Genomic DNA, 72,089 nt, shown 5'->3' with positions numbered 1-72,089 from the left:
GAAATTTTAATATCAAGGAATAATAACTGGCTTACCACAATATTAAATGCGTTCAGATGCTCTGTCACTGAGTCTCCATATTTCTTCCTCAAGCTATACATATTTTTTCGTAGGAAGAGTTTATTCACCAGAGACATAGATTGGTACAAAGTCCCTAACTTGTCCCATAAAGCATTCACCAAAGCTTCCCTTGATACATTAAGCAACACTGAATCTGAGACACACAGTCATATTGTGCTCTGTGCCTTCCGATCCAACGTCCCCTAGTCTTTAGCTGACATTGTTGTTGGTTTAGTACTCGATATACCATGATCCACTGATCTTTATCCACTTGAAAATCCTCCATCTTGAGTTTTCACAACTCAAAACTTTGACCATTTAATTTCTCGATCTCTATCTTTCCACTGCTCACCATCTTCTTTCACCACAAGAATCGATCTCGCAGATCTCCCATTGAATAGGGTCTACCACAGGCTCAAGAAAAAATCCCTTAGTAGCAAAGGTGTCCCCTTGGAGCCAAAACAACTCTGATACCAAATGTAGGTTTTAACCCTATACAGAAATTACCTGCATACAAATCTAAAAATAGAAAATAAACAATGGTGAGAGAATAAAACATAAAACATATATACACAGATATTTTCCCCTGGATGCCAAAACTGGGACTACCAGAATGATTTTTCATTACGTTCCTTTTAATTTTACAATACATATAAATACATGTTGAAGCATCCATAAAACCCAACCTATAACCCCAGATTCAAACATAATCATAGTTCCCTTGACCGGATCTACAAAATACCATGGACAAAAAACCATCATGCCCCAAACCATGTGCAAAATCCATGCACAAAACCATTGGTATGTTTGCCCACCAAATATGGGGTCCAAAAGGAATTTCCTGGAGTGTTGCCCTGAACCCTGTGCAAGGGGGCTACCCCCCGACAACGCCCCACACAACATACAATGGGGTCTACCGCCCCCCCACGGTTGGGTAGTCATGGAAAGAATATAACTAAACCCAACATGATCCCCACTACATTCGTTGTGATAGAGATGGACATGATGCATCCACATGCATAATCTCTTGGGAAAGAATCAAGTAAGAATGCAAAGAAGCAAAAGGTAAAACACTTGAATCTACTTCCTCACTTTATTTTGCATGATGTACTCTACCTTTCATAACTACAAAGAAACTTTTTCTCCCTTGTTCACATTTGTTGGCAAGGAAACTCCATTCATATATTTTATGGCAAATTTTAGATAAGAAAAGAATTAGACAACACATTTTTCATGACTGGAAAAGAGGAGGAAAGATTCTTTAAGCTGCAAGGAACATCTGCTCATGCAAAGAAACCTGCATAACTTTCATAGTCAAATGAAGGTACATTTGCATCCAGTATTTTATGCTGTGCAATATTTGGACATCTTAATTATGAAATTATTCATTTATTGAAAATGAATGGTGTTTCTATTTTTCCAACTATTGCAAGGAAAATGAAACATTGTGATGCTTGTATCCTAGGAAAACATAGAAAACAACCATTTCATAATTATGCCTCTAAAGCACGTAGAAAGATTGCACTGATTGATTTGATTTATGTGGCACTATTCATGTTCCTTATTTAAATGAAAATATATATATGGTGGCTTGTATTGATTATTACACCATGATGTTTTTGGTATACTTGTTAAAAATTAAATGAAAGGCTTAACAAACTTTTACAAGCTTTCATGCATGGATTGAAAATGATGCACAATCACATATTGTCTCCCTTCATACTGATAATGGAAAATAATATACTTATAATGAATTTATAACCTATCTTTTCCAACATGGGATTCAACATCAAACTATTGTTCCTTACAATCCTCAACAAAATGGTGTAGCTAAAAGAATGAACATGACTATCTTAAATATGGTTCACTTAATGATGCTTTTCAAAAATGTAAAGTTGATGTTTTGGGATGATGCAGTTCTATGTGCAGTATATGTCAAAAATAGATGTCCATCTCATGCTCTAAAAAACAAGACTCCTCATGAAATGTGGTGTGGCCACCTTCCTTCATTAAGGAATTTAAATATCTTTGGTTCCACCTACTATGCCTTGATTTCTAAGGAACAAAGAAGAAAGCTTGATGTAAAGATTCACAAGTGCATCTTCTTGGGGTACTGAAATACCACCAAAGCATGTCACCTCGAGGGTGAGGTAAATAAGTGGCTTATATTGTCTAGATATGTGATTTTTCTTGAATTTTCCAAGATAATAATGTTGTTGAGCAATAGCTTAATTGTTTTGATAGATTCAATCATGAAAAAAATATCATGAATTTTACAATGATATTCCACATCTTGAAGGGGGGATCCCTATCTTGGATCAATCTATGGAATCTCCAGCATGAAGTTCTGACCACTCCTTCAAACTAGCAAGACCCTTTGAGTGATGTGATTGAGAGGATTGGAAGGCTAAATCTTGATGCAACCCCATATTAATCAATAGAGCAGCCTAGACCATCTTAGAAAGGTCCCAAAAAATGGCTCACTAAAACACTTGAAAGTGTTCATCTTAATGAGGTCAGAAAGATAGGAACTAGAAGTTCCACTACAAAAAATGGACATGATGATTCTAATTCAGTTGATGTATGGATGTCTTATATCATTGTGAATTAATTTTGTATACTAATTTTGAACCAACTTCCTTTAAATAAGTTTCTTCTCATGATGAATGGAAAGAAGAAATGCAAAAATAGTATGATACTCTCCTAAATAATGGAACATGGAAGCTGGTGGACTCTCCCTTTGAAATCAATCCAATTAATTGCAAGTGGGTCTACAAGAATAAGTGAATCATATGGATCACTTGACAAGTACAAAGCAAGGCTCATGACAAAAGGATTTTCACAGAAAGAAGGTGTCGATTATGAAGATACCTTTTCCCAAATAACAAAATGGGCTACCATTCGAACTCTTTGCCTTGGAAGTTTAGAATAGATGGAAAGTCTATTAGTTGGATGTGAATACTACTTTCTTGAATGGATACTTTAAATAAAATGTCTCCATGTCTCAACTAGAAGGATTTGATGTGAAGTACACCATGCAAAGCCAATTTTGCCATAGTAAGATTTCTTTCATTGTGAGGAAATACTTAATAAACCACTTTTGTTAAGTAATTTAAAGTTAAACCCATGAAGAATAATTAAATAAATCACTATTTATTTGATTTTCTTCTAGGAATAATTAATTAAACCATTGTTTTATTATTATTCCTTGTCAAATTTAACCCAATCATGAAAAATAAACAAATAAATCATTATTTATCTTATTTTTCTCTAAGAATAACTAATTAATAACTAATTAATTATTATTCTTTCTTAAATTTGACTAAATCCCTTAGGAATAATTAAATAAATCCTTATTTGTTTATTATTCCTTAACTAATTCCTTGAGATGATAAATAAATCATTTATTTATTTATTATTTCTAAATAAAAGTTTAAATATTTTTTCCCCTCCTAAACAAATATAATAAAATATTTCAAGTGGTTATTCCAAGAATATGATCAATAATATTTTATTATTGCTCATTATTCGAGGATAACTCAATATTTTGTTACAAATAGAAGATTTTTCCATTCATTATTCACTTTTGATTATTTTCATTGTTGCACTCACTGTTGTAACTCTGATTATTTTTATTGCCAAACACCATATTTTTGTTGGGTTTATGCGTTATAGAGGAGAGAGCCTCTACGCAAGCTGAAGACGTTTGAGGATAGCTAAGAACCCATCCCATAGAGGGGGATTGGTAACATTTATCAATTCTCTTCATAGGTGTTATTATAAAATTATTCTTTACATATCTGGTTTCCATTGGATGATTGGAGTTATTACTCTTTCTTTTTGCTGTTTAACTATGATTGTAGCATAGATCCAAAATTTGGCAAGTTTTGTTTCTATCAGTTGCTGCAGGTCTACAATCTTTAGTAGCCATTTATATTGTTGAGATTGTTTGTCATCCACAATCTTAAGTGGGTTATTTTCGTACATCATTGACAAGAAAACACTACAAAAAAATTGGCGACTCCACTGGGTTTTATACTTCGCATCTAGAAACCTGGTTGGCCTTTGGTTTTCAGCTTAGGGCTTCTTAGTTTTTCAATTTTCTTAATGTTTCCTAGTTTCTTAACCCTAGCTCTGATAAATTTTTGATTCCGCAAGCTTTATGGTCGTTTCTGCAGGTCACAAGAACCAACCATGACAAAGGAGACACCTTTTTTTTTTTTCCGAGATTTGCTAACCAGGATCCACAGAAAAGAAATCGAAACTTTTAGCCCAAAAAGCGTGATCTAGGCTTTAGAACGCACCCCTCATCACAAAAAGTGCAATCCCTACAGAGAAGTAGGTCAGTACCTACGATTTCTGGGTTTTAGGGTTTTTCTCAGATCGGTTTTTGGGTTTTGCATAAAGCTGTTTGTTGGGTGTCTAACCTCTGTCTCATCCCACTTAGGTCTTGATCCACTATGTTTTACTTTTCGAAGTCGAATTTAGCCGCCATAGGGCTTCTATTACACTTCCACCTTTCTAGGAGGAGTTTAGATTACTGAGTAGTCTGAGTTTTTGTAGCCCTTTCACCCACATTTTCCATATCTGTACCTTCTATTTCAGATCTGTTAAGATATTTTGTTACCATCCATAGTGTCACATTTCCACTTGTTTGGCCATTTGCCTTAGGGTGCCAATGGTTTCCCTAGGTACTACACCCATCTCCCTATATTTTTGCAGCGATCTTCCCTCTGGTTTTTTGTTGTTGCTACACCACTTTCCCGCATCTTAGTGTCAATTGATCCCATTCATACTGACTATAGGTTTTAACCTTGTATAGAAATTACATGCATACAAATTCTAAAACACATAAAATAAACAATGCGAGAACATAACACATAAAACACATATACACAAAGATTTCCCCTGGATCCCAAAACCGGGACTACTGTAGAGCCTCTAATTTGCACCTAATTATCCATCATTACCTACAGCTTTTCCTCACTTATTCCTCTCTTTTGCCCTATTTTCCTCATAAACCTACCCAGATCATTACATTTGATGTCTTTAAGCATGATTGGTTAACCTTTCTAATGTTTGACTGTTTGTCTAGATTTTTGACATATGCACAGATATTCCGCAGCTGTCTGGCAATTCCGCAGCCATTCAACAATTCCGCAGCTATCTAGTCATTCCGCAACCTTTTCATTGATCTCTATGTTCCACGTGTCATTTTGCAAAACGAATCACATGGGCACGTGGGAATGAAGGTGTTAAAGGTTCCTATGCTATTGGTTCAGTCAGCAATGCCACGCACACCTCCGGTCAACGTGGATCAAACTTCGGTCAACAAAGCCAGCTCAAACAGTGCTGCGTGAGCTGAAAGGTCACGTCACTCCAGATGGCGATTCCTCCAGGCTACGCAGGTTATGGGAGACAGGATCCAACCTTGGATTCAACCTCCATGACGACTGTACCCTCCAGAAAAGCACACGGACCTGTTTACGTGTTGTTGAACCATTTAATTAGCATGACTGTTAGTTAATTTTCCGTTTCATGTTTTACGCAGTAGGCAGTTGCTTCATACGCCTATAAATCCAGCGTCTGCGTACGCTTAAGGATTAGTCTTTAGTTATTTTGTTTATGTAATTGCTGCAATTTTAGCGTATCCAGAAACTCTGTTTTGAAGCTGCTGTTTCAGCACTTTTTACTGTAATTTCTGCATATGAGTTAATAGAAGACTGTGCTGTTTTGACTTCAAGTAGCTGATCTTTCCTTGGGTTTTGTGGATGGAGGGCCCCCATTCATAACAGCCTTTGTACAGTAACTTTATCTTCATGTTCTTGCCATTTCCTTCTTTCGAATTCAACAATTTTCCTTTTCTTTAAAACATGTACAGTTTTGATTTATTTTCGCTGTCATTTCATTTCCAGCATTTACTTTGACTGATCAGGATTGTTTTCTGCAGGTTTTAGCCCGGGATTGTGTGTCTTTGTGTATTTGCTTTATCTCTGATGGTATTTTCAGTTGTCATATTCATAGTTGCTGCCTTTACTCTGTTTTTCTAGCCTGATTTCTAGTTTAGTTTCTCAAGTTGTATGCTAACATATTGATGGTCTCCTTATCATAAGTTGTTCATCTTTAAGAGATCAGAATACTAATAAATTACAGCTTGCTTTGAGCAGTTTTGGCTTATATCACTAACTCTTTCTTCACTTGTTACACATAACAATGTATGTTGGAAGCAGAATGCTGGAGAAAGGCACAATGGTGTTATAATTTGTCATTTAGAGCTTTATCACTTTTTAGACTTATCTCTAACTACTTCTTAATCGTGTTTTACATAGTACTATATGTTGGAAGCAGAGTGTTAGGAAGAGATGAACATTATCATTGGTCTTTAAAGTGGTTTTTCTTACCTTTTTATTTGCAGCAGCATGAGTAGTGACTAGTGCCATTAGAAAGTGGTTCTTTGCTTTCAGTTTCATTTCAAGTTTATTTCTTTCAATCTTTTTCTTTGCAAGTTTAGAAGGTAGTTAGAAAACACCAGTTGCACACACTCACTCATTTAGAAATCACCTTACACACACTATCACTCATCTGTTTATAAAATCATCACTCCATCTTAGGAAGTTAAATTGACCACAACACCCCCAAACGACAAAAAGATCTAAGAGGTTGCTTAAGTACATATAGTACACCTTCACTTCATCAGCTTACGAGCCCCTGGTTGACAATTTATGATAGCAATTTAGACAACACTAAATTGACTAAACATTTTGGCGCCGTTGCCGGGGAAGTGAAATTAAGTAGCCATATTCTTAGAGAAAAAAAAAAAACATAAAATTTCAAGGAAAGAAGTTGATAACCTATCAAAGTATGCTCTCCTCTTGCACTTCAAAGTGATCTGGAGGATCAGAAAAGAGAAAGTTATATATTTAGTAGTGTCTTGAGTATGCTCTCTTCTTGCACCTAGAGTGACCTGGAAGATCAGAAAAAGGACTATTAACTTGACTTGAGGAAAAATAATAATAAAAAAAGTGACATGCATAGAGCTAGAGATTCTAGGGGAAGGTTTTTAGCTAGAGCTCGAAGTTCAATTTTTACAAGTCCATCTGCTTCAAGAGATAGACAAGAGACACCTCCCTTATCTCCAACCGACACTCCTAGTCCTAGAATTCCTGGAATTCAAGAGCCAAGAATTGACTCTCCCACACCTTCTATTGAATTTGAACCAGGAAGAGACTCTTCTCTTTCTCCTACAGAAAGACCAATTGTAATTGAGGAAGTAGAATCACCTGAAGAAGAAGGAGAAATCTCTTCTCATTCACCCTTTGTAGAGGAACCAGAAGATTTTGAAATCCCTAGGAGAACCATTATGGCAGAGGAAGAAGGAGGTGGTAGAGGTAGAGGAGGAGGAGGAAATAACAACAACAATGGAGGAGGTAGAGGTCCCCTTGGAGGAGGAAATAGAGATGGGGATAATTCATTTGGGTTTCCCATTGTTAATGAGGATTCCCGAGCCACTATGAAAAACATATCGCCATCTGTCCTCCCAAATTTCCATGGGTTAAGAACTGAGGACCCTGAAACGTTTTTATTTGAGTTTGAAGTTGTGTGTCGAACTTATGACTATCTGGATGACTCTCAGAAACTCAAATTGTTCCCTTCAACACTGAAAGATCAAGCTTTGAAATGGTTCATGGGGTTACTCACTCAATCCATTAGGTCTTGGGATGAAATGAAACAAACATTTTTGGATAGGTATTTGGATTATTGTATGCCTACTAATCACAAGGACAAGGTATTTAAAATGATACAAAGAGAAGATGAGAGCTTAGAAGATTTACTTGAAAGATTTCAATATAACCTGAAACGAGCAAAAATGAGTAATTTGGATGAAGAGACCTTAAAAGCCCTCCTATTAAAAGCCATTAGGGATGAATGGATAGATATCTTGAATATGATGGGGAAAGGGGATATATCTCAACTTTCACTCAATGATATAGCAAAACTATGTATCCATCTCTCAAGGGGCAAATCAAAAACTCAAAAAGGGCCTAGAGATCCTTCTCTCCTTAGAGCAAATAAATCTGCAACAGGATCAGTAAGTAGGGCTGAAATCGGCAATATGCTTGATGAATTCAAAACTGACATCTTAGGGAGTCTTAGTGAACAATTAGATACCCTTAAGATTCACAATAAACAAAAAGCAGAAGCTGAGGCTTTGGCCATTTTTTTCCCGAAATGTAGAAAGAAACATGCTTTAAGGGAATGTCCCTTGGATGCACACGTTGTAGAAACATGCGTAATTTGCTCAGAAACTCATGAGACCAAGGATTGTCCTTCAATTCCTGGCCTCAAAGCAATCTTTGAAGAGGATCCAAACACACTTGAATCTCTTTGTTTTGTTGCAAGGAGACCTTGGCAAGGGCAACAGAATCAAGGGTTTAACAACTCTATGAATTTTCAAACCCAACCAAATTCGAATCCTTGGCAACAACCTTGGCCTCAACCTCAAAATGTTTTTCAAGCATGGATGAAAAGCATGAAAAATCCTTATGGGAGACTTGCTCAATTCTATCAATATCCTCCATCTTTTTAGAATCAGCAAGCTCCACAACTTCCAAACCAAGGTCAACAACTATCATTTCCATACCCTCAACAACAACAACCTCCTCCACAAAATCAAAATTCTCAACTCTTGCTTCAATCCCAGCAGAAGTCAAATCAACTTCCCTCTCAGCCATTACCAAATCCAAATAATAGGAACCCTCAAAATGCTTACATGATGGAAGGTCAACCATTCCCTACCTATATGGTTGTTCCTCTTAATGAAGTACAACTCAGATCAGGTAGAATCCTAGATCAACCTTCTACAAGTGTTCAACAACCAAGCATTTCTGAGGAAGAATCTCTCAAAGTCAATAAGGGTTCTGAAGTATCACTTAAAAACCAAAATATCCAAAAAGAAAAAGAAAAAGAATCAACCTCTACAATTCCCATAGTTGAGCAACCTACATCTTTAGCTACACCTCCTTTTCCTGAAAGATTACAAATTGACAAAGGAGTGGAAAAGCAAATTTGGATGCCTGACTATAGTTTTCTAGATGAATTGAAGAATGTCTGTATCAAGACCCCCTTGTTACAAGCCATTAAGGAAATTCCCATTCTAGCAAAGACAATAAAGGAGTTGAGTTTGAAGAAAACAGTAAAAAGAACCAGAGATACCAAAAGGATACATCTAGTTGGAAAAATTGCAGACATTATGATGGGTAAAATTACCATGCAAAAGTATGTGGATCCCGGTAGCCCTATTGTCAAAACTCATATTAATGGGGTTGAAATCCCAAATACTTTGATTGACTTAGGAGCCGCTATCAACATCATGAGTAGACAGACCATGGATCAGTTAAAGCTTCCTAACCTTCTCTTTACACCTACTTTACTGCAACTTGCAGATCGATCAATCATTAAACCTGATGGTGTATTGGAAGACATTCCAGTCTCCCTAGACTCTTGGGAATATCCAGTTGATTTTATGATTTTAATTCCCAAGAACAATCTAGGAGGACATCCTCTTATCTTAGGAAGACCTTGGCTAGCAACAACTGATGCTTTTATCAGTTGTAGGTCTGGAGACATGTATATATCAGATGGTAATTCCACCAAGAAATTCAACTTGTATCCTCCAGCAAAGGCAATAACAGAAATAGGAGAAGATGAGTGGGTCGATGATGAGGATACTATTCAACCTGTTCTAACCATCTCTGAGATCAGTGAAGATAGTCAAATTCTAAATACATTGGAAAATTTTGAAATACCTTTAGAATATGACTCTACACAGTTTCAGTTAGATGCAGACATTGAATATCTCTCCTCTAGACAGATGTCTCTCTTCTCAATGGAAGAGTTTGGTAGTTCTACAGTTGAAATCCTTCCAGGAAAAACATTGAACATTAACAGAAACTTGGAAAGACCACAACAAGAAGAATTAACCAAACTCTTGCAAAAACATTCCACTGCATTTGCATGGGAATACACTGACATGAAAGGAATCGATCCTAAGACTTGTATTCATCACATCTATATTGAAGAAAACAGCAGACCTATTAGGCAACCACAAAGAAGGATGAATCCAAACCTTAGGGAAATCGTGAAAGAAGAACTCCAGAAATTACTCAAGGTAAACTTCATTTACCCCATTTCAGATAGCCAATGGGTTTCTCCCTTGGTTATAGTGCCCAAAAAGAATGGTAAATGGAGAGTTTGCATTGATTATCGAGAATTGAACAAGGCAACCTTAAAGGATCATTTCCCTCTACCTTTTATTGATCAGGTACTAGACACTTTAGCAGGTAAAAAGTATTTCTCATTCTTGGATGGTTTTAGTGGGTATAATCAAATTCAGGTAGCACCTGAAGATCAAGACAAAACCACATTTACTTGTCCTTGGGGAACTTTTGCCTACCGAGTACTCCCTTTTGGATTATGCAATGCACCTGCTACTTTTCAAAGGGCTGTATTAGGTATCTTTTCAGATCTAATCCATGATTGTGTAGAGGTCTATATGGATGATTTCACAGTTTATGGTAATACATTTGAAGAAGCTTTGGAAAATTTGGAAAAAGTACTGATAAGATGTAAGGAAACAAATCTTTCTTTAAGTCATGAAAAGTGTTTTATGATGTTTACTGAAGGGATTGTTTTAGGACATCATATTTCAGGAGATGGGATTAAGGTTGATAGATCCAAAGTTGAAGTCATCTCTAAGTTACCTGTTCCAAATTGCCAGAAAGATGTTAGAAGTTTTCTTGGGTTTACTGGATATTACAGAAGGTTTATTGAAAACTTCACTAAGATAGCATCTCCTCTTTTCAAATTGCTTACCAAAGACTGTGAGTTCAAATGGGATCCTGAATGTCATTCTGCCTTTGAAGCTTTAAAGACTAGAATATCTGAAGCACCCATCTTAAGGGGACCAAATTGGAAACTCCCTTTCCACATTTCTACTGATGCTTCAGATACAACTCTAGGAGTTGTTTTAGGACAAAAGGATTTGATCCCTTATGCCATTTATTACACCAGTAAAAATTTGACTCCCACTGAGTTAAATTATACTGTTACAGAAAAAGAGTTCTTAGTTGTGGTACATGCGATCAATAAGTTTAGACACTACATAACCGGCTATGAAACCTTTGTCCATACTGATCACTCTGCCATAAGATATTTAATGAACAAACCTGTTACTAATGGCAGAGTTACAAGATGGCTTTTACTTTTACAACAATTCAACATTACTGTGTTAGATAGACCTGGAAAACAAAACACAGTAGCTGATTTCTTGTCTAGAATCCAAAACACTAATGAAGATTCTCCAGTAGAAGATAAGTTTCCAGATGTATACTTGTTTGCAGTAACTACCAAGACTCCTTGGTATGCTGATATTGCTAATTATCTAGTGACAGGGAAGCTACCTCTACACTTATTTCCTAATGAGAAAAGGAAAATCATTCAGGAGAGTTCACATTATTCTTGGATTTCTAATGAATTGTTCAAAACAGGGCCAGATTGTATAATCAGAAGATGTGTTCGGGAAGATGAAATGCCTGACATCCTTAAGGCATGTCATGATGAACCATGCGGCGGACACTTTGCTGACAAGAGGACAGCCTATAAAATCCTTTCTCTAGGATATTATTGGCCTTCTCTCTTTAAAGATGCAAAGCAGTATGTTAGAAGGTGTGACAGCTGCCAAAGAGTTGGGAGACCAACTCCTTCAAATGAAATGCCACTACAGCCTCAGGTATGCATCGAACCCTTTGAGAAATGGGCTCTAGATTTCGTTGGACCTATTAATCCACCATCAAAGCAAAAGAAGTATATATTGGTTTGTACTGACTATGTTACTAAGTGGGTAGAAGCAAAAGCTTTGCCTTCTGCCACTGAAAATTCAGTTGTTCAATTTCTTTTTGAGGATATTTTCACTCGTTTTGGTGTCCCAAGGGAAATTGTGATAGATCAGGGAAGCCAATTTACATCTAAATTGATGGAGAAGCTGATGGAGGAATATAAGATCAAGCACAGAACATCTACTCCATACCATCTGCAATCAAATGGCCAAGTGGAATCTACCAATAAAGTTCTTGAAGGCATTATCACCAAGACTGTTCATCTTCATAGAAGAGATTGGGCGGAAAGGCTTCCTGAAGCCTTATGGGCCTATAGAACTACATGGAGGAACACAACAGGACATTCTCCCTATGAACTTGTTTATGGGAAGGAAGTCCTGCTCCCCATTGAGTTCCAAATCAAGACCTTCAAGATGGCAGTCCAATTGGGGATGAGCCTCTCGGAAGCCCAAAAACACAGAATGGACCAGCTAAATGAGCTAGATGAAATAAGACAAGATGCAATTCTAAGGACCGATCTAGTTCAGCACCAAAGAACTAAATGGCATGATCGTCACATCAAAGAAAGAAAGTTTCAGAAAGGAGATTGGGCTCTATTGTTTGATTCAAAGTTTAAAGACTTCAAAGGAAAATTTTAAACTCATTGGCTTGGGCCATATGAGGTCGATGAAGTCTTTAGTAATGGAGCAGTTCGAGTGAAAACTATTGATGAATTTCATACTCCTCTTATTGTGAATGGCCATCGCTTGAAGATCTACCAGAAGCCCCTCTCAAAAGAGGAATTTGTCAAGTTGTTTAAAGAAGATTCTGCAATCAGGTTGGTGGAGAAGGATTCTTCTCCACCAACAGCCTAATCTTTGGTTTTTGAAAAAAAAAAAAAAAAAAAAAGAATAAAAGTATAGGCCTGAAAACCAGTCTCTGATTGGCAGTCCTATGCAGAAAATCTGAGGTGAAAATCAGGGTCACCTGACACCTCACATTTTCCAAAAAAAAAAAAATCCCTCTTTTCCTTGTTCCATCTCATTTCATTATTTCATCCATCTCATTCACCATCTCATTCATCCAATCATTCTCACTCCACCTCATTTCTTTCCATCCATCCATCCATTACATTCCATCTCACCAATAAAGTCATTGTCAGATTTATTTCACACAGCTAAAGTTGTTTTGTGCAGACAGAAGGGTATCACTGCAGTTTCCGCAGCTGAGGAGCAATTCCGCAGCCAACATCCCAATTCCGCAGCCGATACACTTTCTGCACCTGTATAAAAAAACACAGTCTGTTTAAGAAGGAATCTGCAGTCCAAAAGTCATCAGCAAAAATTAAAAAAAGGGTCATGTAGCAGCAATAAACAATGAAAGGTTAGCACAGATGAGCAAAAGGAATCAAAGCGCGGATACATGAGGTATGAGCTAATTTCTAAACTTACGGTTATAACATTTTGCATGGTTTACGGATTGTGTTTTCAGCCATTTAATGTAATGATTACCAGTCCTTTCCATTACTCGACCGGAAATCCACGTATCCTTCAACCTTGACAGTCCCTATTCATCACGATTTTTAAACTCAAGCACGGCTGCTCTTCCATTTAAATTCCTGTACCTGAGTGACGTAGACAATTGTACTACGGCTCTCTGCGTTATGATTCCGCAGCCAAATGTACACTCATGACCGATGTCTAAGGGACTTAACCGTTTCTTCCCATTATTCATAACCCTCCTACGCATAATCTCATTCACGCTGTTGATTCACTTCCGCATTTCCCTTGTTTCCCACTGCTCTGCCGTATCCACTACTCTGCCACCGTAACCATACTCTGTTTTCTCCTCTGCTAAACTTCGACCACTGTTGTGAGTGTATTACGGCTGTTGTGTTGAAGCCATAAATCTATTGTGTTGAAGCCACTGTTGAAGCCGTATAACCCTTTCTCCAAAGTATTAAAACAGAGCTGTAAGGCAAGCCAGAGAGTTAATGGGTAAACTTTTGAGGGCAGAGCCAGAGGGCTCTAAATTTCTGGAAGGATATCCCCAAGTCAAAGACGCTTTGCAGAAGGCAAATTGGCTCCAGTGCATCCAAAAATTCAAGGGTTACCATAGAGAAGTCACAAAGGCTTTTGCATGTTCTTTTAGAGACAAAGACAACCAAGTGGAGATAGGAGATCTGAAATTTACAGTCACCGAAAGCAGTTTGGCACAGGCCACTTCACTACCGCAAACTGGGGAGAGATGGTTCAAAAACCGATCAGTACAAGACCAGCAATGGAAACAAATTCTGAAAAATCCAGGTATGGACACTAGCATTTTTACAAAGGGAATCCCTGTTAGTCTTGTCAAAGAAGAATGGACAACTTTGCTTCTGTTAATACAGAAATTCTTTACATGTGAAGGAAGATTTGGAGTTTTGTATGTCTATCATGCCAAAGTTATGATGCATTTCTTAGGAGAGCATGACATTAACCTTCCATACTTTTTACTCTCAAGCCTTAGAAAAATGTGCTCAATAGTCCAAAGAAACCCAAGAAACATTGAGCCACATTTGTATCATCATGGGCTTGTCAAAATACTAGTTGAAGAACAGTTGAAAGCAAAAAGAGATACATGGGAAAGATTTCTTGTAAGGAATCATTTCCAAGAGATAGGGGAAGCCTCTGGTAGTTCACCTCAAGTGCCTAAAAAGAGTAGAAGGAAAAGAAAAGAGGAAATTACCCCAGAAATTGTTGTCCAATTAGAAACTGCTGTCCCTGAAATTGTTGTCCAAGAAGAAATTGCTGCACATCATTCTGAAGAAGAAAATGACCCTGAGCCTGCTGTAGACATTGACCAAACAGCCCAAGAAATCATTACAGAAACCCTGCAAGAAATTGTCCAAGAGGCTGCTCAAAAGAAAAAGGAGAGTAGGAAGAAACAAAAGAAAGATAAAGGAAAAGCTATAGCCCAAGAAACCTACCTTACTCCTGAAAATTCCAGTGAAGAAGACACTCAGCCATTAGCACATAGAATGGCCCAACTTCATGAGGCTGCCCTTTCCAAGAAGATGCAAAAACAAAAGCAAAAACAACAAAAGGAAAAACAGAGCATCACCACCGTGAGGAGGAGCAGCAGGCTACAAAGCAAAGTGGGGACCACAAAGGATAAAAAGTCACTCATTATTGACTTGAGCACACCTGAAAAGGTTGCTACAAGACTTGACTTTGAGAAAAGTCCTCCACATATTGAGCATGATGAGACTAGTCCTCCACGTGAGGAAAGTCCTTTTGAGCATGAACCTGAATTTGAGCATGAGCCTAGTCCAAAGAGGTCACCAGAGATTGACCCAGATCAGCAGAAGGTTTATAATTACCTGGAGACGTTAGAACAAGCTGCTGCTGGTCCAAGCACTGTTCTACCTCTTGAGCAGCAAGTTCACTCACTCAAACAGGAAATTTTTGAGCTTGAAGTTTTAAATCGCCACATCATACAAGAGAATGAAAAATTGAAAGAGCAAGCTAAGGTGGACAAGATGGTCCACGATAATACCATGCTTCATCTAGGCCTTTGGCAAAGGGAAAACAAAAAGCTAAAGAAGAAATGCAGGAAGCTAAGCAGAGCTTTGGTCAATATAAAATTCAGATGCTTGGTGAGGAAACCAAGAGTCAATGTGGCTACACAGAGGAAGAGGAGAAGACTAGATGTCTTAGCAGAGGCATCTCAGCAGGTGGATTAAACAATGTTTTCATTGCATGAGGACATGCAACACCCTCGGAGTGGGGGTATGTAGAGCCTCTAATTTGCACCTAATTATCCATCATTACCTACAGTTTTTCCTCACTTATTCCTCTCTTTTGCCCTATTTTCCTCATAAACCTACCCAGATCATTACATTTGATGTCTTTAAGCATGATTGGTTAACCTTGCTAATGTTTGACTATTTGTCTAGATTTTTGACATATGCACAGAGATTCCGCAGCTGTCTGGCAATTCCGCAGCCATTCAGCAATTCCGCAGCTATCTAGTCATTCCACAGCCTTTTCATTGATCTCTATGTTCCACGTGTCATTTTGCAAAACGAATCACATGGGCATGTGGGAATGAAGGTGTTAAAGGTTCCTATGCTATTGGTTCAGTCAGCAATGCCACGCACACCTCCGGTCAACGTGGATCAAACTTCGGTCAACAAAGCCAGCTCAAACGGTGCTGCGTGAGCTGAAAGGTCACGTCACTCCAGATGGCGATTCCTCCAGGCTACGCAGGTTATGGGAGACAGGATCTAACCTTGGATTCAACCTCCATGACGACTGTACCCTCCAGAAAAGCACACGGACCTGTTTACGTGTTGCTGAACCATTTAATTAGCATGACTGTTAGTTAATTTTCCGTTTCATGTTTTACGCAGTAGGCAGTTGCTTCATACGCCTATAAATCCAGCGTCTACGTACGCTTAAGGATTAGTCTTTAGTTATTTTGTTTATGTAATTGCTGCAATTTTAGCATATCCAGAAACTCTGTTTTGAAGCTGCTGTTTCAGCACTTTTTACTGTAATTTCTGCATATGAGTTAATAGAAGACTGTGCTGTTTTGACTTCAAGTAGCTGATCTTTCCTTGGGTTTTGTGGATGGAGGGCCCCCATTCATAACAGCCTTTGTACAGTAACTTTATCTTCATGTTCTTGCCATTTCCTTCTTTCGAATTCAGCAATTTTCCTTTTCTTTAAAACATGTACAGTTTTGATTTATTTTCGCTGTCATTTCATTTCCAGCATTTACTTTGACTGATCAGGATTGTTTTCTGCAAGTTTTAGCCCGGGATTGTGTGTCTTTGTGTATTTTCTTTATCTCTGATGGTATTTTCAGTTGTCATATTCATAGTTGCTGCCTTTACTCTGTTTTTCTAGCCTGATTTCTAGTTTAGTTTCTCAAGTTGTATGATAACATATTGATGGTCTCCTTATCATAAGTTGTTCATCTTTAAGAGATCAGAATAGTAATAAATTACAGCTTTCTTTGAGCAGTTTTGGCTTATATCACTAACTCTTTCTTCACTTGTTACACATAACAATGTATGTTGGAAGCAGAATGCTGGAGAAAGGCACAGTGGTGTTATAATTTGTCATTTAGAGCTTTATCACTTTTTAGACTTATCTCTAACTACTTCTTAATCGTGTTTTACATAGTACTATATGTTGGAAGTAGAGTGTTAGGAAGAGATGAACATTATCATTGGTCTTTAAAGTGGTTTTTCTTACCTTTTTATTTGCAGCAGCATGAGTAGTGACTAGTGCCATTAGAAAGTGGTTCTTTGCTTTCAGTTTCATTTCAAGTTTATTTCTTTCAATCTTTTTCTTTGCAAGTTTAGAAGGTAGTTAGAAAACACCAGTTGCACACACTCACTCATTTAGAAATCACCTTACACACACTATCACTCATCTGTTTATAAAATCATCACTCCATCTTAGGAAGTTAAATTGACCACAACACCCCCAAACGACAAAAAGATCTAAGAGGTTGCTTAAGTACATATAGTACACCTTCACTTCATCAGCTTACGAGCCCCTGGTTGACAATTTATGATAGCAATTTAGACAACACTAAATTGACTAAACAACTACCAACTTGATTTTTCATTATGTTCCTTACAATGTTATAATTTATACATGTCGAAGCATCCAATTCCATGGATCGAAAACTATCGCATCCAAAACCATGGACCGAAAACCATCGCATCCAAAAACATGTGCGAAAATCATGCAAAAAACCATAGATGGGTCCGCCCAACCTAACATAGGTTCCAAAACCAATCAGCACAACGAAGGGGGGGGATTTTCCCCCCCTCTAACTCCCCGTTAACTACGTGGGCTAGTCATGGAAAGAATATAACACAACCCAACATTCTCCCACTTGCTGTTTTCTTTCCATAGGGGTCCACAAGAGAGCTTAGTCATTTATCCAGCCCTGAAATGCCCATTGTTTCTCTACACCAAAAGAACTTCTCAGAGCTCACAGATTTTGTCAATGAATTTGCAGTATTCTTCAAACTGTCCACCTTGACCAACAACAGCTTTTTGTCTTCTATCATATCCCTCACAAAGTGATACTAAACATCAATGTGCTTTGTCTTTGAATGATATGCAGGGTTCATTGCCAAGAAAATTGCACCTTGGCTGTCATAGTATATCCTTATAGCTCCCTATACTAACCCCATACTTGAACACAATCTCTGCAACCTAATTGCTTCCTTACTTGCATGAGTGGCTGCCATGTATTCTGCCTTTGTAGTTGATAGTGCCACTACATATTTTTTCTTACTCATCCAACTGACTGCGCCTCCAAATAGGTTAAACGCATACCCACTTGTAGATCTTCTCTGATCCAGATCTCCATCCCAGTCTGCATCAACAAAGCCACAAATATCCAACACTCTGTCCAATCCTGTTCTTCCTTGGTAGCACAAACCATAATCACTAGTGCCATGCAAATACCTGAAAACCCGCTTCACTGCTATCCATTGCTCCTGTCCTGGTTTTGACATAAACCTACTCAATACTCCCACTGCATGTGCAATGTCTGGTCTAGTACAAACCATTGCATACATCAAGCTACCGACTACACTTGCATATGGAACATGGGGCATGTCCTCTTCCTCTTCTTGTGTCTTGGGACACTGTTTAGCAGATAACTTTACACCTACAGGAGTAGGAACCTTCACCGGTTTACTGTCCTGCATATTAAATCTCTGCAATATTGTCTCGACATACTTCCTCTGGTTTAACCAGAGCTTCCTCTTTGCCCAATCTCTTTTAATTTCCATACCCAAAATATAGCTTGCAGCACCAAGATCTTTCATGTCGAATTTGGAGGACAATTGGGTCTTCAAAGCCTGGATAATTTCTTTGTCATTTCCAACCAACAACATATCAACCACATACAAGACCAAATAAATAACATGGTCACCAATTAATTTAAAATACATAGAGTGATCTGCTTTGCTTCTGGTGAATCCAAGTCCCTGTATAAATGTATCAAATTTTTTATACCATATCATTGGTGACTCTTTTAACCCATACAGAGACTTCTTTAACTTGCATACTAGTTTTTTCTTATCCTTCATCGTAAAGCCTTCAGGTTGCTTCATGTAGATTTCCTCTTCCAGATCCTTGTGAAGAAATGTTGTCTTCACATCCATCTATTCTACCTCAAAATCAAAAGCAGTAGCAACAAATAAAAGTAATCTAATAGAAGTTACCTTGGAAACAGGAGAAAAAATATCACCAAAATCAATTCCCAGCACCTGGGAATAACCTTTTTCTACCAACCGAGCTTTGTATTTCTCCACCTTTCCTTCTACATTTGTCTTCTTCCTGAACACCCATTTGCAGCCAATTGGTTTCCTTCCAGCTGGCAACTCCACCAGATCCCAAGCCTCATTTTTGTGCAAAGATGCCATTTCATCAACCATGGCCTCTTTCTAGAGTTTTCCATCCTCTGAATCTACTGCTTCCTTCACAGTTCTGGGATCATCATTAGTAATAAATAAAGCAAAATTTGAACAAAAGGTAGATGGACTATACCTTTCTAGCTACCTTCTTTCTCGAACTAATATTCTCACACCCGGAGTTTGTGGCTCTTCATCTTCTGATTCCTCCTCTGCTGTAGAGTCTGATTCTTCCTCCTTTGGCTCAAACTCTATCTTCTCAAGTTCCTTTGGTTGGACTTCATGTTTAATAACATCTTTCACCTCTCTGAACACCACATCTCGGTTGTACACAACCTTCCTTGTTACTGGGTTCCAAAGATTATAACCCTTTAAACCATCCTTATACCCAATAAAGATGCACTTTTCAAATTTACTATCCAACTTGGTTCGTTTCTCCTTTGGAACATGTACATATGCATCACATCCAAATACCCTCAGATGTGAAAGAGAGGGTTTCTTACGAGTCCATACCTCTTGTGGAGTTTTATCCTCCAACGCTGATGAAGTGATCTGTTGACCAGGTAACATGCTATCTCCACCGCCTCTGCCCATAATTCCTGTCCTAACCCGACACCACTGAGCATGCTTCTTGTCCTTTCCATCAACGTCTTGTTCATTCTTTTTGCAACTCCATTTTGCTGAGGTGTATATGGAGTAGTCTTCTACCATGATATACCACACTTCTTACAGAATTCTTCAAATTCCTTATTGCAAAACTCTCCACCCTTATCTATCCTCAACACCTTTATCTTCTTCTCTATCTGGTTTTCCATCAGAGCCTTGAATTCTTTAAACCTGTCAAAGACTTTAGATTTCTTCTTAAGAAAATATATCCATGTATTCCTTGAGAAGTCATCTATAAATGATACATAGTACATAGACTTACCCAGTGATGGAACCTTCATAGGTCCAAACACATCACTATGCACAAACTCTAATATATGTTTCGCCCTCTTACCACCATAGGGGAAACTCACCTGATTCTGCTTCCCATATACACAATTTTCACATAAATCAAATCCAGAGAGCTATTACTCATACCTTCTACCATACCTTTACCATGAAGTATTCAAAGGCCCTTCTATCCAATATGTCCAAGCCTTTTATGCCATAGCATGGTCTTCTCTCCAGAGACCACTAGATTTTCTGCTCCACTTTTAGGAACCATAGAACTATTGCACCCATTAACAACCGTGCTATCTTTTAGCTTGTATAGAGTTCCAATCCAAACTCCCCACATCAATACCAGTGCTCCCCAAACCATCTTGCTGGTATCCTTCTCGAACACTGTTCTTACACTTGCATCATCCAACTTGCTTACAGAAATCAGATTTCTGGCCAATGCAAGAATATGCAGAACATTTGGAAGTGTTCTAACCCTTCCACCTTGCAACTTCAATTTTACTTTTTTGCAACCAACGATTCTAGCCTTCCTATCATCCCCTAAGAAGACATCACCACCATCATATTTCTCATACTCGCAAAACCACTCTTTATGGGGAGTGAAGTGAAAGGATGCACCTGAGTCAATCAACCATGCCTCATGATCTACATGTGTACTTGAAGAATCCAAGTACACATCCCCACCTTCATCTGAGGTGGTTTTCACCTTTGCAGAAGGACCCCATAGAGTGGGGTTACCTGCACCCCTCAAACCCCCTGTGACCCCCCCACTACGCAATCGATGTAATGAAGAGGGGGCTCTGCCCCCCATCTAACTCCCCAGTTAACTACGTGGGCTATCGTGGAAAGAATATAACACAACCCAACACTGACATTCAGATCTCTTGACCATTTTAGTGTATTTCCCATCGGTTTAGCCACCAAGCAGTATAGTGTTTGTAAACCCAGTTTGGTTGGGGTTTAGTTAATTATTTTGTTGTTCATTTTCTATTATTTATTTCAGTTTATTTTCAACAAGTTTTTTTCTTTTTTACAAACATGATCTGGGCTTAATCAATTAATACACTTGCACACATAAGCACACCTTAAGCCAGGGGTGCTTGGTTTACACTGCCAAGCCAATACTTAACATAATAAATTTATCTCCCCACATGGAGACAAAAGATATATTTTTGATCTCCCTTCACCATTCCTGTGTTCTATGTGTCCTATCATCATTACGCCACCAAGGTGTGTGTCGCGGAGATTATTAGGCCTTCACCCCCAGTTTCCACTTGCGCGTATTACTCCTCCCTGTCAGGTTCGAGTTCATAGCCCTTCAAGTCTCCATACTGACTCTTCTCCTGGTTGTCTGATTCCTCATTTGATTTCAAGCCTCCTTCACTACATATTGTCGCCATGTGGAGACCCACAACTGGTGCAGGAACCCAACTTGGTGTTGGCTCTAGTTCTATACCAGTGGTCACATCAAGAAGAGTAGTCTCAAGAACTGTTTAGACAACTACCATGCTCCCCTTTATGGATGGGTTAAGTCCACCGGATCTTAACCAGTTAATAAATGACCCCATACACCATGATGCTAGTTGGCCCTCTATGCCAACTAAGCTTCCCTCAGACATCCCAATGTTTGAGGGTATTGTTGGAGAGGATCCTACCAACCATGTCCGATCTTTCCACATGTGGAGTTCATCCAACTCCATAACCGATGACTCCATTCGTCTTCACCTCTTCCAACGCACACTCACTGGGAACACTACAAAATGGTATGTACACTAGCCCTCTGCTTCTCATTCCATTTTTGCGACGCTTGCTAAAGCGTTTCTTTCATATTTCCTATTAGCTCTCTAGTACGACACTGGTACAAAGCTATTGACCACATTCCATCAGTCCTCTGCCACTCACCTTTCTGACCATGTTCAAGAGTGGTGTCGAAGGAGGAGCACATGTCGTGCCCCCCCTTTCGAATACCATGTTTATCTAGATTGGTTTCTTTAGAGATTTTTATCCCCCATCGAGAAAGATGTCGCGTCCCATTTTCCTCAGACTGAGGAAGAAGCTCTCTAGACCGCTTTAAGATATGATCTAATTTATGCACAATCTGGTTATGTCTATACCATCATTCCAAACCTCCCTCGTCCTAGAAGTGCCAATGCACCGAGGGCATCTCACGCTGCCGAGGGTATTGTTGGATCCCTTTCACACTCTTCGCCATATACTTATGCCCCTCTTGCTAGCTACATGTTTCTTGGACCCCAACCCATCTACCAAATTGTTGCTCCTCCTTATACACAACCGAGAGCTCCAACCCCTTAGGCATTAGCATCGCAGCCTCCCATGCATCCTCAGCCCCAGCAAGCACCGCCACCTTAGGATCAGGTGTTTACGTAGTAGAGTGCTACCAATAAATGAAATTTTAAGAAAACAAAGAAGGGGAAGGGTAACCAGGGAAATCAAGGTAACCAGCCTAGTGAAACCTAGGGGAACCAGCCTAACACCAACAACTAGAAACAGGGTGGCTAGCCCAAGCAAAACAAGGCTATTTTCATGAATAAACCTTGTTCATGTTGTGGTGTACATGGCCACTGTACACATGAGTGTCCTCTTTTACCCCAGATGCGCCAAATGTGGGAGGCTCAAGTAGCTTCTCGAGGTCAACAATCACCTTGGAATCTTGCGCCACTGATGAGCCCCAAATTTGGTAACATTTTGGGTTCATTTGGCCTAACTACCCTTGCTCAACCCTTCATTTTTCATAACTTATGCATCATTTTTTAGTATATTTATGTCATTTGTACGAAGAAGGGCAGTTACTATTCCTAGGTGGCTAACACGTGCTTATTTCAGGTTTTTTGACATTTAATGGAGCAAAACCACGCAGATGAGGGCTAGGAGATAGCCAAGATGGGGTTGAGGATTCGTAGGAGGATTGTCCACAGCATTAAATGGCCTTCCTCGGGATTTTCACCCCCAAATCCGAGCTCTGATAGCCACCACAGCCGGATCTAGCAGGCAGCCAAACGGATTTTGAGGAAGAAGCAGTTCACTCTTAGTTTGGCCAGCCAAGCCCCACTGATTTAGGAGGCCAGCTTGGGGCCTCGAGATGTATAAATGATAGGGCTTTAGCCTTCGAAAAGGACTTTTGAAACCTTGTTGCACATTCTGGACTACGAGCTGCTAGCTCTATTTTGCTCTTTTGTAGCCATTATTGGCATGTTATTAGACTTATGATTATTATCTTTTAATGGAAAGCAGGCAGATTTGAGTTTAGTTCTGAGTTCTTAAAGGAGCCATAGCTCTCGGGGTTGGGCCCAACCTGAGAGCCTAAGGCCTCCTTCCTTTGTATTGTTATCTTTCTTTCAGCATTATGGTTTTTATTTACATGCATTTGAAACACAGTTTGCTGAGTTAGATTTCTTGGTGTGGTTAAGTAGGTCATTTTCATAAGACAAAATTGCTTTAGCTGTTTAGAATAAATTGAAGAGATTGGAGTTGATAAAAGTTCCGGAAAAGGGTTGCTTGCACACTCATTTTCACCTCTTTCTAGGGGCTGGAATTGCAGACAGTGCTGCCCACCCAAAAACATTGGTTTATGTGTCCATGCAATCTTTGATGCAATATTTTTGGTTGTAGAAGTGTCCATGCGTTCAGATCTCTTGGAATGTTTCTTTGTTTCAGTACCATGCATGCTTCTCCTTAGAAATAACGTTGCTGTTCCTTAATTTTATTAAAGAGTTAGAATAGGTTAATAATATTTTGGTTATGTGCAGGACGTGGATGATTTGTTTCGTTTACACTGTGCAACGCTACTCCCTCACTCTCTTGTCCTTCTAAGCCGTGCCCAGGCCAACTACTCATCTCCCAATTAGACCCCTTGTCTCTCAACTCTTCTATTACCCTCGTTATTCTACCTTCTTCTGCCTTCCATTCCCTCTGCCCTCTTCAAGACAACCTAGCTTTGCACACCCCCTCTTCATCTCATCTCTCTATCCCTAAGTCATTACAAACCCCTCTCCTACCTCCCTATCCACCCATGCAGCCTCTTCCACTCACCCATCACCTTAAAATCCGATTATAGAACATCCTGTAGGAATTACTGAACTTCCTGTAGAAATTTTGAACATCCTGTAGAACCCCTGCAGACTTCCTGTAGAAGCTCACAAACACGGTTGCTTGGAATCTAAACTTTGTGAAACTCTCTGAAATGATGTTAGGGACTCCTTAGACCCTCTCTTAGCCTTCCTGACCTCTTCCAAGCATTTCCCCCCTTGATCTACCCCTGCACAGTAAAGATCCAGTTAGAAGCACATGCATAATAATTCCAACAACTTGAACAAAAATAGAAAAATATGTTCTCTTCAGATCAAAGTAGTCTAGACACATGCATCTCACATTCCTAGAAGTAATGGCATCTCTTTCAGTAGTTTTCATTCCCACCTTTGCATCAGTAGGACTAGCTGGTAGAATTAGGGTTTGCTAGGGTTTGTGTTTCTTGTTGGCTTTCAGTTCCTTTCTACAGTAGGTTAATTTCCTTTGAGTTAGCTTTCGTTCATCGGTTAAAAATCTTCTTCTAAGAGCTCATAGAAGTTGGCTTGAGCCCTAGCGGACTTGTGCCAGCTGACCAAGTGACAGCTGCGGCAAGAGCTAGTACTTGTGCATACAGCACCGTCGCTTCCAAGTTTGTTACGAACTACCAGGTTGATAAAATTAGAGAAGGAAGCTCCAGGAGTTGTAGCATTATTGCTACAATACTGGAGCCCACCATATTTTTGGCGCCGTTGCCGGGGAAGCGTCAGAGTATTAGTAATTGTTGCTTTTCTTCTATTTTCCTACTCTCGCCTTCTGCTAAGTAGTATGTCATTTCCATTCTGCAATTTCCTTTCTGCAAGAGTAGCATAGATATTACCTGCTTTCATAGATTAACATTTCAATTCCACAATTTCATTCCTGCAAGCGTAGATTAGCATTTCAATTCTGCAAAGCATAGCTTAGCATTTCATTCCTGCAATTTCATTTGAGCAAAATAGATTAGCTCTTTCATGGTTTCATTTCAATTCCGCATTTCCATTTCAGCAAGATAGTTAGTTGCAGTTCAATCTGTTTTAGTTTTGCAGGTACCAGGAAAAAACAAAAGCAATCAGAAGTCTTTTCTTTTGATGCCTCGTAGAAACCGAGATAAAACATGCAAATTCTTACCCAACACCCCCACCACATCACTAAGTCACCCTTCTCTCTTCTTTGGTGACTGTGATCCAGAAGAACCTATAGGTGAACCTCTAGAGATATACGAAGATCCTATAGCAGAAGAAGAGTTAGAGACCACTCCATCTGAAGCTATGGCTGACAATAGGGGAGAAGATGAGAGAATTGAAGGTGCCTTCCCCATCTGAGAGACCAATGGAGACATGAAAATGAAGAACATCAGTGCCTTCGCTTTACCTCACTTCCATGGACTGACTACTGAAGACCCTGATACCTTCCTATTTGAGTTTTCCGTCCTGTGCCGAACCTATGACTATACTGAAGATGAGAAAAAACTGAAACTCTTCCCCTCAACCCTTAAGGATGCAGCATTACGGTGGTTCATGGGCTTACCTGGGAACAGTATCAACACTTGGGCTCAAATGCAGCAAGCTTTCAATACCAAATATCGGGACTACTGTAGGTCCAAGGAAACCAAGGGAGAAATCTTTCGGATGACCATGGGGAATGATGAGTCCTTAGAGGATTACGAGGAAAGGTTCCAGCTTAGCTATAAACGGGCCAGGTGCACACTTGACCCTGAATCTCTTAAGTTGGTCCTGCTCCGAGGAGTCCTAGAAGACCTCTTAGATACCCTTCACATGCTAGCTGGGGGAGATATTTACCAACTGCCTTATGAGGACATAAAGACCGTGTTTAGAAACCACTCTAGGGCAGCCCGGAAAAGAGGTAGAGGAAACATCCTCTCAGCTGGTATTCCTTTCTCCAAACATGAGTTTGCAAATCAATTAGAGGATCTCAAGAGTGAGGTGAGACAGACCATCGCCATGCAACTTGATACATTCCAAATCCAGCAGAAGGAAGAGGAAGCTGAGAGGGCTTTGGCTATTTTCTGCCCTAGGTGTACAAGGAAACACCCTAAGAACGAGTGCCCATTACATTCGGTTGAGGTATGCTTTGTCTGTGAGGAGGACCACCCCACAAACCAATTTCCAACCTTACCTGGGCTTAAAGCCATGTATCAAGGGACAGAAGTGCCCACTGAACCCCTCTATTTCCTCAACCAAAGGAGGCCACATGGACCTAGACCTTACCCACAGGGGATGCAAGGGACACCCCAAACATATTACAGCCCCAACCAATCTGCTCCTATGCCTTCCGGGGGACCCCCTGTTCATCCTTCCTCGTCTATACCTCCTCCATGGTCTTACCCACCTCAGTACCATACTCAGCCCACTACTCCTCCGTTTCACTCACATGCCCAGCCACAGCCTCAGTGGAATGCACCTCAACCGGGGTGGAGGCCCTAGTACAATACTCCTCCCGCCATTTTGCCTCCACCACCGGCTCAACCACAACCATTACCTCCTGCTCCTCCAAGGTAGCCCCAAATGCCTGTTCAACTGAACCCGAACCCCAACAACAGACAGGCCCAGCAGGTATATACTGGGGAAACATCATGCCCTACCTATGCTGTGGAGATCCAGGAGATCAATCTGCGATCTGGAAAGACTCTTCTGGATCGCCAACCTCCTCCCCCAGAGGACGAGGAAGATAAACAGGAAAGTGAACCAAAGGCCATTCCACCCTTTCCTGAGAGACTAACAGCCACCACACAACCCAACCCAGAGGAGGATGAGCTTCTGGGAGAGCTCAAACAGTTGTGTGTGAAAATACCACTCCTCAAAGCCATCAAAGATGTACCGATATACAACAAACTGGTTAAGGAAAAGTGTTTCAAACACCCAGGCAGACAAAAAAGAGATGCTTCAACCATCAATGTCATAGGACAACTGTCTGATATTATGTTGGGACAAGTCATCTGCCCAAAGTATTTGGATCCTGGGAGTCCTGTAGTGGATGTCCACATCAATGGCACCATCATACCTCACACATTGATTGATCTGGGGGCTGCCATTAATGTGATGACCAGGGATACCATGCTCAAACTCAACCTTCGGGGTTCCCTGAGAAAGACCTCGACATCCCTGCAACTAGCAGATCGCTCCACCGTGACTCCCGAAGGGATCGTAGAGGATGTCTTGGTCTCGGTTGACTCTTGGGAGTACCCTGCTGACTTCTTGGTTCTGCAACCAAAGGCAAAGCTTACTGGATACCTTCTCATTTTGGGAAGGCCTTGGTTAGCCACTGTAGATGCTTACATAAGCTGCCGTGCAGGAAACATGACCATAAAAAATGGTCCTATGTCCAAGGAGCTAGTCCTGTACCCTCCTGCCCAACCCTCATTAGAGCATGACTTACCACTTTGGTTGGAGGAAGGAGAAGAGGATGAGGTGTACTCAGCACCTTTGTGCACCCTAGACACCACTAGGGGAGGCCTCCCAACCGAAGATGATTTGATTGAGACCTTGATCCAGACTCCACCTCCCAGTGCATTGTCCTTAGAAGAATTGGTGGAGGATGCCCAAGCCAGCACCTTAGTGGACCTTTGTGTGACCGACCCTGTCACTTCCAGAGTCAAAAATGTGGAGTTCGGCCCTGAGAGAACGTTAAAGATCAGCTCCTCCCTCTCTCCTTCCCAGGAAAAGGAGCTGTGTAGGTTGTTGGCCAGTCATCTAGATGCTTTTGCTTGGAGTTATAAGGAGATGAAAGGAGTTCATCCTTCGGTCTGTACCCATCACATCTACATCAAAGAAGGTTGTAAACCAGTTAGGCAACCCCAAAGGAGAATGAATCCAGCCCTTAAGGACATCGTCAAGGAAGAATTACAAAAACTGTTAGATGCCAGATTCATTTACCCCATCTCGGATAGCGAATGGGTGTCCCCTTTGGTGTTGGTTCCCAAGAAAAACGGGAAGTGGAGAATCTGTGTGGACTACCGAGAACTGAACAAAGCGACCAAGAAAGACCATTTTCCTCTACCTTTCATAGATCAAGTGTTGGATGGACTGGTAGGAAAGAAGTTTTTCTCTTTCCTGGATGGGTTTAGCGGGTATAACCAGATCCAAATCAGCCCGGAAGACCAAGATAAGACCACCTTCACTTGTCCTTGGGCTACCTTTGCTTACCGAGTTCTTCCCTTTGGACTATGCAATGCTCCTGCCACCTTCCAGAGAGCCGTATTGAGCATCTTTTCTGAGTTGGTCCATGATTCGGTGGAAATCTATATGGATGACTTCACTCCTTATGGGTCCAACTTCCAGGAAGCATTGTCCAATCTGGGAAAAGTCCTCACCAAGTGCATTGAGATGAACCTGTCCCTTAGTCCTGAAAAGTGTGAATTCTTGATGACTGAAGGGACCGTGCTAGGCCATACCATTTCTTGCCAAGGGTTACAGGTGGATCCTAACAAAATTGCTCTCATCAAGAAGGTTCCACCTCCTCAGAAGGTAAGAGATGTTCAAAGTTTCTTAGGATTAGTGGGGTATTATAGGAGATTCATTAAAGACTTCAGTAAGCTGGCCTCACCATTGTTTAGCCTCTTGGCAAAGGATGTTGTGTTTAAATGGACTGACGATTGTCAGAAGGCTCTGAATGAATTAAAGGACAAGTTGGTGTCTGCCCCAATCTTGAGAGGTCCAAACTGGGCCCTACCTTTCCACATCCACATTGATGCCTCAAACAAAGCCATAGGGGCAGCCTTAAGACAAGTTGAACAAAAACTTCCATATGCCATCTATTTTGTCAGCAAAAACTTATCCAAGGCAAAACTGAATTACACTGTAACTGAGAAAGAATTCTTGGCCGTGGTCCATGCACTGAACAAGTTCCGACATTATATCACTGGCTATCAAACATTTGTACATACTGATCATGCTGCAATTAGATATTTAATGAATAAACCAGATGTGAATGCTCATATTATTAGATGCTTACTTTTGTTGCAGCAATTTGATTTGACTATCATTGACAAACCAGGTAAAGAGAATGTTGTTGCTGACTTTTTGTCTAGATTGGATTTACCTGCAGATGAGGATGGAACAGTGGATGACCAGATGCCCGATGAACATCTGTTTGCTATTTCAGTACTCTCTCCATGGTTTGCTGATATAGCAAACTACCTTGTTTCAGCACAGTTCCCTCCGCACTTATCCTCAAGAGAAAAGAGCAGAATCGTCAGAAAGAGTGCCTCATTCACTTGGATCGGGGGCAACCTATTCAAGCTTGGCCCTGATCAGATCTTAAGGCATTGTGTAAGGGAGGAGGAAGTCTTTGATATCCTCCTCACCTGTCATGACGGGCCTTGTGGAGGACATTTTGCAGCAAAGAGGACTGCCTTCAAAATCCTGCAGGCAGGCTACTATTGGCCCACGCTTCATCAAGATGTCAGAAGATATATCAGTCAATGTGACCGATGCCAAAGGATGGGGAAACCGACTCCAAGGGATGAAATGCCTCTCCAACCTCAAGTGACTCTTGAGCCATTTGAGAAGTGGGGTATGGATTTTGTGGGTCCAATCAATCCTCCTTCGAGGCAGAGGTCTTACATCATTGTGTGCACAAACTACCTGACAAAGTGGGCAGAAACCAAGGCAATCAAAGCAGCGACAGAAGAAAAGGTGGCCGAGTTCTTAAGAGAAAACATCTTCTACAAATTTGGCTAGTCAAGAGAGCTAGTCACCGATCAAGGAAGCTAGTTCACCTCCAACTTAATTGAAGACCTGCTAGCTCATCACAAAATCAAGCATAGGACTTCCACCCCCTATCATCCTCAAGCAAATGGGTAGGTGGAAGTCACCAATAGAGCATTGGAAGGGATCTTGACTAAGGTGGTGAGCAGCAGTAGAAAAGATTGGGCAGATCGCCTGGTTGAGGCCACATGGGCTTACAACACCACTTGGAAGACCACAACCGGCTTCACACCTTATGAGCTGGTGTATGGGAAGAGAGCTCTACTATCAATTGAATTCGAGTACAACACTTTGAGGATGGCAGCTCAGCTGGACCTGGATCTCAGCCATGCCCAACAAGAAAGGTTATTGTAGCTGAATGGATTGGACGATCACAAAATGCAAGCCCTTCTTCACTCAGAAGTGGTTCAACTTCAGAGGAAGGTGTGGCATGACCAACACCTAAATGACAAGCAATTTCAGCCGGGAGATTGGGCACTGTTGTATGATTCCAGGCATAAAGATTTCAAGGGGAAGCTGAGAACCAGATGGCTGGGACCATATGCAGTGGAAAAATGTAATGACAATGGATCTGTTCTTATTCGGACCATTGATGAGGAGGCCATCCCTATGCTTGTCAATGGGCATCGACTAAAGATCTACAGGAAACCTCTCTCAAGACAAGAATTCATCAAAACTGTGGAAAAATCAGTGCTGGTCATAGATCAGGGTTCTGCCTCTATTTTGGGCATACCTTGAAAATCTAAAAAAAAAAAAAAATAATAAATAAATAAAGATCCTTGGGTGAAAACCTTTCTGAGGCTCCCAAGGCAGATGGTAGGGGTGAAAACCTCATTGAGGCGTCCCTACTATCTTTCTGAAAATGGTTGACAAAAGACCCTTGAGTGAAAACCTCTTTGAGGCGCTCAAGGCAGATGGTAAGGGTGAAAACCTCGTGGAGGCGCCCCTGCTGTCTTTCAAAAAAAAAAAAACAAAAAAAAACAAAAAACAGGGACAGCAAGTTCACAATGTGGCAATGCATGCAGGTTGCAGGTATTCTATGAAGGAAAAGAGGTCCCTCAACTCAAAGACAAGGGTTCTTATTATGCTACCAGGTGACCTCACCAGCACCCCCTCCAAAAACACTCATCTTCTCCAAGGTCTAGGCATGATTTGATCACAGTTTAGTCTTCTACAGGAAGCTACAGACTTTCTACAGGAAGTTCTGTATTTCTACAGGAAAATTCCTGTAGAAGTTTTGGACGGCCCAGAACTAATTGTGTGGGGAGATCTAACGACCAAGGTCCGGCATGGAGGCATGCAAGCTACTATTTTCTCCATCACACACTGCTGTTGCCTCCTTCTACCACCCCAGTTGCCATGCAATGAAAAAAACCTGCACAGTCAAAACAGAACATTGAATTATCAGAGGGAGCGCTTCTCAAATAAATGAAAAAGATGCAGAGATACCATGCAATACTTATCAAAGCCATCCGAGGGCCCTGCGATCGTGACTGTGATGCCACCGTCTCCGCTGTCTCAGCATGCACCCGAGGAAGAAAAACTACTACAGGACATCCTACAGGAATCCCGTAGCAGTTCCTCTAGCTAGGGTGTACACCATCAAAGCGCCTCCAACACATAGAGCAGGCACATGCACCACCCGCAGCCGAGTCACAAGCTTCGTCATCAGCAGCCTGCAAAGAGGAACCACCGTGCTTGTGCATGAAGCAACAACGAGCAAACCTAATCACCATCGTCCTGAAACCTGAAAATCATGTCGCGGCCACATAGGTAAGTGCCTCGCCCTTTCTTTCGTCAAATTACATGAATCATACTATGAAATGTTTGCAAGTGTCGGAATGAATGGGTTGAGCAGTCGAATGGCCATTCATCTGGCCACGACGATCAGTCAGATGGTCTAGTTGGATTTGTAAAGTGGCGGTCGTGGCAAGCAAAACGGGGAATAGACATGTGAGAAGTGTCCAGTTGGGGAGAAGCGGCGTTTTAACAGAAATGACGGCGGCAGATCTGCGGAGAATGATGCGGTAGTTAGGGAAACTCGCAGTGGAATGAGTAGGTGACGTCGTCCAACGGTCCAGCAGGGACAGCTCACCCCCGCGTGACGAATTCCGTCGGGATTCAAATCTATCGGCTAGATCGCCACCACACGCATTTATCATCAGCCGTTTTGAAGTCGAGTGAGCGTTCGAATTTCTCTAAAGCTCGTTACTCCAAGTCTTCAGCTTGTTCGAATGTCTGGTAGTGGCACAGAACCACTGCCTTGCCCTCCAGAACCCGTGCGCTGCTTCTACAGGAAAGCTACGCTATAGGAAGCTCACTGCCACAAGGAAAATTGGTCTCTTCACGTCAAAGGTGGCGAATTGGAAAAGGTAAGCCTAAACCTGTTCCTCCCATGCAATTGGTTTCGAGGGTGGTGAAGTCGACGTTCTCAAAAACGTAAAACTACAGTCTGATCATAAAAATTGCAAGCGTTGTCTTCCTTTTGCATGAATTGTCGTCGAAGTATATGTGAGGTTTTCTACAGGATGTGATTTGTAATTAAGCCCTGTTAAGGCTCATCTGTAGATAGTCTTCACGAATTGTGTGCATGGCAGAGGCGTAGTTCTATGCTCTGTCCCAAAAGGCTAGTTTTTGATACGCACCCGCCACCTCCAGCTAACATAGTAGGTTTTCACCATGCCGGGTGGATTCATCAGAAAGGAACCGACCGACTCAAAGAAACTAAGGGAGAACCCTGAGGTGGTAGAACTGTTCACTCGTGCGCGATGGATGTCGTTCTGCAACAAACTTCAAGGATATGATGATGAGGTGGCAGAGGAGTTCTTGCGAGCTCTGAAGCCAAAATCAAAAATGCTGGCCACCATCAATTTTAGGGGTTTGAGTCTCAGACTCACCCCACAGTTCATCAGCCGAGTCACTGAGCTCCGAATGGGGGTACCGTGGGACAAGGAGGAGAGGAAATTAGGACAGAAGGCTAAAAAGGAGTTCTTCCCACCAGAGGAGCAATTCTCAGAGGATAAGAACGGGGTTCATAGAACTAGCTTGCAGCCACTTTGGAGTGAGGTCAGCCTCCAAATTATGAAATACATCACATGCGAAGGACGGTTCAGCATTGTATATGGGTACCATTTCTGGCTACTCACAGAATTAAGGCATCAGATGGACCTACCTTCAGAAAGCAAACTAAGTATTCCCTACTTCCTCCTGCAGTCTATGACTGAATGTGCCACCAAATTACGAGAGGGCACACCAGACCAGGTAGCTCATCATGGGCTCATTAAGCTCCTCGTGGAGGATGCACTCCACACATACAAAGTCCCTCTCTCGTGGGAAGCCTTCCGAAATCTGACTAAGGATGGCGATATAAAAATGTTGATCGAAGAGCTTGGTTCCTCCAGCAGCGAGGAGAAGGAGTCAGTACCCACAAAGAAGAAGGGAAAAGGCCAAGAACCCACGGCCAAAGCAACGAAGAAAGAGAAAAAGGGGAAGCAAGAGAAAAAGGTTACCAAAGAGAAGGATGACAAATCCATATTGATGCCCAGAGAGAAAAGATTAAAAAGTAGGGTGGACAGGACTGAGCCAGTCCACGTCAGTAAAGGCACCTCAATAGTAGCTTCAGCAAAGTCAAAAAGCACAACACCCTCAGCCAAACAAGCTAAAACGGTGCCACCTATTTCTACAGGAAAACCAAAACCGGCTTCTACAGGAAGCCAGAAATCATCTGATACAGGGCCTTCTACAGGAAGCCCTGAGAAAGGAAAACCAAAGGAAAAGAGAGCCGAAATTCTTGCAAAGGAGGCAGCCGCCGTGTTGGCTGCCCTTAGTACACCTCCTAAGCCAAAAGAAAAATGAAAGAGGGAGATCCCTCTATATTTTAAAGCCCGGAGAAGTGTGAGAATCAAAACAGGGAGGCCACAGCCTCCATCCAGCAACCCAATTACTATAGAGGATGCCCCTACTTCGCCCAGGGAGAGGTCCCCCTCAAAAATATCAGTCACTTATGAGCGGGGGAGCCCGAAGACAACCACGTGGAAAGAAAGAATGGACAGGTTGGCTTCACAAGGCTGGCTACAGGATGTTGAGGCTGCTCTACAAGAAACCTTAGCTCGGCTCAAGGAGATGGAGAGAATGGAGGGAGAGGCACCCTCATCACCACCTAGGGAAGACGAAGTAGAGCCACCAAGAGAAGAAGAGAAAGAGCATATTCCGGAGCCTAGTCCTCAGCCAAGTCTGAGCTCATATTATAACTTCTTAGAAGCTGGAAAAATTATACCACAGAAATTCACTGTGCCACTCTTCTTTGCGTTGAAGGAAGAAAGAGTGAGAACCCACACGTGGATGAAAATAGCCAAATCAAAAGGTGTGGTGGATATAGGCCCCTTGGAGGAACAACTCAAGGAGGCACGAAAAGAATTAGCTATGGCTAAACACGTGGCAAACTGCCAGCGGGTGTTCCTACAGGAAGAAAATGAGAAACTTAGACTGCAGCTACAGGAGCTGAAGAAGGAAAAGGGCACATCCTCAGGGGACACTACAGCAGAACATCAAGGTAGAGAAGGATTGCAAGTCGGTCTTGGGGAGCCAACCTCACATCTACAGGAAGGGGAACTGCAAGCACAAATCGAGATACAAGCCCTCAAACAGCAGTTGCAGCAAAAAGAGGCACAACTGGCTTGCATGGCCAGTTGGGCCACGGATGCTCTACAATGCAGACAACCGGCCAAATCTTATGGCCTGTACCTACGAGACCAGTGGCTGCAATTTCAAATCAACGCATTAGCACAGAGGGGTATCTCCCAACTCCAAGACCCGCAGCAGTTCACAACATTATGTAATAGCAGCTCATCAGAGGATAAGGCCAAACTCTCAGAGTTCTATCTCCATAATTTGGCCCTTCCTAACGTGACTACATGGGATCCCAAAACAATTGTAGGGGATATGCAATTGATGGCATTTGCCTCATGGTTGAACCATGAAGAGAAGAGGGCAGCAGAAGTCAAGGAAGTCATGGACCGAGAATTACATGAGCCACTGTTGATCAGAGCAGAGCCAGGGGATCCCACTGCGTTGATATCGGCCCACCAACACTTAGCCACCAACCCTCAAACTTTATTGAAATATATGGATCAGCAGGCATAGGCCATAGCACATTTCGAGGATATGGAGCGATTATTAGGGGACAACTGTGTTCATGCTTGCACCCGCCGATGGAACTCATTGTCCCACAGCCTTAAAATCAGAGAATACCATACTCCAACTCGAATGAGGGAAGCTCTAGCACGGGTGCCCCTCTACAAAAAGTCCATACAAAACCTTCAAGCTAGCTGGATTGGCCTCAAGTTAAGCCCACCTCTGCTGTTAGGATTGATGGAAGGCAGCACAAAAAAAGAAGAGAAAAAGCAGTGGGAGGAGGTGGAAAGGAAGGCTGGGTTCCATGCCAGTGAGGAAGAGACCACTTCAGAAGCCTGGGATGTGAGGGTGGCAGTGAAAGCAATGAAGGACGAGGAGCTGGATTAGTTGCTCAAGGATGAGCAATAATTTTAGCTGGGGGGTGATGATGAGCCCCAAATTTGGTAACATTTTGGGCTCATTTGGCCTAACTACCCTTGCTCAACCCTTCATTTTTCATAACTTATGCATCATTTTTTAGTATATTTATGTCATTTGTACGAAGAAGGGCAGTCACTATTCCTAGGTGGCTAACACGTGCTTATTTAAGGTTTTTTGACATTTAATGGAGCAAAACCATGCAGATGAGGGCTAGGAGACAGCCAAGATGGGGTTGAGGATTCGTAGGAGGATTGTCCACAACATTAAATGGCCTTCCTCGGGATTTTCACCCCCAACTCCGAGCTCTGACAGCCACCACAGCCGGATCTAGAAGGCAGCCAAACGGATTTTGAGGAAGCAGCAGTTCACTCTTAGTTTGGTCAACCAAGCCCCACTGATTTAGGAGGCCAGCTTGGGGCCTCGAGATGTATAAATGATAGGGCTTTAGCCTTCGAAGAGGACTTTTGAAACCTTGTTGCACATTCTGGACTACGAGTTGCTAGCTCTATTTTGCTCTTTTGTAGCCATTATTGGCATGTTATTAGACTTATGATCATTATCTTTTAATGGAAAGCAGGCAGATGTGAGTTCAGTTCTAAGTTCTTAAAGGAGCCATAGCTCTCGGGGTTGGGCCCAACCTGAGAGCCTAAGGCCTCCTTCCTTTGTATTGTTATCTTTCTTTCAGCATTATGGTTTTTATTTACATGCATTTGAAACACAGTTTGCTGAGTTAGATTTCTTGGTGTGGTTAAGTAGGTCATTTTCATAAGACAAAATTGCTTTAGCTGTTTAGAATAAATTGAAGAGATTGGAGTTGATAAAAGTTCCGGAAAAGGGTTGCTTGCACACTCATTTTCACCTCTTTCTAGGGGTTGGAATTGCAGACAGTGCTGCCCACCCAAAAACATTGGTTTATGTGTCCATGCAATCTTTGATGCAATATTTTTGGTTGTAGAAGTGTCCATGCGTTCAGATCTCTTGGAATGTTTCTTTGTTTCAGTACCATGCATGCTTCTCCTTAGAAATAACGTTGTTGTTCCTTAATTTTATTAAACAGTTAGAATAGGTTAATAATATTTCGGTTATGTGCAGGACGTGGATGATTTGTTTCGTTTACACTGTGCAACGCTACTCCCTCACTCTCTTGTCCTTCTAAGCCGTGCCTAGGCCAACTACTCATCTCCCAATTAGACCCCTTGTCTCTCAACTCTTCTATTACCCTCGTTATTCTACCTTCTTCTGCCTTCCATTCCCTCTGCCCTCTTCAAGACAACCTAGCTTTGCACACCCCCTCTTCATCTCATCTCTCTGTCCCTAAGTCATTACAAACCCCTCTCCTACCTCCCTATCCACCCATGCAGCCTCTTCCACTCACCCATCACCTTAAAATCCGATTATAGAACATCCTGTAGGAATTACTGAACTTCCTGTAGAAATTCTGAACATCCTGTAGAACCCCTGCAGACTTCCTGTAGAAGCTCACAAACACAGTTGCTTGGCATCTAAACTTTGTGAAACTCTCTAAAAGGATGTTAGGGACTCCTTAGACCCTCTCTTAGCCTTCCTGACCTCTTCCAAGCATTCCCCCCTTGATCTACCCCTGCACAATAAAGATCCAGTTAGAAGCACATGCATAATAATTCCAACAACTTGAACAAAAATAGAAAAATATGTTCTCTTCAGATCAAAGTAGTCTAGACACATGCATCTCACCTTCCTAGAAGTAATGGAATCTCTTTCAGTAGTTTGCATTCCCACCTTTGCATCAGTAGGACTAGCTGGTAGAATTAGGGTTTGCTAGGGTTTGTGTTTCTTGTTGGCTTTCAGTTCCTTTCTGCAGTAGGTTAATTTCCTTTGAGTTAGCTTTCATTCATCGATTAAAAAGCTTCTTCTAAGAGCTCATAGAAGTTGGCTTGAGCCCTAGCGGACTTGTGCCATCTGACCAAGTGACAGCTGCGGCAAGAGCTAGTACTTGTGCATACAGCACCGTCGCTTCCAAGTTTGTTACGAACTACCGGGTTGATAAAATTAGAGAAGGAAGCTCCAGGAGTTGTAGCATTATTGCTACAATACTGGATCCCACCAGCCACCTCAACTAGTCGTGCTCACAAATCCTTTCCCTCAGTAAGGATTTGTTGCTGCTCAACCCCAGCTAGGTCAATCAGCCCACCTCCCCCAAAATTCTGGTCTAGGTGACTACCAGATCCTTATGGTGAACTTTGATGAGTTTAACCCATCCAATGTCAACTTACAAACTCGGTCGCGTCAATATGACAAGACCTCCACTTCAGCAACTACCGAGTCCAAAACCAAAGTATTCGCTGATCCTCTTATGACACCAAATGGTCCTTTATAGATACCTCAACCCAAAGTTGAAGCCATTCCTAAGATTCCAAAGGGACCATTGCACCATAATGCGGCTTCTAACAGAGCTTCCCATACATACAATATAGTAGATGACTTGGCACAATCAACTGCTACCATGTTGATGCTGGAAGTCCTCCAGTAGTGCCCATGTCAAAATAAAGCTTTACTAACTACCTTGGGTGTAGTGGATCCTTTTGATGATCATTTGATTGTCTTTACGGTTAATACATCAAAGCACCTACCATTAATTTCATCCGTCGCTTTCCAGATACCAGTTAGAATCCATAATGCCATCATCTCTAGATGCATTATCAATGAAGGTGCATCCACCTGTGTGATGTTCGCTACTATTTGGAAACAACTAAAGTCACCTGAGTTGTCCCCCTCCACCATCACTTTACATGCTTGGGATGGATACTCCTCCCAGCCCCTTAGCATGTACCGCAACTGTCCAGTGACCCTTGTGGGTATGACTGTCCATGTCAACATTGAAGTCATTGATGCCCCATTGGATTACAACATTCTCTTAGGTCATAGTTACACATATGCCATATCAGTTGTCACGTCTGTGGTGTTCCGCAAGATGTGCTTCCCCTACAAAGGGAAGATCGTTACCATTGATCAGTTGACTTATTATGAGCCGACATCCTTGACCTCCCTCGAGTGCATTATCTCGTTAATGTTCGACAAAAATCCTTCAACTTCTTCCACCAGTTTCTCACCTGGAGTCTATAAAGATTCCTCATTGTTGGGTGCCTTCCTTGGACCACCCCCTCCCATTTTTGAACCTACTTCCATGAGTGTTTACATGTTACAAGCATCACAAGCTTCCCTTAAGAAGTCTGGTGCACCTGATCAACAACCAGCTCCTCAACATCCTATTGTTTCTCTTCTAGCTGAACCCTCTAGACTGACTCCCTCAAGATCACCTCCATTTGTGGGTGCCTCTCCTATGTTCCCACCAAGAACTCCTCCACCAGGTCTCAACCATCCAAGAGCTATTCCGCCAGGACATTATCCTATTGGCCAGATGCCTTTCTTGTTCCTCCCTCTAGGATTTTTTTTCTGTACGTGTTATGGCTTCGTTGGTCATTCCTATCATGACTCTAGGGATCCTAATATGGTACATTGATCCCCTTGTAAACATTCTACCTAGTCAGCTAAGACCATATCACTTTGACCCCGGTTCAACCTGATGCAGGAGCATCCAGCTTGCCATGACCGGGTGAAGTCTCAGCCAGGTTTGAAAGTTGTTGATCATCAGGATTGTTTTTTATCTCTATAGTCATCAGGTAGTTTCTTTTAGTTACTTTTTTTTATTGTCAGAGTCGGCTTGTTAGGTTGCAATTAGTTAGACATTTAGAATTACTGTGGACTGAACAATAAATATGAAATGGTTTGTTAATTTAGGGGAGATATGACAAAATGATTAGTTAAGTTCTGTAGAATCAAACAGGTAGTAGTTATTAACCATAATAAGTTCGTTTAACTGAACCCTATGGCAGTTTTAATTAACTGTAAATCAACTGTAACAGAAGGATATAAAAACAGAGATGTAATACGAAGGGAGGGTTCCGCGAATCCGAATTGAAGAAATAAAAATAACATTACAGAGACAGGATTTTCTTCCATTGTCCATCCAAATGTATTATTCATTGTTCATTACTGTAGCTAAATTAATGTTTATGCAACAGTTTGATAAACGATAAACAGGGGAAGATCACGAACAACATGATCCTGTTATTATTTGGCACACAGTTGGTGTCCAACCTGAACGGACATTCGCCTAAGGAAAAGGGAATTACGGAAAGGAAAGGACGACCTGAGAATAGGACAAAATGACCACATAACAGAGACAACATTACACAGGAGACGACCAAACACAGAGGTACTTCCATTACGCATTTTTTGTATTATCGTGAATCAAATATCATCCATTGAAAAGAAAACTATTATAATTTATATTGTCAAATGAAACACATACATTGCTGGTTCTCATCTCCATAGAACAACCAAACCAAATACATAACTGTGACTAGCATTAGGGTTGAAACCCTCGACGAAGGTTTATATATATAACCATAAACATTCTTTCTACTGACAGCATTGAAAACAAAACAGTACATCTACCAACAGAGACAAACTACAGTACAACAATAATTACAGACAAACTACGACAAGACGAGGTCACTATCCTACAGGACTTTTCGTATCTCGAAAGCTGGAAGATTCAGGGCCTACCGAAAGGTTCTTCCTGTGGAATAGGAGATGGAAGCCCGCGCGCTCAAGTCGAAACCATAGACCTGTAGAGAAAACAAACCCGAAAGGTTAATATACAAAGCGAGTTACAGGAAATAAGCCGGGGGCAATCATACCAAACAATCTGAGAAAAGAACTGTTGTAGCTTACCTGAGCAGACAGAGCCGAATTCGAGAAGTAGAATCATCACATATGGATTTGTAAAACTGCAGACCGAAGGAGCAATGTTGATAAGTAACGTTTCCAGTGGGAGGATAAATTGAAGCATGGAAGGGTGTTGTTACCTGTTCGAGCCGTCGAGCGACCACCGGAGTTTTCCCTGAGTCCATAACAGTCAGTGAATTCGTGAAACAGAGATTGACAAATAGTGAAAGATGCAAGTGGGTTATACTAGAACAGTAGAGCAATAGCCTGAAGCCATTCCTTGACAGGAAAGTAAATTTTCAACAATACAGTTACAGTTGAAATCATAGTAGCCAGGAACTTACCAAAGAAAACGAAGTCACATAAGCACGTCAGAGCCGGAGTAACACCAACACACCGGGCAGGAACGTCCATGAGTCCACAGCCGAGCTAAAGGGAGAAGGGAATGTTCATACACACCGGAAGACACCACAGCTAACAGAACAGTGACTGCTCGACAAAAACCCTCACCGAACCTTTCAATGGCAGAACCATCCAGAATAGTGAAAAGACCAAGCGATAAGGATTAAGAGTGAGGCGGGAACCAAGCCCGAGATGTAGGGTGAACATTTAATGCAACAATAACTCGCAACTGCAACCAACAGCGAAATATCCACAGACAATCTCCACGTAGATGAAGCCATTTAGTAATAGAGCACGTCATACCGTGCGATCACATGGACCAGCGGGCCAGTGTGGCTGGGTTGCACCAGAGTGGTATCAGAGCATTAGGTTGATTGAGAATATGGAGGTAGGGTGACGAGGACGAGGCCGAGGTGCTCGCAGATTGGCAGATGAAGGGTTGCGAGAGGAAATTAGAATCCTTGCTGCCCGTTTGGAGGCAGTAGAGGCAGGTAGGAGGAGAGATCCAGAAATGGGTGATGTCAGCGAAGAGGAAGCGGAAGTAGCAGCAGATGGACCAGAGGGAGAATCTGCAGAGGTGAAACTACTGAGGTCTGTTTTACTAGCAAGCAGTAAACCTAAGCCAGAACTTCCGACATACGATGGTAGCCTGTCTATCGATATTTTGTTGGATTGGATTAGCGAGATGGACAAGTACTTTGAGTGCGAAGAAGTTGGCGAAGACCGTAGAGTCAAATTCGCGGCGACGAAACTGAAGGGACATGCAGCTCTATGGTGGGACAGTGTCCAGAATGAGAGGAAGAGATTGAATAAGACGCCGATTAAAACTTGGTCAAGAATGGTGGCCAAGTTGAAGGGCAGATTTCTACCAAGGGACTATCAGATTGCATTACACAGGCAGGTACAGAATTTGAGACAGAAAGGATTGACCGTAAAGGAGTACACAGAGGAGTTCTACAGAGTGAATTTGCGAGCCGGATATACCGAAGATACAGCAGAAAGGACAACCAGGTATGTTAATGGGCTGAGGATGGAAATCCTAGATGAAATAAGTATTTTATCCCCAAATAATACCGAGGAGGCATATCAAAGCGCAATAAAAGTAGAGGAAAAAATTACCAGAAGGCAGAATGCCCGGAGAGGACGAGGGGCCAATAGAGGGAAAGGCCAGTCCTATGGCAGGGGCCGGACTTCTAACAGCAGTGAGAAAGCTAGAAGTTCGAAGACATCAGGAACAACAGATAGAGGAGACAGTATGAGGGGCAGCAGATCGTCCCAGCGCGGCAGAGGGAATGGCTGAGGAAGAGGGGCTAGTTATCAAAGTTATAGATGTCATAAGTGGGGCGACTGTTCGTTTGAGTGTCCAGAAGTAGATCCAGCTAGACAGCGGGGTGTGTATGTGGCACAGCCGGAAGAAACAGCAGCACTCCTTCAGGAGGCGGAGAATGCTCCAGAGACAAGAGAAGCTTTGGTGCTGCATAAAGTGCTATTGAAAACAATCAATGAGGACACTGAACAGACACAACGGAAATCTCTGTTCAGGACAATTTTCAAATCATGAGGTAAGTGTTGCAAATTAATAATTGACAGCGGGAGTACCGATAATTTGGTGTCCACGGAAATGGTGGAAAAATTGGGCTTGAAATGCTTAAAGCATCCCAATCTGTATAGAGTTTCGTGGCTGCAAAAGGGCCACCAGTTGCTAGTGGATGAACAAAGCGAGGTCGAACTTTAGATAGGCAGATATAAGGACAAAATTTTCTGCGACATCATGCCAATGGATGTGTGTCACATCTTATTAGGCAAACCATGGCAATACGATAGGAAGGTAACACATGATGGAGTGATGAATTGTTATAAATTCGAGAAGGACGGAATCAAGCACACGCTTGTACCTATCAGAGAAGAGAAAGGAGCAGTTGAAACAGGTGAAACCAGAGCATTGCTGGTGGGTGGAAAACAGTTTTTAAAATAGGTAAAAGATAGTGAGGTAGGTTATGCAGTGGTCAAGAAAGCCAGGACAGTTCTGTTGCACATAGAAATATCAAACTTACCCATAGAGATTCAACAAATGTTAGAAGAGTTTGCAGACATAGTTGTCGACGACTTGCCAGACAAGTTGCCCCCCAAGCGAAGCATTAGTCACCACATCGATTTCATACCCGGAGCTAGTTTACCGAATAAAGCAGCATACCGAATGAGCCGTAAGGATAATGAAGAAATCAGAAAATAGGTGCAGGATCTGTTGGAAAAGGGTTTGATAAGAGAGAGATTAAGCCCTTGTGCTGTACCAACAGTCCTCGCTCCCAAAAAAGGAGGGGAATGGCAGATGTGCACTGACTCAAGGGCCATCAATAAAATTACCATCCGGTACAGATTTCCGTTACTGTAAATGGATGATATGATGGACTGTTTAACCGGGGTAGCTTATTTCTCAAAAATAGATTTGAAAAGCGGATACCATCAGATTTGGATATGAGAGGGGGACGAGTGGAAGACGGCCTTTAAGACAAATGAAGGGCTGTACGAGTGGCTGGTCATGCCGTTTGGGCTGAGCAATGTGCCCAGTACATTTATGAGGCTCATGAACGAGATGCTGAAGGAGTATATTGGGAAGTTTGTGATAGTTTATTTGGATGACATTCTTATTTTCAGCAGAACGAAAGAAGAACACCTTCGACATGTGCGTAAGGTACTAGAGAAATTACAACAGAACAAACTGTTGATAAACTTGAAGAAATGTACTTTTCCACAGAAGGAATTAATTTACTTGAGGTTTGTGGTAGCAGAAAATGAATTGAAGATGGATCCGGAGAAGATAGCGGCAATAGTAAATTGGCCATCTCCGAAAAATCTATTTGAAGTACGTAGTTTTCACGGATTGGCAAGTTTTTATAGGAAGTTCATTAAGAATTTCAGCAAAATTTGTGCACCCATGTTAGATACCATCAAAAAGGCCAGCCAGCCTTTTCGGTGGACAGAAGCAGCCGAGAAAAGTTTCTAGTTGTTGAAGAAGAAGATTGTTGAGAGGCCAATCCTGAGGCTACCAGACTTCCAGAAATTGTTTCAGGTACGTTGTGACGCCAGTGGGACAGCAATTGGGGCTGTACTCAGTCAGGAGGACAAGCCGGTGGCATTCTTCAGTGAGAAACTAAACGAGAGTAGGCAGAAATACTCATCATATGATAAAGAGTTTTATGCTGTTGTACAGGCATTAAAACACTGGAGGCATTATTTATTGGGGAACGAATTCGTGCTATTTTCGGATAATTCTGCACTACAATATGTAATGCAGCAGCACAAACTCAACCACAAACATGCCAAATGGGTAGAGTATTTGTAGAGTTTTAACTTCGTACTGAAGCACATTAGTGGGCAGGCAAATAAGGTGGCGGACACATTGAGTAGGAAGGCTTTACTTCTGCAGGAAAGCACTATACAGGTGCTGGGTTTTGATCACCTACGGGATCTATACCAAACAGACACAGATTTCAGAGAAGCCTATGAGGTGTGCCAGAACCCTTTGGTGAGGAGCAACAGTCCTTGGTTGGACTACAATTTACAAGAAAAGTTGCTGTTTAAAGGAGGATAGCTGTGCATACCTGACTGTTCGATGAGGGAGAATATTATTCGCGAGAAACATAGTGGAGGATTGGCCGAACACTTCGGCATGGATAAGACCCTCGAGCAGCTTAATCACTTTTATTTTTGGCCAAAAATGCGACGAGATGTACAACGTTTTGTGACCAAATGCAAGGTGTGCCAATTGGCAAAGGGACACAGCCAGAACACAGGACTGTATGCACCGTTACCCATCCCAAGCAGGCCGTGGGATTTTGTTAGTTTGGATTTTGTCTTAGGTCTGCCGAAGACACAGCGAGGATATGACTCAGTAATGGTAGTGGTGGACAGATTCTCAAAAATGGCACATTTTATACCTTGCCGGAAAACCAGTGATGCCACCCACGTGGCCCACTTGTTTTTCAACGAGATTATCAGGTTACATGGACTGCCCAAATCCATCCTTTCAGACAGAGACGTGAAATTCACGGGACACTTTTGGCGTACCTTATGGAAGAAGATGGACACACAATTGAGCTACAGTTCTGCATATCACCCGCAAACCGACGGGCAGACTGAAGTTGTAAACAGAAGTCTGGGAAACCTGTTACGTAGCCTAGTCGGAGAGAATTCACGGATGTGGGACCGGGTGCTAGCACAGGCAGAGTTCGCTTACAACGACTCGCCTAACCGCAGCACAGGTTTCAGCCCCTTCCAGATTCTGTATGGCATGCATCCTCGCGGAGTGCATGAACTCCGGGATCTTGGACTGCAGGAACGACGAAGTGCGGACGGAGAAGATTTCGCTAATGCGATGAGAGACTTGCACGAACAGGTGAAAATAAAGTTACAGGACAGCAGCTTAAAGTACAAACAGCACGCAGATCTAAAGAGGAAGGAAGTGCAGTTTGAAGTGGGGGACGAAGTCCTCGCACACTTATGCAAGGAACGTTTCCCTAGGGGTATGTACAATAAACTGAAGTATAAAAAGATAGGGCCTTGCAAAGTTCTGCGGAAGTTTTCAGCTAATGCCTACGAGATACAATTGCCACCCGGCATAGGCATCTCACCTATCTTTAACGTAGCAGATCTGTTCCCGTACACGGCTGACCCAAAGGAAAAGGAGGAAGATGCACCCAGACAGTCTACACCGCGTACCCAGGAAGATGGAGAAGCTTGGAAGAGACAGATGCCTTACGTTCAACCACCCGAGATCGAAAGCATCCTCGAAACTCAGGTGGTTAGACGAACTCGACGGAAGGACTACATGCACTACCTGGTCAAGTGGAAAAACCGTCCAATCGAGGACAGTTCGTGGCTTGATGCCAGGCAGATCGCTCAAACAGGAACTTCGGTCGAGAAGCTCATGGGCCGGAGCCATGATCTCTTTTTGCCTCGGGAGCCTGATGCAGGAGCATCCAGCTCGCCATGACCGGGTGAAGTCTCAGCCAAGTTTGAAAGTTGTTGATCATCAGGATTGTTTTTTTTCTCTAGAGTCATCAGGTAGTTTCTTTTAATTACTTTTGTTTATTGTCAGAGTCGGCATGTTAGGTTGCAATTAGTTAGACATTTAGAATTACTGTGGACTGAACAGTAAATAGGAAATGGTTCGTTAATTTAGGGGAGAGATGACAAACTGCTTAGTTAAGTTCTGTAGAATCAAACAGGTAGTAGTTATTAACCATAATAAGTTCGTTTAACTGAACCCTATGGCAGTTTTAATTAACTGCAAATCAACTGTAACAGAAGGATATAAAAACAGAGATGTAATACGAAGGGAGGGTTCCGCGAATCCGAATTGAAGAAATAAAAATAACATTACAGAGACAGGATTTTCTGCCATTGTCCATCCAAAAGTATTATTCATTGTTCATTACTGTAACTAAATTAATGTTTATGCAACAGTTTGATAAACGATAAACAGGGGAAGATCACAGACAGCGTGATCCTGTTGTTATTTGGCACACAGTTGGTGTCCAACCTGAACAGACATTCGCCTATGGAAAAAGGAATTACATAAAGGAAAGGACGACCTGAGAATAGGACAAAATGACCACATAATAGAGACAACATTACACAGGAGACGACCAAACACAGAGGTACTTCTGTTACGCATTTTTTTGTATTATCGTGAATCAAATATCATCCATTGAAAAGAAAACTATTATCATTTATATTGTCAAATGAAACACATACATTGCTGGTTCTCATATGCATAGAACAACCAAACCAAATACATAACTGTGACTAGCATTAGGGTTGAAACCCTCAACGACAATTTATATATATAACCACAAACATTATTTCTACCGACGGTGTTAAAAACAACACAGTACAACTACCAACAGAGATAAACTACAGTACAACAATAATTACAGACAAACTACGACAAGCCGAGGCCACTATCCTACAGGACTTTTCGTATCTCAAAAGTTGGAAGATTCAGGGCCTACCGAAAGGTTCTTCCTGTGGAATAGGAGACGGAAGCCCGCGCGCTCAAGTCGAAACCATAGACCTGTAGAGAAAACAAACCTGAAGGTTAATATACAAAGCGAGTTACAGGAAATAAGCCGGGGGCAATCATACCAAACAATCTGAGAAAAGAACTGTTGTAGCTTACCTGAGTGGACAAAGCCAAATTCGAGAAGTAGAATCATCACATATGGATTTGTAAAACTGCAGACCAAAGGAGCAATGTTGATAAGTAACGTTTCCAGTGGGAGGATAAATTGAAGCATGGAAGGGTGTTGTTACCTGTTCGAGCCATCGAGCGACCACCGAAGTTTTCCCTGAGTCCATAACAGTCAGTGAATTCATGAAACAGAGATTGACAAACAGTGAAAGATGCAAGTGGGTTATACTAGAACAGTAGAGCAATAGCCTGAAGCCATTCCTTGACGGGCAAGTAAATTTTCAACAATACAGTTACAGTTGAAATCATAGTAGCCAGGAACTTACCAGAGAAAACGAAGTCACATAAGCACGTCAGAGCCGGAGTAACACCGACACACCGGGCAGGAACGTCCATGAGTCCACAGCCAAGCTGAAGGGAGAAGGGAATGTTCATACACACCGGAAGACACCACAGCTAACAGAACAGTGACTGCTCGACAGAAACCCTCACTGAACCTTTCAATGGCAGAACCATCCAGAATAGTGAAAAGACCAAGCGATAAGGATTAAGAGTGAGGCGGGAACCAAGCCCGAGACATAGGGTGAACATTTAATGCAACAATAACTCGCAACTGCAACCAACAGCGAAATATCCACGAACAATCTCCACGTAGACGAAGCCATTTAGTAATAGAGCACGTCATACCGTGCGATCACGTGGACCCGCGGGTTGGTGTGGCTGGGTTGCACCACAACCAATCCCCATGACCCCTCCCACTGCTTCAATGCCATTACAACCTCAACAAGAACCAACTCATGTTGCGAAAGAATATGGCCAAAGGGGCAAAGCCAAAAGGAAATATTCATAGGACAAGGCTCCCCAAGCTCCTCTAGCTCCTAAGGCCCTACAGCTAACACCCCCATGCAGTTTGTGTCAAGTTGTTAGGCACACCACCAAAAATTGTCCTAAACTTCCTCAACTTAAGCATTTTGTTCATGAAGCATTCCCTAAGTCAAATATCTCGAAATTCCATGTTAACTTGCCGGTCCCACCTAAGAAACTCAAAACACTTCGCACAACCCACCCTTGTGCCCTGTGTGATCTTCATGGTCACTATTCCCATTATTGCCCAGAATAGGGAAAATATAGCCCTACTATTGTGATCCCTCCCTCCAATGTCGAGACGATGGATACCACAGGCCCCATTATTTACCTGTCATCATCCTTGAGTTCCTCGTAGGCAAAAATTTCTGAGGTTTCTATGTGCACTTTTTTCGAACCTCTTTCAATAGAATCGCAGGTCTCAACATTAGTAGATTCTCCATCTACCAGTCTGTCATCTACCATTCAAGATGATGTGTATGTGAACCTTATTTCTCAGGTTGATGCACCAGGTAATCCTGCCGCATCATGTAGTCAGTCTTCCTCCCATCTTCCCATCCCCCAGCCTGCTGAGGACACAATGGAATCTTGGTCTACCCCTGATTACCCCTATCCTTAAGTAAGTGGGCATTTCTTTAGAGGATTTTGAATAACATTTCCTTCCTAATTCTCTCAATGCGCTCTACCTCAAGAAATTTCACTCATAGCACATCCATTTGATTTGCGTGTCTTTATTTATGCCATGAAGTTAGGTAGATTTCATCATCTCATCCGTTGTCTTTTTCACCTTTTAAATGGATCCATCATCCACATCGTATGTCGGTCATGCCAACGGTGCAAGTCGCTTTTCCCGGAATCTAGCCTTGGCAGCTTGGGCCATTTTTACCCGCTTACATATGTTAGTCCTTTCAAACAGCGTGTGCATTGGATTTGCCACCAATAATCAGGCTGAATATGATGAAATGATAGGTTTGTTAGTCTATGCCCTTGCTCATCACATCCTTCATCTTTATGTTCATTTAGATTCCTTGCTACTTGTCATGTAATTGAATGGTGTGTAACATGTGCATAACCAAGTCCTATTTAGAAAATATCTATGAGTGAATCTATTGGTACGTGAGTTTGAAACCATTACTTTCAGTCATGTGCCTAGAGCCATACCATTGCAAATAACATTCTAGATTGGCATTTATCACATGTATACCACAGAAGACAACCATAAACAAAACAAATGGTGAACCATCATCGTCATGTAAAATACATAATCATATTATGTATCATACAAGTGTTTGGAGCCCTTAGCTCTGAATACATCTGGTACACCCATAACATACTTGGGGGGTACATAGGCCCCTACATCTCATTATCATCCTTTGGAGGATCTTGTTCCAAGTTGGGCCGATATGCTTGAATCCATTTTTTGAGCACTCGAAACACAATGGCGCTCCACAAAATCCTCTTGCTAGGGGGCATCATTTCCACCTTTGCATACCAGATCAGTATCCCATGCTTGGGGGCATGATGTTTTTCCCCTAGCCATCTTCTCAGTTAGGTCTTGGCCTAGATCACATTGGATCTAGGTATGGTCAATCATCCTCCCATTCCTTGGATAGTTTGTTCTACCGACCTCTCCGGTGAGCCATATGCACATCACATATCGTAGATGTTTGATACCATCTCTTCAAATATTCTACTCTATGTCGATAGAGTCCCCATGTTTGAATTAGTGGGTGAGGATGATTCTATTCCTTCTATAGTAGTTCAATCTCATTTTCCTCTTCCCTTAATTCTTCACCAGGAACCGTCATTCCAAGAAGCATTAAGGCCATCTTTAGATAAGTAAGGCCACTTGCTTAAAAGTCATAGATCCTGATTCTGATGGTCAGTTTTTCCGCTATGATCTCCACAAGATTTAGGCCCTTCTCCTCCTCTCAAATTGGAGGGAAAATGTCCTTTCATAGAAAAATCCCCAATTTTTCTATCACCCATTACGACTAGACTATAGCTCAGTTTGACAAACCGTCAAAACCATTGGAAAACTATCATCGAGTACCATAATGGGTCTCTCTTAGTTTTTGATGATTCTACACTTCACCAGGAAACCATTTTTCCAAGAAGGTCACTTCATCGTTTTTCAAAATCAAATTTTGTCATAAAGTGACACTTGTACTTTGAGTTCCACCTCCTCTTATTAATTGTCATACCATATGTCAATTTCCTTCATGTGTAACCATCATTTACTTATGTTTTCATGGTCCCCACTTGGCCTTGTCTATGTGGCAGTGTCCTTGAGTCACCCTTGTCTAGAGCATCCGCGATGAGTCACCCTTGCAGTCTTGCAGTCTATTTCATGACCTATCATGTAATGTCACCATCCATATTTGCATACCGTTCATCCTATGTTTCCCATTTTGGCCTCCTGTCATACTATCCCCATCCCCTCCGAAGTTGAGTTAGTTGCTGTCAGGTCAACCATGCACTTTATGCTCTAACAAGGGAAGTTGTCTGTTTGTCCCTCAGTATTCTTTTCCTCAATTATCCCTGGTGTTATTCCATCAATCACATTACTATTTTCCCTCATGCTTTAGTTGAGGATCCTCATTTCCTCATCTATCGCGGGCCTTATTCTATCGACATCAGCTCATTTATTCCAGAAGAACGGCTTAAAGGGTGATGTATCTCGGTTCCATCTTCCATTCTTGTTCGACGCCTTGGATCGAGAAGAGGGTCTTATTATTTCCCTTTGACTTGGTCGTTTCATGTTCGTGATCCATACACTTGATGGTCTAGTGATATTGTAGATTTACTAGCGATTCCCGGGTGTGTGTGAGATATTTCAGACCTCATGAGGGGGTGGCCCTTCAGATAGCCCCCCACATGCCTGGATGCATACCTACTATGCTACAACCCCACATGCAGTTCCACAGAGTTGATGGGTTCGGTTCCTACTGATCGCAGTGTCCATAGCATGCACATCTCCTTCAAATGATTCTTTTAGTTTTGCAGAGCCCTTCCCTATTCAACAGGGCTTCTCCAGTTGTTCTACCCTCCCTCCCATCCATTTATTGAGGGAAGGGGCTTTGTATCTCATGTACTCATATATTATTGTATTAAGTCCTGGCTCATGTTTTTACCAATTGCATTATGTATATGGGACAAATTGTATTATTTTTTAGCTCTATTATGCCAGCATGTCTTGTACCATTCAACAAGTACTTCATTTCTCAGTTTCATGTTTCTGGGCGAACAATTATTTTTGTACTAAGTTATCTTGGCGGGTATGGGTATGCCTCCCCCACCTCATTGAGGTCCGATATTACAACATAAAAGGAGACTTGCATTAGTATCGCCCCCTCTATCCCTGTCCTCTTTCAATTAAGCTTCATTGGTCTCTCTCTCTCTCTTTGACTCCCTTGTGTTGTCTAAGTGATTGTGTCTTTACAAAGTACTTCGGTCATACGTTTTTCTCCTAACACTCTTACATTGGGGGGAAATCTGTTTTCACCAAAAAATTGATCATCTAGCCTAATTTACTAGATGGATCGAAGTACACCATGTAAAGCCAATTTTACCATATTAAAATTGCTTTCACAGTGAGAAATTACTTAATAAACCACCTTTGTTAAGTAATTTATAGTTAAACCCATGAAGAATAATTAAATAAATCACTATTTATATGATTTTCTTCTAGGAATAATTAATTAAACCATTGTTTTATTATTATTCCTTGTCAAATTTAACCCAATCATGAAAAATAAACAGATAAATCATTATTTTTCTTATTTTTCTCTAAGAATAACTAATTAATAACTAATTAATTATTATTCTTTGTCAAATTTGACTAAATCCCTTAGGAATAATTAAATAAATCCTTATTTGTTTATTATTCATTAACTAATTCCTTGAGATGATAAATAAATCATTTATTTATTTATTATTTCTAAATAAAAGTTTAAATACTCTTTCCCTCCTAAACAAATATAATAAAATATTCCAAGTGGTTATTCCAAGAATGGGATCAATAATATTTTAGTATTGCTCATTATTCGAGGATAACTAAATATTTTGTTATAAATAGAAGAGTTTTCCATTCATTATTCACTTTTGATTATTTTCATTGTTGCACTCATTGTTGTAACTCTGATTATTTTCATTGTTGCACACCATACTTTTGCTGGTTTATGAATTATAGAGGAGAGAGACTCTACACAAGCTGAAGACATTTGAGGATAGCCAAGAACCCATCCCATAGAGGGGGAAAGGTAACATTTATCTGTTCTCTTCGTAGGTGTTATTATAAAATTATTCTTTACGTATCTGGTTTCCACTGGATAATTGGAATTGTTTCTCTTTATTTTTGATGTTTAACTATGATTGTAGCATAGATGTGGAATTTGGTAGGTTGTTTTCGTACATTGTTGAGAAGAAAACACTACAACACAAACTCATCAAATATTCCTTATATGGCCTAAGACAAGACTGTGAGCCTGGTATGAAAAATTGACTGGGCATCTTCTGAAATTAAATTTCAAATACTTTAATCTTGATGATGCAAAATTATTCTCTATCTTGTATTTTATGTAAATGATATGTTGATAATATGGAACAATGAAAACTATATTGCATCCATAAAGAAAGGATATGAGATGATAGATTTGAGACACCTTCGTTACTATTTGGGAATTGAAGTGACCCAAAATTCAAGGTATGTATTCCTCTCCCAAAATAAGTACATTGGAGAATTGTTAAAAAAGTTTAGCATGGTTGAATGCAATCCTTTGTCCACTCCAATGGAACAAAATATGAAGCTCACATATAAAGAAGGAAATGAATTTGAGGATGAAACTAAGTATATATAGTTTGTGGGAAGCCTTATCTACCTTACCACTACTGGACCAAATATTTCATTTATTGTTGGAATCATTTCCAGGTTTATGAAAAATCCTTGTGAAGGGAATTGGTATACTGCAAAAAGAGTTCTAAATTAATTGAAAGGAATTCAAGACATTGTATTCAAATATTCAAAGGTCGATGACTTCAGCTTGATTAGATATTTTGATTCAAACTTTGATGGAGATAAGGAAAATGGAGTGTCTACTGCAGACTATGTTATGAGTCTTGGATCAGGAGTTGTCTCCTATAGGTCACACATAAAATTAGTTCTAGTAGCTTCCACAACAGAGGTAGAATAGGTGGAAGTTGTAGAAGCAACCAAGGAGATCATGTGGCTGAGGAAATTGTCGAAGACTTGCAAGAGAAACAAGGGAAATCTACTCCTCCTCTGATTGAAAACACTTTTGCAATTAAGTTGGTTGAGAATCTCAAATTCGATGATCAAACCAAACATATCAACACAAAGTATTATTTGATTAGATATCATGGAGAGGCCAAGACTATTAATCTACAACATTCTTCCACAAATGAGCAAATTGCAGACATCTTTGCCAAAGTATTTGGAAGAAAAAATTTCGAAAGATAACGATGCTTGGACTTGCAAAGATCCCTTCAAATTAAAGGGGGGAATGTTAGACACCTAATCCTCGGGGATTGGGTGAAAAATATGTAAATATGTAAATAAAGTAAAATGAAAGGTTCGAATAGGAAGTGACCTTGGAATATGAATCCCAAAGGTCACGCCTCCTCATGTTATATACTCCTATTTACATTAATCAAAATACAATTTGTGATCTACCATCCCAACCTAACAAAAATAAAATATAAAAAGCTTAACATGCCTAATTAATGATTTTTCTTGAGTGAAGGGTACATTTTTATTAGGTTCATGACATGTAACTTCAACAATAAAAGCCACCAACATCAAGGTACATAGAGGTATTAGTGCTATTGACTAAATGTCGGTTCCATATCCCTTTACATGATCAAAACTAGTTAAATTGTTGTAATATTTCCAATCTTGAAATCTTAAAAACTATTATCCATGTGAAACTTAAAATGGGATACAAATTTCAAATTTCTCCACATGAAGTCCAGTGAGATTGGAACCACTTCAAACATCATGAAAAAACTAATGGTAATGTTAATAATTTGAATAAAGGGGCAAAAAATGAAAGATTAATGAGAATGTCAAATTTTACTTTTACAGTTTAATATTATCATTAATTACTAGGATTAAATTATTTTCTTTCACTTTTATTTATTATTTTTCCTAAAAAGCTAGACTTTATGTGGTCCTTATTTGTGTAATTACGACATTGTCCAAAACTGTTAGGGTCCAACCCTAACCCCTTTATTTATGTAATAAGCCCAATGGGTCGAGTCATAGTCATAGTTAGTTAGAGAGTAAATAAATCCCCCATTAATAATTGAAAGTGGTAGACCCGCATTAGAGAAAAGGGACCACAATTAGCTGTAATTGGGCCATAGTTAATAAATAAAGTGGTTACCATGTGTTATGAAATGGACCACTAGTAGTTAGGATTTTGGATGTCATTTAGCTATAAATAGTCTTAGTTAGTAAAGGAAAGATCATCGAGTCTTATTGTAATTGAGCTCTGCTCTACTGGAGGGTTCCCCCTCAAATAGGTAAGTGAACATTGAATCTATTTCTGAATAATAAAACATTGGTTGTTTTTCTCATTTGATTCTATGTTCTACACTATATTTCTTCTCATATCTGGTATTTTGGAATTTATCGTAGGTCAAGAGCATAACAAGTGGTATTAGAGCACTTTCCAAAACTGGTTGTACCTCCAATTTTCGCAGATTTTTTTGTAGGCTAGAGACGTATGCCGACATCTTAAAACCATGAGATCTTTCATTGAGCGCATAAACCTGCAGATGTGGGGAGGCATGCACGTAGGAATACAAGAGGTGGTCAGGCTTGTAAGACTCCCTTTTAACCCCTGTGGGTACCCCTTCGAGTAGTAGTGCATTAGACAAAACCATGCACAGATTGCACTTCCATGTACCCTTGGGTATATTGGAAGCCGCCTAGGCTCACCTGGAACCTAGCCTTAGATAAGCCATCTGCCATTTTGCTGCTACAGTACACTAAGAACAACACTCGGGGAGATTGCTCGTGTGTATGATAGGGTAGTTAGGTAGTACAACTAAGGGTACGATCAATCCTCCTTAGTTAGCACCTTGAAAGATTTCGGTCAAGTACTATTGTTTGACCCTTGCGTATATTGTGATCTATAGCACCTGACACTCGTTTGTGACCATAGTTTCCTCTTCTATCTGAAGATCACCCACTACCTTATATTACAAATCAAATCTAGTAGTTGGGTTTCTGCTGTCGCAGTACAAATTAGATCCAACAGTTGGGGTTCTGCAGTCGTCATGTAACTCATATTCAGCAGTTGGGCTTTCACAGTGCCGATCAAACTCTTTGTGCAATGAGACTTGCTGCTACTACAGTCCGGGCCATATTTTCGTAGGACATTAGGCAGGATCAAGTTTTCTGGAATTTGACCACTGCAGTAGTGATCAATGGGGAGTGAAACTCCTTTTAGGGTATATATAGTAAAAAAAACGTTTGAGACCATCTCGGGACACTTACAAGAGACTTAGCCCATAATATTTAGGATGACAAGTTGATTGCAGTGGTACCATTCACTTGTCAGCCTCAATTTTCGATGGTCCCAAATTTTTCTGAAGTGACTTCAAGTGACCCCCGCCAATAGATTTCTGAGCTCAACCTATTTCCAAGAAGACTACTCTTAAGTAATTAACCAAGGTTTGTGTATGGTAGGTACTAGATTTCAAGTCATGGCTTATGAGAAGATCAAGAGCCTTGAAAAAAGGTTGGATGAGTTCCAAGGAAATATGAAGCAAATTGCCTCACAACTTTCACAACTCACCAAAATGATGCAGAGGCCTTGTCAGGAGGAGCATAGTGTTGATGAACACCTTGAAGGAGAATCTATCCATCACATTCACTTCCATGGAAATCACCAACATTCCCACCCTCGGCCACCCAAGTTTGACATGTACAAATTTGATGGCTCTAATCTTGTAGTATGGGTAGCAAAAATGGAACAATATTTCTCCCTTAGTGATATTTGTGAATATCACACTAAACTAAGTGTGGGATCCCTTTACTTAGACCAAAAGAGATGGGAATGGTGGCAGTGGCATCAAAAATGTTATCCCGGGAACATAACTTGGCACATGTTTTCAAAATCCCTATGTGGCCACTTTGACCTGGAATCTAATTTTTTGGGCCATCTCATTAAGCTCTGATAGAGAGGCACAATAAAAGACTACATTGCAGCCTTTGAGACATTTGCCATCAGAACTAACAGTCTAGGATATGACTTCTACTTGGAGTGTTTCATGAGTGGTCTCAAAGAAGCTATCCAAGCCCATGTCTAGATGCACCACCCAGTGATGTGGATGGATGCCTGCAAAAAGGTCGTCGAGGTGGAACTCACCTTAGCTGCCCAGTCCACTCGTCCAAATTTCGTAGCCAAGGGGCATCCCACCCAGGCTCAAGGCCCTACCCAAACACTTAAGGTTCAAAAGGTGTCTCCAATAGAAATGGTTGAAAGAAGAAAACAAGGATTGTGCAACTACTGTGATGAAAAATAATCCCTGAGGCATAAATGAGAGGAACCAAAATTCTTTCAAATTTGTGCTACTGATAACAACTTATCTAAGAAAGCCCCAGCCCTTGGGGGGTCTAAGGAAGAAGTTGAGGAAACCCTGCTTGACAATGGTATCATAGCTATGCCAGATGAACGAGTTACCTCACTACATGATTTTGCAGGCATTTCTTTGCCTCAAACTCTTAAAATCCAAGGATTTATTAAACATCGACCAATAGTGGTATTAATTGATAGTGGTAGTACTCATAACTTTATCCATAAGCGATTCGCCAAAGATGTTCATTGTTTTGTGTAGGCAATCTTTAATTTCCAAGTCCTTATCATTGATGGGGGGACCATGAAATGTGAAGGGTGCTGTGAAAATATTAAACTTCAGATGGGAGACTACCACTAAATACCCACATGTTTGCTATTGAAATGGGTGGTTGTGACATTGTCTTGGGTGCTGAATGGCTTTGCACACTAGGCCCGATCACAATGGATTTCTAGGAGTTATATATGAGCTTTAAGTAGAACGACCATATTCATACATTACATGGACTCTAGGTAGGTGTTCCTACTATCATCAACTCACATCGAATGTAAAAACTTTTGAAAAAGGGCCATCACAAAGTCATCGCCCAATTTAATGCCATCCAGGCCATTGAATCCACTACTACTCATATTCATCCTGAGATGCAATAGGTCTTAGACCGCCACCAATAGGTATTTGACAAACCTAAAGAGCTTCCACCATATAGGGGTGAACATGATCATAGTATCCCTTTGGTCCCAGGGCCTAGCCGCCTAATGTGCACCCATACCTATATCCTTTCACCCAAAAGAATGAAATTGAAAAAATCATCAATGAACTCCTCAAAGCCAGTGTTATTCGTCCCAGCATCAGTCCATATTCATCACCAGTGGTCATGGTGCTAAAGAAATATGGAGCATGGGGCATGTTTCCAGACTTTCGGTCCCTCAACTTGCTCATTGTCAAAGACAAATTTCCTATTCTAGTTGTTGATGATCTTCTTGATGAACTACATGGTGCTCAATTCTTTACCAAGCTAGATCTTCGCTTTGGTTATCACCAAATACGCATGAAGGAAGTAGAAATTCCCAAGATTGCCTTCCGAACTCATGAAGGCCATTATGAATGCTTGGTCATGCCATTTGGTCTATGTATTGCTCAATCTACTTTTCAAAGCCTCATGAACCACCTGCTGAAACCATATCTCCAAAAATTTGTCCTTGTCTTCTTTGATGACATTCTCATCTACATCCTAATCTAGGAAAGACATCTTCAGCATGTAGACCTGATCTTGCAACTGCTCTGGAATCAAAAATTATTTGTCAAATTGTCCAAGTCTCTTTTGGCGTGGAAGAATTCGAGTATTTGAGACACATTGTGGGTCGTGAAGGAGTGAGGGTTGATCCAAAAAAAGATACAGGCAATGCAAGACTGGCCCCAACCAAAAACCTTGAAGGGTTTGATGGGATTCTTGGTTCTCACTGGCTACTATCACAATTTTTCTGTAATTATGGTGACATTTCTAGACCCCTCACTAATATTCTCAAGAAAAATCCATTTCTCTGGAATGATGCAACTCAACAGACATTCGTGGCTCTCAAACAGGCAATGTGCTCCACTCTCGTATTAGCCCTACTAGACTTCACCAAATATTTTGTGATTGAATGCGATGCTTCCGGTACTAGTATTGGTGCCATATTAATGCAAGAAGATCGGCCATCGGCCTTCACCAACCAAAAATTGAGTGGAAAACATCTAGGTCAATCTACCTATGAGAAAGAAATGATGGCCATCTTACATGCAGTAGACACCTGGTGACCATACTTGTTGAGGCAATGTTTGAAAATCCGCACGGACCATCAAAGCCTAAAATATTTTTTGGAGCAACATCTATAATCACCATAGCAAAATAAATGGCTGACCAAAATGCTGGGATATGATTATGAGATAATTTACAATAAAGGGTGTGACAATGTAGTAGCTAATGCTTTATCGCACCAATTTGAGGATGAAAGCACCCTGCTATTAATGTCTCTTCCCATACCAAATTGGATTGAAGAGGTCTGCAAGGAATGGTTCTCACACCCCTCTCTCTTCCAACCTATTAATAACTTGAGAGAACATCCTAATTCCTCATCCGACTACTCTTGGAAGGATGATATTCTTTGCTACAAGGATTGAGTAGTTATATCATTGACATCCACCCTCAAAACTTGCATTTTGGAAGAGTTGCACTCATCTCCAACTGTAGGGCATTCAGGCTTTCAGAAGACTTATGCTCGCACTCGTCATTCTTTCTTTTGGATTGGCATGAAAAATGACATTATTACTTTTGTAGCTGAATGTGATGTGTGTCAACCCAACAAAGGAGAAACAGTCAAGTTACTGGGAACCTTACAACCATTGCCACTCCCTACCTTTTTTTGGACATATGTTTCCGTGGATTTCATCACTGGTCTCCCAAAGTCGGTCAACAAATCCGTCATCATGGTGGTTGTGGACAGACTTTCTAAATATGCTCATTTTTTTCACTCTACCCCACCCATTTACCCCCACTTTGGTGGCTCAAGCTTTCATGGACCAGATCTTCAAACTACATGGCATGCCGACTTCCATTGTGTCTAATTGTGACCCCACTTTCACCAAAAAATTTTGGTAAGACCTTTTCAAGCTATAAAGCACGCAACTGCAACTAAGTACTGCATATCATCCCCAAATCAATGGTCAAAGAGAAGCATTTAACAAATGTTTGGAGACATATCTAAGGTGCTTCACTTCAGAAAAGCAACATCAATGGGTACAATGGATACCTTTAGTTGAATGGTGGTATAATAATAAATATCATAAAGCCGCCAAGATGACTCCATACGAGGCAATGTATGGGAAACTCCCACCTTCACCTATTTCTTATATCCCTGGATGTTCTAAGGTGCAGGCACTTGATCAACTCCTATAAAACCGTGCCACCATGATAACTCATCTCAAAGATAGTCTATACCAAGCTTAGAATCGAATGAAGCAATAGGCCAACCAGCATCGTTCTGAGCACATAGTTCAAGAAGGGGATCAGGTATTCCTGCGACTACAACCACATAAGCAAACATCTCTCAGAAGAAAGGGCTTCTAGAAACTAGCACCAAAATTCTATGGACCTTATCAGATACTTCAACGCATTGGAGCAATAACCTACAAATTGGCCTTGCCACCAAATTCAAAAATCTATTCGGTCTTCCATGTATCATGCCTCAAGAAAGTGGTGGGGAACAATTGCAGAATTCAAAGCAATTTACCCAAATTGGATGAGGAAGGCCCACTCTAGCTCCAACCAAAACAGGCCCTCAATACCCATGAAATACATCTCTGCGACTGAACGATCAAGGAAGTCCTCATCAAGTGCAAAGACACCTCTCCAGAAGATGCGACTTGGGAACCAATCACTATTCTTAAACAGTTTCCGTAGCTTCACCCTTAAGGGCAAGGCTGATTTTGATGGGGAAGGGCATGTTAGGGTCCAACCCTAACCCCTTTATTTATGTAATAAGCCCAATGGGCCGAGTCATAGTCATAGTTAGTTAGAGAGTAAATAAATCCCGCATTAATAATTGTAAGTGGTTGACCCGCATTAGAGAAAAAGGACCACAGTTAGTTGTAAACATGCCATAGTTAATAAATAAAGTGGTTAACATGTGTTATGCAAGGGACCACTATTAGTTAGGGTTTTGGATGTCATTTAGCTATAAATAGTCTTAGTTAGTAAAGGAAAGATCATCGAGTCTTATTGTAATTGAGCTCTGCACTGCTGGAGGTTTCCCCTTCGAAGAGGCAAGTAAACATTGAATCTATTTCTAAATAATAAAATACTTTCTGTATTCAAGCTTCTGTGATCCATAATGAATTAAGCAAAGTCTTTCGGTAGAAATCACATGAGAGAATTTTTGGCCGACGCGTTTCGAACCAGCAAGTGTGGTTCATCATCAGGACCAGATGAAGAGGCAAACCATGGCAAAGACTTAAATAGAGAGCAATGTAGAAACATAATTTCAAGTAACGACTATATTTGAACAATAATGTTTAAACTATAATATTAATTTATTAATATATTAAAAACAAATGTTATTAACAACTATATTAAACGGCTAATTATTGAAAAAAAATTAAATAATAATATTATTTCATTAAATTATTAAAAATATTAATAGGTAATAGCTATATTAAACGGCTAGTTTCTGAAAAATAATATTTAAATAATGATATTAGTTTATAATTTATTAATTTATTAATATGCAACGACTAGATTAAATGGCTAGTTTTTTAAAAAAACATTTAAATAATGATATCATTTCATTAATTTATTAAAAATATTAATAGGTAACATATATATTAAACGGCTAGTTTTTGAAAAATAATATTTAAATTAATTTATTAAAACCAAATATTACTAGTTCTTGAAAATTAATATTTAAATAATGATATTATTTTATTAATTTATTAAAATACTAATATGTAATGGCTATATTAAACATCTAGTTTTTGAAAAATAATATTTAATTTAATTTATTAAAACCAAATATTACTAGTTTTTGAAAAATAATATTTAAACTGTGATATTACTTTATTAATTTATTAAAAACAAATATTAATAAGTAACCACTATATTAAACAACTAGTTTTTAAAATAAATAAATAAATAATCAAAGTCAAACTTTAAAGTAAAGGAGTAAAAAATTATAAAAACGAGTGAAGAGCCTAATTGAGACAAGATCATTCCATAAATAAAATAACTAATGGAAATTAAAAAAAAAAAATTAATGGAAAAATAAATAAAATAAAACAAAAATATACACAAGTCAATATATATATATATATATATATATATATATATATATATATCCAAAGGAAAAAAAATTCAATAAATAAAACGGGGTCAAAAATAAAATATGGGGCTCAAGCCCATTAAATAAATAACAAAAATACTAAAAAGAGTTAAGAACAAATAAAATGATAAAATACATAAAAAAACACGAAGGATCAAGAAAATAAACTTTAATGAAGAATAAATCAACAACAAATACTATAAAAAAGATACCAATACCTACATAGATAAAAAAAAATAAAAAAAATAAAAAAAATAAAAATAAATAAAAAAATTAGGAGGACAAAACAGGGACCCAACTTCTACTAATTTATAAAGTTAATTTATTTTAATAATTTTATATACATATTTTTTTAAATTTTCCTTATAATTGTGTTATGTATTTGTTTTTAAACTTATTTATTTTAATAATGTTATAGCTCAGGTTCAGACACAGAGCTCAGTTACCTTCCCTGAGTTACGATGCAAACAGACCGAAGGTCTTGAAGCTCTCACTTACTAGCTAGAAAGTAAAGCCCCAACCGGTAAAGGCCCGATCTACCCTTCACATTTTGACCCGGGTTAGAGAAAAAGGACCACAATTTGTTGTAAACACGCCATAGTTAATAAATAAAGTGGTTAACATGTGTTATGCAAGGGACCACTAGTAGTTAGGGTTTTGGATGTCATTTAGCTATAAATAGTCTTAGTTAGTAAAGGAAAGATCATCGAGTCTTATTGTAATCGAGCTCTGCTCTGCTGGAGGTTTCCCCCTCGAAGAGGCAAGTGAACATTGAATCTATTTCTAAATAATAAAATACTTTCTGTATTCAAGCTTCTGTGATCCATAATGAATTAAACAAAGTCTTTCAGTAGAAATCACATGAAAGAATTTTTTGGCCGACACGTTTCGGACGAACCAGTGTGTTTCATCATGGACCAGATGAAGAGGCAAACCATGGAAAAGACTTAAATAGAGAGCAATGTAGAGACATAATTTCAAGTAACGACTATATTTGAATAACAATGTTTAAATTATAAAATTAATTTATTAATATATTCATGACAAATGTAATTAACAACTACATTAAACAGCTAGTTTTTGAAAAAAAATTTAAATAATAATATTATTTCATTAATTTATTGAAAATATTAATAGGTAACAGCTATATTAAAGGGCTAGTTTTTGAAAAATAATATTTAAATTAATTTATTAAAACCAAATATTACTAGTTCTTGAAAAATAATATTTAAATAATGATATTAGTTTATTAATTTATTAATATGTAACGGCTAGTTTTTGAAAAATAATATTTAAATTAATTTATTAAAACCAAATATTACTAGTTCTTGAAAAATAATATTTAAATAATCATATTAATTTATTAATGTATTAATATGTAATGGTTATATTAAACGGTTAGTTTTAAAAAACATTTAGATAATGATATTATTTCATTAATTTATTAAAAATATCAATAGGTGACAGCTATATTAAATGCGTAGTTTTTGAAAAATAATATTTAAATTAATTTATTAAAACCAAATATTATTAGTTCTTGAAAATTAATATTCAAATAACGATATTATTTTATTAATTTATTTAAATATTGACTATATTAAACGTCTAGTTTTTGAGAAATAATATTTAAATTAATTTATTAAAACCAAATATTACTAGTTTTAAAAAAATAATATTTAAATTGTGATTAGTTTATTAATTTATTAAAAACAATTATTAATAAATAAACGCTATATTAAACAACTAGTTTTTAAAATAAATAAATAAATAATCAAAGTCAAACTTTAAAGTAAGGGAGTCAAAGATTATAAAAACGAGTGAAAACCCTAATCGAGACAAAGATCATTTGATAAATAAAATAACTAATGGAAATAGAAAAAATAAAAAAAATAATGGAAAAATAAATAAATTAAAACAAAAATATACACAAGTCTATATATATATATATATATCCAAAGAAAAGAAAATTCAATAAATTAAACCGGGTCAAAAATAAAACATGGGTGTAAGGACCTTGGATACGGGCACGTTCGGGCACCGGGCGAAGTCACTGTGCACGGGCGCACGGGAGGGTGCGGGCGCACCGGCGGGCGCGGGCGCACGGGCTGCACGACCGACGGGTGGGTCTGCACGATAGGCGGGCGAGGCTGCACGGCAGGCGGGCGAGGCTGCACGACGGGCGGGTCTGCACGACAGGCGGGCGGGTCTGCACGACGGGCGGGTGAGCGCACACGGGCGGGTGAGCGCACACGGAAATGCGATGAAACCGTGCACGACAATGCGACGATAACAACAAAACTCATAAATACGACTAAGTGTTGGGCTGTCTTTATAGTGAATTGAAAGAGGATTAGCATGAGAGTAGGGCCGACACTTGGAGAACGTTTATGGGGTGCGTTGGAGGTATTTTGGGGGTCAGCCAAGGGGTTGACACCCCACATGAAAACCCATGTACATTGCATATATATATGACATGTGAGGAGGCTTATTTGAACATAAGTCTTTCACTCATATACCTTCGTAAGGCAAAGAGGAGTGCGCAGTTTGGTTAAGGAAATGCGCATACCTCATGTGCATTAGACTTGGGAAGTTGTGCAGGTTTTGTCCTATGTGATGGTTGGCAAAGAGTGCCATGTGTGAGTGAATTCTTGTACAAGGTTTTATGCAGGACTTGGCTAAGGGATCTTGGGTGGCTCGGGTGAGCACCTCCCTTCGTGCAAGGGTGCAGAACATGTTGTAAAAGGCAGGTGGCCTGTCTATTATAAAAATTGGTTAAGTGTGAGACTTGGTTCGGCCAAGACACACTGGTTTATTGTAAGCTGATATTCTTAATAAAATTGTTGGGCAGACTGTTCGGGAGTTGCCCCTCCCTTTATACTTGTTTGCAATTGTTATTATTCTCGGTTAATTGCATATGGATAATGAATGAGTATGGGCTTCATTAAAGTATAAAGGATAATGCTTTTACTTGGTTGCGAAACACAAACTAAGTATGTTAATGTTGGAGTAGGCGTAGTCCACGAATGTTAGTATTGTTAAAAAGAAAGCGTTCGGTGGTGCCGCACCTCGCTACAAGCGGTTGGAAGACTACCGCAGGTGTAGGGGCGTGACAGTTGGTATCAGAGCTCGGTCGGAGCTGGTGAAGCAAGTGTGAGAACACTTGGAAGATTGACAATAAGGCATGGCAAGCTTGGAAGCAGGAAGAAGGAAGCTCTTGGTTACCTTGGACAGGTTGAAGAGGTTGAAGCAAGAGAGGCCCCGAATCCGTGAAGAGCTTGAAGCCTTGGAGAAGGATGTTGAGGAAGAGCTTCTTCAACTCGGTTGGACAATGGAGCAAGATGAAGTTGCAGGTTGTGACAACAAGGAAGAGGAAGCCGTGATAATTGAAGATGTTGCAGACATGACTACGATGGAGGATGAACTTGAGGATGATCAAGTTAAGCCAGGATCGTGCGGTTTGTCAACATGGTTGAATGAGGAGGAGCCTCATGATGATGAACAGGGATTGTCAGTTGTTGGAAAGCTTGTTGGGGTTACTTGTGACCTTGTGATGGAAGGTGCAAGAACCCGGGACAAGGGTGGAACTTGATGATCGTTGTGGAAGAAGGAGTCATGCTTTAGCCACATGAATTGGCTATGTGCCCGGCATGACTCATGGACAGGTTGAGGAGGGCACACACTTGTGATGTTTTGGGTGGACTTGTCATGGCCAAGACCAAGAGCAAGTCTTGATGGACACTTTGGTGGAGGAGCTATAATGAAGGGACTCATGACATGATGATGAGATGGTTGGGTGACCGAGTTCACTAAACCGAAGATCGAATACTTGGATGAGATGGCCAGATGTTGTGATGTGTCTACTTGGTTGGACTACATGGGTAGCTTAGTCATGGACATCAAGTTGGAGACTTGAAGACATGGAGCATGGCAGACCTATGCAAGGACATTGTGTGGAAGCACTTGTAGAGATGTCAAGGGACATCCAAAGAGGAGTGCTAGGGCAGGAATGTTATGCAGGAGGACTTGCCAGTGTGACATGGGGACTTGAGGATGGCACATTGCAGATGATGAAGAGGACTTCATGGACCTGAATGGGGCACATCAAGAGTTGATAAGATTGGAGACTTGAGGATGGCACATTGCAGATGATGAAGATGACTTCATGGACCTGAATGGGGCACATCGAGAGTTGATTGAAGACTTGGATGGACTTGTGAGCAGCTATGGAGCATTCCTACTACATGGGGATGAGTTATGGAGCTCATGAGGACATGAGATTGTTGTGACTTTTAGGGACTTCATGTATGGTGGAATTAAAGATCTAATACATTGAGGAGCTGAGGTTAGGTGACTTTGATGCAGTATGGGATGCATACTTTCAAAGTGCATGTATGGACATGGCTTGGAAGAGTGACTTGATGTAGAGGATCGATAAGAGGCACTTTGAGGTGATAAAGTTACAATGATGATGATGATGCTTTGGTGATACACTTGAGCATGGGTTGAGCCGAGACTCAACGACTTTCTATACATGAGAGCTGATTTGATCGAGGATCATGGGCAGCACATGGATAGGTGAGACAAGTGCATACTTGTTTCTATGAAGACTTGAGGATGGCACATTGCAGATGATGGGGAAGGCTTCATGGACCTGAATGGGGCACATCGAGAGTTGGTTTGAGGAGATGGTCTCTTCACATGGAGGAGGCACACATATGGACAACATGTTGCAGATGAGATGGATGGAGTTTCCATGGACATGAGCATGGATTATGGAGATGCATACCTTGGTATGGTGAGCTTGGTGGCAGTGGTCATTAAGCCGAGACATAGTGGAGAAGAGTCTCTACATATGTTGCAGGGATGTTTGCCTTGTGTGGAAAGGTTGACATCGTGGATGATGATGATCTTGGTGGATGGCTACCGGGATGGTATGTTGTCGAGGACGACAATGATTTCAGGTGGAGGAGGATGTAAGGACCTTGGATACGGGCACGTTCGGGCACCGGGCGAAGTCACCGTGCATGGGCGCACGGGCGGTCGCGGGCGCACGGGCGGGCGCGGGCTACACGATAGGTGGGCGGTTCTGCACGACAGGCGGGCGAGGCTGCACGGCGGGCGGGCGAGGTTGCACGGCGGGCGGGTCTGCACGACAGGCGGGCGGGTCTGCACGACGGGCGGGTGAGCGCACACGGAAATGCGATGAAACCGTGCACGAAAATGCGATGATAACAACAAAACTCATAAATACAACTAAGTGTTGGGCTGTCTTTATAGCGAATCGAAAGAGGATTAGCATGAGAGCACGGCCGACACTTGGAGAACGTTTATGGGGTGCGTTGGAGGTATTTTGGGGGTCGGCCAAGGGGCTGACACCCCACATGAAAACCCATGTACATTGAATATATATATGACATGTGAGGAGGCTCATTTGAACATAAGTCTTTCGCTCATATACCTTCGTAAGGCAAAGAGGACTGCGCAGTTTGGTTAAGGAAATGCGCATACCTCATGCGCATTAGACTTGGGAAGTTGTGCAGGTTTTGTCTTATGTGATGGTTGGCAAAGAGTGCCATGTGTGAGTGAATTCTTGTACACGGTTTTATGCAGGACTTGGCTAAGGGATCTTGGGTGGCTCGGGTGAGCACCTCCCTTCGTGCAAGGGTGCAGAACATGTTGTAAAAGGCAGGTGGCCTGTCTATTATAAAAATTGGTTAAGTGTGAGACTTGGTTCGACCAAGACACACTGGTTTATTGTAAGCTGATATTCTTAATAAAATTGTTGGGCAAACTGTTCGGGATTTGCCCCTCCCTTTATACTTGTTTGCAATTGTTATTGTTCTCGGTTAATTGCATATGGATAATGAATGAGTATGGGCTTCATTAAAGTATAAAGGATAATGCTTTTACTTGGTTGTGAAACACAAACTAAGTATATTAATGTTGGAGTAGGCGTAGTCCACGAATGTTAGTATTGTTAAAAAGAAAGCGTTCGGTGGTGCTGCACCTCGCTACAAGCTGTTGGAAGACTACCGCAGGTGTAGGGGCGTGACAATGGGGCTCAAGCCCATTAAACAAATAAAAAAAATACTAAAAGGAATTAAGAACGAATAAGATGATAAAATACATAAAAAAAACACGAAGTATCAAGAAAATAAACTTTAATAAAGAATAAATCAACAACAAATACTATAAAAATGATGCCAATACTTACATAGATTTAAAAAAAAAAAAAAAAAAAAAAAAAAAACAAAAAAAAAACAGAAACCCAACTTCTACTAATATATAAAATTATAAAGTTAATCTGTTTTAATAATTTTATATGTTTTTTTTTTTTTTTAATTTTCCTTTTACTTGTGTTATGTGTTTGATTTTAAAATTTATTTATTTTAATAATGCTATTATAACTCAGGTTTATAGAGCTCAAGTACCTTCCCTGACTTATGACGCGAACAGACAGAAGGTCCTGAAGCTCTCACTTACCTGCTAGCTATAGCTCAGGTTTACAGAGCTCAAGTACCTTTGCTGCCTTGACCAACGGTAAAGGCTCGATCAACCCTTCACGTTTTCACCTGGGTTGTGGATTTACCTCTAGCAAAATTCCCAAGATCAAGACTTGGGAAGTTTACCTCTAGCTAGAAGGCCTGGAGCTTGAAACTAAAAAAGCCATTCCATCCTGTCATAGGTTTTAGCCATATCCAGTTTCAGCAAAACATTGCTGCCGGATTTTTTAATATTAATTTAAATTATTCTAATAATGTTTTAATGAAATTATATGTAAATTATAAATGGAAATTTCATAATTTAAATATTTTAAATTTTTTGAATAAATATATTTACTGTAATTATTATATTGAATATAATGTTAAGTTGTAATTAAATTTTAATATTTAAATTTTATAAATTTAAAATTAATATTTTTAAATATTATAATTTTGTTATTATATATATATATATATATATATATATATATATATATATATATATATTATTTTTTACATAATAGTTAAGTATTAAGCAATAATGATACATATTATACTTATTTAAAATTAATATCTAATTTAAATATATATTAAACCATATAATAAAATCTAAAATGTCAATTTAATAACATAATAATATTATTAATATAAATATATTAATATTATAATTAATAAATATAATATTAATTTTAATATACCGAGCATATAATCTTTCATTTTACCCACTTATAATCATTAACAAGCATGCCATAGATATAAAAACATAGTATTGTTCATTCATGAATTTATTATTAATTATTATAATACAAAATTCACTTAGTGTAAAAACTAGAAATTATTATTATTAGGTTAAATTTTAAATTTAAATTAATATATACTATGAGATTTATTTATTTTTAAATTTTGTAAAATAATTTCAAATTATTATTGTTTTGTTTAAATAAATAAATTTAATATTTTTTAAGACAATTTTTTAGTTATTTTTGGTTTGTAATTTTTTTTAGAAATTTAATGAAATAAATTTTATTAAATTTGATTTTTTTGTTATTTAAAATATATTTTTAAATAGAAAAATAAATTTGGCAAAATTCACAATTCAAACTTATAATTCTAAGACATTCTAGTTAAATTTCAAACAAATACCAAAAAAATTAAATTATAACCAGTAAATAAACAACCAAACTATAAACATAAATAAATAAATTCCACATTGCATATAATATTATTATATTATATATAACAAAAAAAAATTAATTTCATATTGCATATAACATTATTATATTTATATAATATAATTCAATGAAGCACTAAAGTTGAATATGATGTCTCAAGCTTATTTTCAACGGGAAACATATTGTGGGACAATGGACCCATTTCTGTGTAGCTTAAGTCTACAAAGGCATACATACTCTAGCCCCCTCTGGTTTTGAACCTGTGACCTCTTAAAAGGAAACACATGCTCTTAACCATTAGGCCCACTCAAGCTGTATATAATATAGTTTAATGAAGCACTAAAGTTCAATATGATGTCTCAAACTTATTCAATAGGAAATATGTATATGAAATATTTTTTAATGGAAAAGGTTTTTCAACCAACTTTAAAAACATATAGCATGGATAAAAAATTTAGGGGACTATGGTATTCTTAATATTATTTCGAATAAATAAATTTTAAGCTATTTTCTATATGTGCATATTAACTTATATTATTAAATTGAAGAAAAATAATCTCTTAACTAAACATAATAAGTCTATAAAACCATTAAAACTATTTTTAATCTCACTTTTTATAGACTAACAAAAACCATCTTATTTTTTAGGAATATTATTGAAATGGAAAACATAAGTTTTATATTTAAAGCATTAGAGGGCATATTGAATTTCACTCTCTTAGATGCACTCTCAAACTCATGAAGCATCAATATGAATAGATTTAATGAATTTATCATAATATTTATTTGTTACATTCACTTAAAATCCTTTGACAAATTTATCTAAAATTAGATGAATATCTAAAGCAGTGGCATCACTCACTTGAAAATTAAGTTTATTTAGTTTATTGGATGAATCATTAGGAGTTTAAGATTGAGATAATAAATATAGTTTCTCATAATGAACCTTTATTTATCAAATAAATTTTTTTTTTCAATTAATTTATATTTACATATTTATTATTAATATAGTAATTTGTTTTAAAAAATTAATTAGTTAAATTAAATATTAATTTTTAATATGTAAATTTTTAAATTTCATAAATATATTTTAAGGAAATAAAAAAATAATATATATATATATGTCTTTCATTAATGGAAATTTTGTTTTTAGGTATTTATTTTATTGAAAAAATGAATCTAGTAAAATATTCAAATCTTTATGTATTAATTTGGTTTTACTATAAGAATATAATATAACTATATTAAAATGGAAACGGGATGGTGAGTACATTTTAGAAGTGGGGTTATATTAATTGTTATTTTAGTAAACCATAGTAATATTTTTTTAGTAGAAAAGAATGATGGAAAATGTTTTATAAGTGTGGAAGGATAGATACACCAACCACTAAAAAGACCTAATAGTGTTTGGGAAAAACATGAGGTAGGATGTGATAATGAGAAAACCCATAGATATATTTTTAGACCTATTTTATTAGTAAAATATTTATAATATTTTATGTTGGTTTTTATTAATAAAATAAAAAATTATGATAATTATGGAATATTATATTTGTAAAAATTAAATTATGGATTTAAATTTATTTGTATTGTAAATTATATTTCCAAGAATCCAATGGAATATGAGATGGTGGAGGCTTCAAGCATTATGAGATTCAACATATATACTTTAATAAATCATTAATGATATTTTTTGTATTATTTTTAAATGAAATAAAAAATTATGATAATTTCATCTCTTATGCAATGTCAAGTTTCAACAATGCATTGATACATACATTAAATCTATGATCAAAAGTGCACTTAAAGTGAACAAAAGCATTTTGACTCTTTTGCTTGCACCTAGTATGTCATGTGTCAAAGTCAAACATTATAAGAACTTGTCTTATGGAGTATTTGGTTGGCATGAAATTTTATTAGTTTTGCAAATAAGTTTATTTCAATTTTTTACATATATTTACATATTTATGCTCTATGAATAAAATGTATTATTTAGAAATGGGAAAAAGTGTCAAGTTAGATTTGATCACTTCTTTCGATTGTGTTTACATGGAACTCAATACTTTGATTGATAAATTATCCAAAAAGAGGCTCTAAAGTTTAGGAAGGCTAGATTATTCTACTTGAGTTTAGAAATGGTTTTCTTGTCAACATTCTTTAGTCAACATTTTTTCTTGGATTAGTTTATATGTATTATATGTAATAGTTTTGTTTCAATTCTAAAGGTCTATGATGGAAGCTTATATAACTTAGACAACTCTTACATACTTAAAATAAAACTCTATTGCTTTTATTCCTCTATACTTTGATTGTATTCTATTCATTAACTCTATAACTCTTACAATCAATCCCCTTCCAACTAAATTTATGCAGAGCCATCTACCATATCACCCCCTTCCGTAGACTATCGAAGTCTGAGGGGATCAGTTACACATGATCGGGCTCATGAAAGATCATGTAGCCCAACTAGAGTTCACATTCCACTGGTAGATCTTGCCTTTGACACCAGTAGGAGTGTCAAAGGCAATGTTTCTGTCTTTGTCTCTGTTGATGAAGTTACGAAGAGTGGACCATCTTCACTTATTGTAGGTACAACCCTTGCATTTTTAAATCCTCTTTAAACTTTATGTTTTTATGTCTTACAATTGTCTTTAATTTTTAAATCGTCTTCAATTGATGTGTTTGAATTTAATGTATATGCTATTATGTTTAATTTGTTATATATGTTAAATTATGTTTATGATTTACAGAGCCTGAGCAAGGCGAAGCTGAGGATGATAGTGTTGTGTCAATCCCTCTATGGGATGACGCCACGACCACTATCATGCTTGAGGATACCACCACTATCATGAAAGTTAAAGGCCCAGATACTTGGGAGGCGGTGAAAGATACCACTAAGGACATTGATGTGTGTGGGGAGTTGTTTGACATCCCTTTGGGCCACCATGCTACAAATCATGGTCTGATTCCACTTAGCTATTTTAAGAATGTTGATGTGGCCCCTTTTTTTATGATTGATTCATTGGAGCTTGGGGCCAGTTCCCCACCATGACCAGACCCCCCTTTACTTTGGTCATCATGTATATGTGGAGTTCATG

Source organism: Pinus tabuliformis, chromosome 1_1 (assembly GCF_031772625.1).
Source record: "Pinus tabuliformis cultivar Carrire ecotype Pingquan chromosome 1_1, CPIR1, whole genome shotgun sequence".
Lineage (NCBI taxonomy): Eukaryota > Viridiplantae > Streptophyta > Pinopsida > Pinales > Pinaceae > Pinus > Pinus tabuliformis.
Note: the sequence above shows the minus strand (reverse complement) of the source record.